The sequence below is a fragment of the Neofelis nebulosa genome, chromosome 15 (assembly GCF_028018385.1).
Source record: "Neofelis nebulosa isolate mNeoNeb1 chromosome 15, mNeoNeb1.pri, whole genome shotgun sequence".
Lineage (NCBI taxonomy): Eukaryota > Metazoa > Chordata > Mammalia > Carnivora > Felidae > Neofelis > Neofelis nebulosa.
This window is the reverse complement of record NC_080796.1, coordinates 70902738-70963685: the sequence shown is the minus strand read 5'-3', so window position 1 is coordinate 70963685 and position 60948 is coordinate 70902738. Positions and strand designations below refer to the sequence as shown.

Genomic DNA, 60948 nt, shown 5'->3' with positions numbered 1-60948 from the left:
TCTCTGTCCCAAAAATAAAAAAATAGAAAAACGTTAAAAAAAAAAATTAAAAAAAAAATATCTTTACTGACTTTCCGATTTTTTTGTCCTATCAATTATTGAGACATAAGTATTGACATTTCTGATTATAATCATGGATTTGTCAATTTCTCCTTACAGTTCTATCAGTTTTTGCTTCGTGTACTTTGACTCTCTGTTATTTAGGTACATAAGTGCTTCCAATTGTTATGTCTTCTTTAAAAAAAAAAAAAAAAGAAGAAGATTTTAAAGCAATCTCTACAACCAACTTGGGGCTTGAACTCACAACCCCGAGATCAAGAGTCACATTCTCTACCGACACAGCCAGCTGGGTACCTCTCAAATCGTCATGTCTTCTTGATGAATTGACTTGTTTATCATTATGAAATGACCCTCTTTATTCATGGTAATACCCTTTGCCCTGAAATCTACTCTATCTAGTTTTAATATAGCCATTCTAACTTCATCTTGATTGGTGTTAGCATGATAGATATTTTTCCATCCTTTCACCTTTACCTTATTCATGCTTTATAGTTAAAGGGGTTTCTTGTAGGCAGCATATAGTCAGATACTGCTTTTATAATCCAACTGGCAAACTCTGCCTTTTAATTGGTGTGTTTAGACCATTCACATTTAATGTAATTATTGATATGGTTGGGTTTAGATTTTCCATCTTGCTGTTTGTTTTCTCTTTGTACCATCTGTCCTTTATTCCTTTTTTCTTTTAATTGGTGTGTTTAGACCATTTTAATTGGTGTGTTTAGACCATTCACATTTAATGTAATTATTGATACGGTTGGGTTTAGATTTTCCATCTTGCTGTTTGTTTTCTCTTTGTACCATCTGTCCTTTATTCCTTTTTTCTTCCTTTCAGCCTTTTACTGAATGATGTAAATAACTGAAAGTCCAAATATAAAATATGGTAAGAGAGGTTCAGAGAAAGATTTGGGATCTTAGAGAAGGGAGAGATTAGATCAGACTGGTGGTGTCAGGAAAGGTTTAACAGAGAAAATATCATTTGAACTGGACCGTGAAATATTTTGGATAAAGGTGAGGGGGTTGGAAGGGCACCGTATTGAGGGAGTAGGGTGAGCAAAGAGGATGGAGGTAGGAAAGTATGTGTTTGGTTCAGGGAAAAATGGATTATCCAGATGGCCAGAGGAAGAGCGGCAAGAGAAGATGTGGAGGGTGCTTGTGTTATTGCCAGCTTCCTTTGGACATCCCCACCCTGATGGCCTCCAGGCATCTAGGACACCTGTCAAATCAAACACATTATTTACCTGCAAACCTACTCTCTCTCACTAGCCCATAATTTGATGCGTGGCATCACCATTTTCCTTGATATCTATACCAAAAGCCTCTGAGTCATCTTAAATGCCTCTTTGTCCCTCCACTGTACCCATCCCACCCACAGGTCACCTCTCAAATTTGAACTTTCCTTTCTAACTCCTTCCCACCCCCCCAGCCCCCCCCCCCGCCCCAGTCTTGGAGCCAGCACTTACTGGTTCTTGTTCTTGTATTCTCTCTTCCTCTCTCTCTTCCCAACTACCACATTAGCCTTCTCACTGGTCTCTCCATTTCTAGATTCTTCTTTCACACCATCTTTCGCACAGCCACGAACTCCCTCTCACCCCTGAAAGTGGATGTGAAATTCTATATGTGTGGGGTTTTTTTTTTTTTTTTTTTTTTGGTGGGGAACCTGTAGCTTTCATCAAAGTCTCAAAGACAGCAGCAGTCTACAGAAAGTAAGAGCGACTGTCCTGTTCTTTATTTCAAACAATTAATGCTCTGTGACTAGAGGGCCGTTGACAGACTACTGAACAAGACGTCAGGAGACCTAGGTTCCAGCTCTGGTGCCTCTACTAATTAGTTGTACCATTTGAGGGCAAGGTGTTTTCCTGCAGCTTTTCCTTGTCCGTAGAATAGAGAAAGATCCCTTCCAGTCTCAAAATGTTATCATTCTATTACTTACAAGTAGATTCCTTCAACATCAAATATTCCACTCAGGCTCTTCTCCTCTTTTCTGTTCCTCTAGACAAACATTTACTGTTGTGTACCATTCACTGAGCTAAGTTCTGCGTTTAGAAAATAAATAAAGCCCTGTTTCTTCCACTTCAGAAGCTCACAGACCAGCTGGGCAGACAGATATGTAAATAAGAAATTACCATACAGTGTCGTAAAATGCAGAGCTTTGGGAGCACAAAGGAGGCCCTCTGGGGGAGGGGCATCTAACTTTGCTCGGGGAAAGTTGGAGAGGCCTCAAAGAGGGACCACAGCTGAGTCTTGAAGGGTGAACAGAATTTTCTAAGCAGAGAAGGAGGAGGATGACATTTCAGGCAAAGGAAACACCATATGAAGGTACAAGGAAGCGGTCATGGGAGTCCCGAGTTGGCAGAGTAACCCATTCATGAGGAAAGTTTGAATGTATCTATGTTGACTGTTTGGGCTTTGAATGCACAGAGGGTAACAGGAGAGAAGGCTGGAGGGGGAGAGGGAGTCAGGTACTTGAGGCCCTTCCTCACACAGAGTGCCAAGAAGGTTTGACTTCATCTTGCAGACGGTGGGGAGCCGTTGGGTTGTTCTAGGCGAGGGAGTGACCGTCAGATTTCTCTTTCAGAAACATCACATTGGCAAGGCAGGGGAAGGTACATCGGTAAGGGAATGATACACGTTTGGAAGTGAGAAAGGTCTGAAAAGGCCAAGGGGGTGGGAGTGGAGGGAAGAAAACGTGTTCCCTTTAAACCTATTACACCCAAAGAAGAGACAAGTTAAAATGTCCATCAGGAATGGGTAAAGAAGTTGTGGTTTATATACACAATGGAATACTACTTGGCAAGGAGAAAGAATGAAATATGGCCCTTTGTAGCAACGTGGATGGGACTGGAGAGGGTTAGGCTGAGTGAAATAAGTCATACAGAGAAAGACCGATACCATATGTTTTCACTCTTTTGTGGATCGTGAGAAACTTAACAGGAGGGGAGGGGAAGGAGGAAAAAAAAAAGTTAGAGAGGGAGGGAGGCAAACCATAAGAGACTCTTAAAAACTGAGAATAAACTGAGGGTTGATGGGGGGTGGGAGGGCGGGGAAAGTGGGGGATGGGCACTGAGGAGGGCACCTTTCCGGATGATCACTGGGGGTTGTATGGAAACCAATCTGACAATAAATTTCATATTAAAAATAACTAACTAACTAAATAGATAAATACGTTAGGATATATCCGTAAAATGGGGGGAAAATGTCCATCAGGATGCTGGCAACACGAGGTCTGGACTTAGGAACACTGAGAAGTACGTACTGATGGAAGCCACGAGACAGAATGAGAGTCTTCTGGGGGAGCATGTGAGGTGAGAGTAAAGGGGCCAAAGCCTGAGTTCTGGGAAATATCAATATCTGAAGTCAGGAGGCGGGGAGATCGAGAAGATGACTGGGATCCAAGGGGCCAAGGAGCGAAGAGAGGAGGGAGGACGGTGGTGAGGAATCTACTCTTCCAAGAGGGTGGAATGAGAAGGAGGAGAGAAGGAGGGTTGCAGCAAAGGGAGCCTTACAGAGGGGAGGTGCCTATTTTTACTTAGTTCTGCCCGCTGGGCATGGATGGGCCAGGAGGCCTGAGTCAGACGCAGGAGAGACGGATGGACGTAGGAAAGGACAGCATCTAAGGGGAACCTGGAGGCAGTAGTCCTTGGCAAGGGAGGTGGGGCATTTATTCTGCCGAGGAAGAAGGAAGGGAATCAGAAAGGGTCTGACTGAGCGGTTCTCACGGGTTCTCACGTTAGAATCGCAGAGGTAACTTAAAAAACAAAAAATGCCGATGGCTGGGTGCGCCTCGGAAGTCTCTGGTTTAATTACTCTGGGATGGGTCCTGGGCATTCGTATGTTTTCAGAGCTTCCCAGGCGATTAAAATCTGCAGTCAAGGTTGAGAACCACGGGTTTAATTGTAGGTAACCTGGTAGATTGGTGACAGCGGGATGGGATTTGAGGAAGCTCACGCTCGATACAGGTTGGATGACAGGGGATGGCAAAGGGTTGGGACAGGTGAGGACTAGGGATAGAGAAGGGAATTAGAGGGAAAGGGAAGTAACACCGATGCAGTGACTTTTACGTGCCACTCACGGCAAAACGAATGAGGCTCGGTTTTGCTTCTCAAAGAGATCAGGGGCTCCGTGAAGACAGAGACACCTCACAACAACCCTGTGGCAGCACAGAATTCTTACCCAGCGGAGGAGTTTTGCTATTTTGTTCCCTTTCTCACTGAAAGTGAAAAAAAAAAAAAAAAAAAGTCACTCGTTTCACGGTAGAGACTGGGTCTGGAAATACTTCTGCAAGCATGGAGGGTAGCCTTTCCAGGAACGTGGGTGCTGCTGAAGGAGCTCCGATTATACTGGGAGATAGAACCGTTCCCAGTTGTATCAGCAGGGATGTACCGTGATAGTAGGTCTGGCTGGGATGTGGGCATTACTGGGGCCACCTGTGCCCGGGGGTTGGAGAAACTGTTCCTCACTCCCACGGAAGCGCTTTGATGGCCATCCCACTAGCTGCGAAGCTTCTGGGTTTAAGCAAGGCCCAGAGGAGACCCCTTTCTCAACAGTGGTGCCGCGAAAAGGCCCAACTTTTCGCCAGAGCGGAACACCTGATGTTGGTGGCCGGGCTCTGGGCCTGACTTCCGGGAACAGTTTCATCTGTACCAGAAGCAGGCCCTCTCTCTCAGCTGGGACATTTTCCCTTAGAGAGTGTCCATTGCTACTTTATGAACCCTTTGCATCCTCCGTGGAGGAGGACCAGGACCAGGGCTCCTGAGAGGCCTCTGGTCAGCCTGTTCCATTCCTGCTGCCTCAGGCCCTCGAGGCTGTGGGGAAATGAAAGAACTTTTACTGAGGGCCCTGGCTTTTGGGGCAGAGCCCCCTCCTTGAGCCGGATTCCAGAAAGCACTAGGAATCTTCTGAGGTACGTAACAAAGAGGGGGAGTTGGGCTGGGAATTGACTGGGGCATGATGGGTATGTGGAGGGGTGCCTGCTGTTACCCTTATTAGTCCCATTCTATAGACACAGGAATTGAGCCTCGAAGAAATGAAGAAACTTGCCCGTGTCCTCAAAGCTAGGAGCTGTGCAATCTGTTCCACTCCTTCAGGCTCCTGCCCTCCCTCTGTCACTGAGGGTTGGGCCCCTTGGGAAAATCCCAGCTGGATGTCACTTCAGTGTCTGTCGTCTTCTCTCCTAAAGAATTAGGCTAAGGCTAAGGGGTGGCTCGGTTCAATGAAGCATCTGACTTCAGCTCAGGTCATGATCTCAGGGTTCGTGGGTGTGAGCCCCACGTCGGGCTCTGCTTTGGATTCTGTGTGTGCCTCTCTCTCTCTCTCCCCACCCCCCCCCCACTCCGCTCATGCCCTGTCTCTCAAAAATAAATAAGCTTTAAAAAAATCAAAAATTAAAAAGGAATTGGGCTAGGTCCCTTGGGCCCTAGGATACGCGGGCCTCCTCTTTGGAGCGCCCATTTCTTCCCTCTGTGAGTTCAGGATGTATGAAATCCAGATGGGCGTCCATTCTAGGGGTGACCATGGAGGGCAGTCCAGAGAATGGCTGCACGGGACACTTTGCACCGGTTAGAGTGAATGTTGGACGTCTCCTCCGTAAGCCCGTGCTTTTGTTGCAGAGGCAGAACCGAAAGCCCCCAGTTTCACCTTTAGAGAAGAAAAAGGAGAGACTGAGTTTATTCCAGGTTGATGCCTGACATCTGTTAATCCTGAAGCCTTATCTGTTGACGTCTTTGGTTTTGGCTTTAGGCGGGGCCAGTCTACAGAATTATCTGTAATTCCGGGGTCAGAAGCCCTGTTTCTGATTCTTCGGGCCCTTCTGAAGCTTGTGAAACAGGCTAGCATCATGTGAACATACCTTGTGCTAACCTGCTGGATAGTCAGCTAGCAGGGCAGCTGCGGGAGCCCCATCACTGGGTCAAGTTATACACTGGCCGCCTAGCCCTGGGGGTGTGCTCTGGGCAGGCCTGGGGACGCCTAAGCCTTCTCTACCTCCCTTTCCCCTTCCTAGCTTTCCTGCCACTTGTCCCTCAAATACTGCCCATGACAGGCACCACGCTAAGGAGTACCTGGCCCCACTCAGGGACTTGGGTACCGGAAGTCATGATTCTGCGTATTTCATGTAGTCTCAGTACTGAGTCACTTGCTCACGCAGGATGTGGATGGGTGGGGGGATGAGGAGAGGCAAGGGTTTGGGCAGAGGAGAAGGGAACTGCTGCTTAAGGTTTTCCATCTTTCAATGGTCTCAAAGCGGATGAAGACAGCTCTTGTCCTCGTGGCTGGTTAGGTTAGAACGGACAATTGTAAGGGACGAGCTTAGGTCTCAGAGAAAACATTTCATCAGGGAGGAGCAAAACTCCCCAAATAAGTGAGGCACGGAGGCTGGGAATGTCCTTCCCTTTGGACTTCTGAATCACAGGGTTGGGCGAAGAAGGTATCGGGCCTGAACACTGGAAGATGTTGAGATGGTGAGAAGGCCAGGACCTGCCCGTGGAGGTGTGACCGTGCTTTTGAAGTATTGTGATCCTAGGTAAGTGTTGGTTTGCACAGCAATAGGATAATATAATAATACTTCAAGGTTTCGCTCGCTCCAAAGGGAAGGACTTCCCACGTTTATGATGGGGGAGACTCTTGGTGGGGTTCAGAGCAACTGCCCCACTTCATGAACCCTAACTGGTTCTGTGGAGTGCTCCGAAGCAGAAATGCCCCAATTATGTGGGGTATTTTGTGATACCCTAGAATCCCTGTAGAGTACCCCAACTCCGAGGTATCTGAAGCCAAGAGCCCGCCTGACTGGGGTTGGGGACCTGATAGGCCTTTGGAGTTTTCCTGGGAGAAGGGCCCCCTCTCCCCTTCCTCCAAGCTCCCAGGGCCTGCGCCTCCCCCGCCCTTGCTCCCCCAGGGCACGGTTCCCTTTGTAATTAATCCCAGCGCTCAAACCAGGAGGGGAGGGAAAAAGTGTTAATGAGGGAGCGTCCCATACTGACGGGGCGGTTGCCGCTCGCAGCTAGAACCCAGAGTAATTAAATTATTTTTGGTAGCGAGGGGGATGCGGTGGTGCGGGTGTCAGGGAAATCCCCGTATGCACGGGAAGCGGGGAGCGTCTCCTGCCACTAATTAACATCAGAAATGACTCTCCCCTCTCGCAGCCCTCGTGGAGGGGAGGGGAGTGCGGGGGGTGGGGGGGGGAGAGGAAATCGATCTTTCCATTTCCCAGACCGGACTCCGCGTAGCCGGGTCCGTGGCCCGCAAGAATGCACACCTCCATCCCCGGAGGTCTGGGGACTCGGTCTCCGACCCTCGGGTCGGGGAGAGGCGCCCCAGGAGGGAGGGGCTGCGGGCTGGGCCCCGGCCGCGGATCGAGGCCTCCCGGGTCAGCGCTCGCGGCCGGGGTCGCAGGGCCGCGCGGCCTCCTCCCGGGGTCGGGAGGGCCCCGCGCGTCCCGGGCGGCCGGCCGGCCGGGGAGCGGCGGCTCCGGGAAGAGCCGGGCCGCAGACAATGGGCGCGGCGGCGGGAGGGGCGCGACGGCGGGAACAGCCGGGAGGCGGCGCCCGGGAGCGCGCGCCCCCCGCCCCCGCCCCCCGCCCGCTCCCCTGCCCGTCCCCTCCCCGCTCCGCCGCCGGCTCCGGTGCGATCCCCGGCCCCCGGTTCCGTGCTCCTGGCCCCCGCCATGGGAGCCTGAGCGCCCCCATCCCCCGGCCCCTGCCCCCGGGGCCCCGAGGGGGACAGGCAGCGGTGTGGGACGCAGAGGGGGTGGCCGGCACCGGAGCCCCCTCCGCGCCGCCCTCGCCCGCGCTGCCCGTCCGCGAGCGCGGAGTTCGCCGCGACCCGGAGCGCTGCGGATACAAAGGCGCCGGGCCGAGCCCGCCGGCACTTCGCGGCGGCGGTGAGTGCCGGGCCGCGGGGGCGCGGGCAAAGTTTGCCAGAAAAAGAAAGGGGGACGAGAGACGGGAGAGGAGGACAATCGTGCGGGGGGCCAGAGGGTGCCCGGCCCCCGGGCGGGCGGGATGGCTTGTGGGGGAAGGGGGGGGCGCGGGGCACCCCCCTTCCGGTCCGTTTCCCCACTGCAAGGCGGAGTGCCCCCCCCCCCCCCAACTTTGCGGAGGGCCAGGGGCTCGTGGGGAGGGGGCGGAGCCCGGGCCTGGAGAGCCAGGGACTTTCCTGGGCCCGGGGCTCCGGCGGGGGCCTTAATGATCCCGGGGGGGGGGGGGGCGGTTGAAGCCGGAGACCGGGAGTGTGTGCTGGAGATGGGGGGGGGGGGGCGGAGAGGCAGTGCGAGACACAGGAGCCCGGAGGTATCGGAAGGCGGGGGTGTTTAGGGGTGCAGACACACCTCACGAGTGTGGGGAGGGACGGGGCAGGTATGCATTCCGGGTGTAATGTGGAGTCTGGGGACCGGCCGAGGAGAGTGGAGGGGGGTGTGTGTGCTGCTGAGGACGGGGCTGGCGGGCAGGGTACCCGGGCACCGTGGATGGGGGCCCAGGGACAGGCGCCGGCATCCCTCTCCCGACTCATACTTACCCGTTTGGGGGGCTGGGGGCCCTGCATTAGTGAGTTTTAAAGCATCGGTGGAGGATCAGTGTGCGTGATTCTTTGTGTGTGTGTGTGTGTGTGTGTGTGTGTGTGTGTGTGCGTGCGCGCGTGTGTGCGCGCGCGCGCGCCGTGATGTGCTACGTGTTCCTGCAGGTGGGCCCCTGGGTTTGGAGGTGTAGGGGTTTTTCAGCGGCTGTGTGTGCACCCAGGGAGCGGCTGACCACGTATCTGCCGTGTGTTTGGATATGCATTTATGTGTACACTCCGGGGAAGGGCTGTGTGTCTGTGTGTGTGAACTGCGGAGGGGTTTCTGGGAAAGAAGGGTGTAGGTACTGAGGAGGGTGGGTGTGTAAGAGCTGAATGGGGCATACCTGGCTGGGTAGGTGTGCGTGCACCTGTGTGCCAGAAAGGGGGTGAGGGAATCTGTTCTCTTGGGTGTAACCTGTGTTGATGGTTAAGTACCAGCGCGTGGACCCGCCTTAGGCGGTGTGTGTGCTCCTGAGTGTGTGTTGGGGGTACGACCTCTTGCCTCTGCAAGCACATTTTCCTGGCAGAAAGCCCAAAGGGATGGCTGTATGGACGATTCTGAAGCTTCTTGGTTGGCTCTCCCTGGATTCAAAGGTAGCGCCTTAAGTATCTGAGACCTACAAGCGGGAGTGAGTGGGCCACCTTACGAGGTGCCCGCTTGGGTGGGGGGGGGGTTTCTAGAGAAGGGTGTGTGTTGTGGGGAACAGAGAAGAGAGGTTCTGGCTGTAGTCCTACAGGAATCTTGAGGCCCTGGAGGAGTCGGGGAGGAAAATAAGAGGGACTTCCTCCCTCACCATCCTAGCTTGGGTTCCAGTGTGTGGAGAGGCCACATTCTTGGCTTTCCCCGCCCAGGCTCAGCCCCCTCAGGCCAAGGTTCTCCCGGGAAAGCTGCCTTGGGGTCTTTTGACTTCGGAGTGCACTAACTGCCCTGCCTCCAGGATTCTCCAGCTCCTGAGGAGTCGCGATTTCGGTCTGGGGCGGAGGCAAGAGGACGCAGCCTGCTGGAGGGATGAGACTGGTGTGGAACAGCCCAGGTCCCCGTCCCCGGGGTTGAGACGGTGGCATGGGAGCTCTGGGGAGGCTGGTGGGCAGGGGAGGGGGGTGCATTTTCAGGAGTTTCTGCAGGTGTGTGCGCGCGCCCGCCGGGTACGTATCCAGTAGATTCCCTCTTCCCTGGTGGGGAGCATGGTTAGGGTGGAGCTGTGGGCTGGGGCCGGGGCTGGGGCTGAGGGTGAGGAATCGGGGCTGAGCCAGTGCGAGCTTGAATGTCCGCGTGTGGGGGAAAGGGTGGGCGCCCCTGGCGGGCTGTCCTGGTGTCTGGCGGGAGGTCACCACTGTCGGGGAAGGGGCTGTGTCCCTCCGCACAGAAGCAGCAGCTACCTCCTTTGCCCGTCCTCTCCCTTGTCCTTTCTCTTTCGGGGTGAAGGGAAGGGGCTGGCCTTCTTCTCCTCTTGAGGACGCACGCTTCTTCCTCCCATGTCCCTCCCAGACACGTTCCTCTTGCCGCCAGGGCTTAGGGCGAGACACCCGCTTTTAGGGGCGGGGGTTTCGACTGCACACGTTTCTCAGGGTCGCCGAGGAGTCGGAATCGGAGTGCTTGAGTCCCTAGGGGGCATGTGCAACCGGGATGTTCCGTCTTTAGGCCCCAGGGCTCCCTCGCTTTCCTAGGACTCTGGGATGAGGGTGGTGGGAGTTAGGACACGTTGGGACTAGGGCTGGGGGCAGAGTGTGAAAGGCCTGATGCGTGAGGGCTTCAAGCCCGACACCTGTCTGACGGGCAGGGCTCCCAGGGTGAGTGAGGCGCGTGAATCTAGGATGGGGGGGGGGGGGCTCTGGCTCCGTGCACGCCTCCTGGCCCGCTCTTCCAAGGAGGAGGCACTGTGGTCAGAGAATGGACGATGCCATCTCGGGCCGTACTTCCAGTCTGGAACCAGTGGCCACATCGGCTCCTCCTGCCCCATTGTGTCGCTTCTGTCTGATTCGTCCAGGACAGGCCTCTCTCACGTGCCCCCTCTGCTCCTTCAGAGTCTAAGGAAGGGCCCCCTTTCCTGGACCTAGGGCAGGACAGATTTTTATCTGTTCATCTGGTCGCCAAGAGGCCCTTCTGGTTAGAGGGGGGGGGGCGTGTACTTGGCTAAGAGGAGCTTTGGGGGGGGAAGAGAGAGGAGCTCCGGGACTCCCCTCGTGTCCTCGGGGTTGTAGGGACCCCAGTCCTTGCCTAGTCTGCCCCCAACGGCTCCCCACACCCGACAGCACTGGTTGGGATTAGTATTTCACAGTGGCGTGACGTGGGGCAAGTTCTTGAACCGCATTCTTTAGCCTCTTGGGTGTCTTCAGACGGTGTCCTCCAACCCCAGATGGGACCTTCCTCGAGGAACCCCAGGTTCGCCCAGTGGCCTCCTTCCTCGGGTTGCGGCTTGCTCTTAACGTCCTAGTTACGCCACCTCCTAGTTCTGAGGCCTCAGACAGAAGAGAGAACTTTTTGAAGCCTCGCCCGTAAAGTGGAGTTAATAATACGCCCTGTCTCTTCGGTTTATGAGGACCGGGTGAAGTAATGCAGCGCGAGCCCTTCGCATGGTGCCCGGCCCAGAGGGAGCACTCAGTACCTGTTAGCCGAGTGGTTGGGGTTCTGACGGAGGGGGTCGTGGGAGGCAGTTGTGGGTTGGGGAGGAGAGCGAGGCTTTGGTTCTCCTCTGGCAGACCCTGCTGGCTGCCAGGCGCTGTCTGAGCACAGGGGAGAGGGGATGAGGCGGCCTTTCGCAGGGGAGACGTGCCGGAACACGTCGGTTCACTGTAGCCCGGTGCGTGCTGTGTGGAGGTGTGTTTAGGAGGCCAACGGGGGCCTGGAGCAGGAGTGCTCGGCCCTGGGGTGGGTGTCAGGAAAGGCACCGGAGGAGAGGTGCCCTGGGCTGGCCGGGGGTTTTGAAACTGAGGTGAAATTCACATCACGTAAAATTACCATTTTCAACGTGTTTTTTTTTTTTTTTTAAGTGTATTTATTTACTTCAAGAGAGAGAAAGTGTGTGCACCCAAGCGGGGGAGGGGCAGAGAGCGAGAGGGAGAGCGAGAATTCCAAGCGGGCTCCATGCCGGCCGTGCAGAGCCCGAATTGGGGCTCGATCCCACAAACCTTGACATCATGACGTGAGCCGAGATCAAGAGTGGGACACTTAGCCCACCGAGCCACCCAGGCGCCCCTAAAATTACCCTTGAAAAGAATTTTTTTTTTTTTTTTTTTACCGTTTATGTAGTTTTGAGACAGAGCATGAGCAGGGGAGGGGCAGAGAGAGAGGGAGATACAGAATCTGAAGCAGGTTCCAGCTCGGAAGCTGTCAGCACAGAGCCCGACGTGGAGTTCGAACCCACGAACCGTGAGATCATGACCTGAGCCGAGATCAAGAGTTGGACAGTTAGCCCACTGAGCCACCCAGGCGCCCCTAAAATTACCGTTTTAAAGTGAGCATTGGCGTTTAGTGCCTTCACAATGTTGTGCAACCGTGGCCTGTGAGAACCTTTTCCCTACCCCATCCCCCGCCCCTGGCAGCCACCAGTCTCTATTCTGTTTCTGTGGGTTTACCCATTCTGGATATTTCACATAAATGAAATTTTACACAACGTAGGACCTTTTTATGTCTGTCTTTCTGCACTCGGCACAAGCTTCTCAAGGTTCCTCCACATCGTAGCGGGTGCCAGAATTTCACCCTCTTTTTCATGGCTGAACCCTATTCCACTGTGTGGATGGATCTTTGCAGGATTCAGACTCTGAGCTAGGCAGACAGGGAGGGGACTGAGGAGCCTCTGCAGGTTCGGGCTGAGCGGGCCAGAAGGATCGGGGGTGTTGCTGAGCTGTATGCAGCGTGGGGCTGTTGGATCTTGAAGTATGGGTGGGGATTTGTCCTCAGTTTCCCTGCCTGTAAAAGGAGGTCCTGTGAGGTTGGTGGGGATGGAGGTGATAAGGAGGAGGGAGGCTGGGCTACTCTTGCCTCTTGGTCTGGGTGGAGGATGGGACTTCATTTAACTCGCTCTTTCCTCCTCTCTCCTGGGCAGTTCCCTCCCGTAGCTGCCCTCATCCCTGTGGGTACCCCTTTCAACTTTACTAGGGCATCAACTTCCCCTCTCTCCAAAGTGACCTGAAAATTCTTCTCTCCCCCTCTCCGGGTTGGTAACCTTGTTTGTGGGGAGGTTTTAGTAGCCAGGCGAGGGAGGGAGAAGCCCGGGAGAGACTCCCAACTCAGACCCCACCCCCAGCAGCAGCCTTCCGTTCTTTATTCTGCCTCCTGGCGATCTCCCCGGGCAGCCCTCTTGTGATCTGGAGAGAAACGAGGTGGGTCAGGGAAAATCTTTCCATCCCTGCCTCCACACTGCTTGGTACAGAGTAGGAGGCAGAGGCCTCGTCTGGTGGGGCCCTTTGGAAATGAGGTGTTGCTGTGCTGGTCTGATGCCCCTGGCGAGGCTGGTAATTACAGACATGACAGCTGGGAACGGGTTTGGGAGAAGCAGGCTTGGAATCGGCAGAGCCCAGGATCCCCTGGTAATCGGGGTGGGGCGGTGAGTGGGGAGAAGCTGGGGGCTGGGGTGGGGCGGCAGGCTTGGGGTCCCCCTGCCACTGCACACACAGCGCCCTGGCATTGGAGCCCAGGCCCTGCCTTAGTAGGTGTGGAAGGAGGGATGGGTAGGGAGGGATAGGGAGATCCGAGACCACACCCCACCCCACCCCACCCCAGCCCAGGAAAGGCAAGAGAATGGGGAGAGGGGTTCTGGCTGCCCCAGGTTGTGGTGGAAAGTAGGGCGGGGTCATCATCTGGGGTCTGGGGCCAGCGCTGTAGCCAGAGGGGCTGGGTGGGGTCTTCTCACAATGAGGTCATGGGAACAGGAAGTAGGACGACTGGATGTGCAGCCTCTAAAGGACAAAGAGGGAGGAGGTAACGTTTTATTGAGCATCTTTTACGTCCCCGACTCCATGATACTCTGTATATGTTATTTTGTTGAAAACTCTTAACCAGAAGTAGGCACCATTACTCCATTTTACAGGCACGAAGACTGAGGTTTAGAGAAGGGAAGCAGCTCACCTTGGATAGCATAGCTCCCCAGAGGCTGTGCCTGGCCCACCTGCCCGCATTGCTCCTCCATTTTCCAAAATGCTCCGTCCGCCTTCCCCTGCTTCCTTCCAGTTGAATCAGATTTGCTCATCACCTTTGGTCTTGAACTTGAATAATTCCCCTATCGCCTGAAGGGCGCACAAGGAGTCTCCAGGTCAGCCTGAGTAGAGAGGTCTACCTCGGAGGGTGGGGCTGGGTGGAGTCCCCTGGAGGAATGGGTCTCCTGGGAGGAGGACCTGATTGTCCCCAGCCTGGGGCAGGGCTAGGGCCTGGGCAGAACCTCTCCAGGGGCTGGCCTCTTCCTCCGGGGGAGGGGGGGGGAGCGGGTGTTGGGGGTCCGGCCACTCCAGCCCATGGGGTCTTGTTTGTGATTGGGAGGGGCCTGGCCCTCATTGTCTGCAGAGTTTTCCAGCAACCCCCCACAACATCCCTGGACCCCCACTCTCCCCAGAGAGAGTGCACTGTTTGTGTGCGAGGCTGGGGAGGGGCCTCTGGCTTCTTAGGGGAGGTGGGGGTTGGAGGAGAACAGGTGCTGAGCCCCAGGTGTGAACGCAGGAACTTAAAAAACAACCAAGTGTGAACAGGGACACTTGTTTTGTCCCTGGCTTTCCTCCAGGAGTGGGGGTGGGAGATGTAGGGGCTGGAGGCTGCTGGGACCCCTTAGAAGAGTGAAAACCTCAGGTGCTGAGAGTGGCACGATGGTGGGGGTCGGTAGGTACGTGGGCCTTTCAGCTGGCCCGGTCTCCGGTTCTCCTGCGGGAGAGCTGGGTCACTGCCAGTTCCGGCCCCGCCCCCCAAAGCACGAGAAGGTTTCCAGGCTGGGGAGACCCCAGCCTGCCTCAGGCACCCGTAGGCCCACCCTGTTGCCCGTGTCCCCACCTCCCAGCTCCCCTACCACACGTGAGCCCAAGATCGCTCCCTCCCCAAGCGGCTGCTTTCAACCTCCTCCTCCTTGGCAGGGGCCGGTGTACAGGCTCAGAAGGTCTCCCGGAGGCAGGGTCACTTGGGGCCTGCCTAGGACAGTAGGCCGTGAAGGGGGAGGCATTTTTGTTTTCCTGGAGGGCGGGGGGGGGGGGGCACGGGGTAGGCGGGAACTGACCCGCGGGTCCACGCAGCCTGCCTGCTCGCCCCCCAGGGTCCCCCTTCTCCTGTCCCTGAGGACAACTCGAGGTGCCTGCTTTCCTCCTTGGCTCTTCCGCAGCTCGCCTAGTGGGCAGGTAGGGGCCAGCCCTGTGCCCCAGCCGACGGAGGAAGGAGCTCAGAGTGGGTGGTAATTGTGGGGCCTGCCCACTGGTGCAAATTAAACATCGAGGCATCTCGAAGCCGTGGTGACCCTCTCACCAGCCTAGCATCCTGTCTCCCCTCCGGCCCCCATCTGGGACAGATGCCAAAGAGATTACTCACCCCTTCTGCCGTATACCCTTCCCCCTGCCCAGTGTTCCCTTCTCCACTGGCTGCGAATGGGTCTGGGGGTGGCCGGGGACTGAGGAGCTGTGGTGTGGGTGCATGTGTGTGCACTGGGGTACGGTGTGTTGGGGGAGACACTTTGCGAGCTGCGGGGGGTGGGGTGGGGGTGCCAGAGAGAAAGCGAGCAGGTCTCTACAGAACCTGCCTGGCTGGGGCGGGTGGAGCTGGGTGGGGCAGGCGGGAGCCGGTCCAGGTTTCAGAGGGGGATAGGAGTGTGGGTGTCTGTGTGTGAGTGTGTGTCTCAGGGTGTCTGTGGCTATCAGAGGGTACCCGCATCGCCCCCTCTTAGATGGAGGCAGTTGAGGAGGTGGAGGAGAAGGGCTTGGCCCTGGCTCCCCCAGCTCCCTTCTAGCTAGAACGCAAGCTCAGGTATCCTGGCTGGGAGCCCGGGCGTGGGGGCGCTCCTTGCTCTGGGGTCTGGGGGTGAGCAGCTGCTCTGGAAACATCCTCGCCTGGGCGGCCCAAGCACAGCCGTCCCTGCTTCCCAGCCTAGTGAGGGGAAGGACCCTGCCCCGGCCCCTGCCCCGGGGCTCTCGGGATGGTGAGTTCTGTCTGGGGCTGTCCTGGGAGAGTGCCCGGTAAGCAGGGCGGGGGCTCCTGGGCTCCCCAAACCGGCCCTTTCCTCTCCCTCGGGCCCCTTGAGATCCAGCTGGCTTTGGCCTCACCCAAGGACACTGGGGCCTTTTTCAGGGCACAGGAGTGAGGGTGGGGGCGAATCTCCATCCCATTTTTGGTCTAGGGCCTGGGGCTGGTTCTGGCCTGCTCTGTGTGCCCTAGTTCTCTTTGTGGTGGGGAAACGCAACGTGGCCTCTGGGATGGACGGCTTGTCCAGGGCCTAAGGCCGGATGGGACCGATGAGGAAAAGGAGGGAGTGAGCGAGGGAGCGTCAGAGCCTCAGTTGCTGGGGGAGGGGTGCGGCAGAAACCACCCCTTGGAGGGGAAGGGGCTCTGGTCTCCACTGTCTTGGCCCGGGCCTGTCTAGTCGTCCCCTGTCACTGGTGAGAAGAGAGGCTGGGGCAGGGATCTGTGCCACTTGTCCCCATCCTGGCTACCCCAAGGACTGGGACTTTCCTAGAGGAACCCCGTCTCTCTCTGAGAGGCAAACGCCTCAAAGCTAAAGCATTAGTAAGTTCTTTTCTCTTTTCTCTTTTTTTTCTTTTCTCATTTTTCTTTTCCTTCTCTTCTTTCTCTCTTTCTCTTTCTTTCTTTCTTTCTTTCTTTCTTTCTTTCTTTCTTTCTTTCTTTCTTTCTTTCTTTCTTTCTTCCAATTTATTTATTTTGGGAGAGAATGAGGGAGGGAGGGAGAGAGAATGAGTAGGGGAGGGGCAGAGAGAGAGAGAGAGAGAGAGAGAGAGAGAGAGAGAGAGAATCCCGAGCAGGCCCTGCGCTGTCAGCACAGAGCCCGACACAGGGCTCGGGGCTCGATCTCACGAAACTGTGAGATCAGTGTGTGCTTTCCTCCTGGAGGGGGAGGGGGAAAGGGAGCTCAGGGATCGTGTGGGCACAGTCAGAGGTTCTGGCACCTTCGGGTCCTCCGCGGGTACCAGGTGAGGTGTCTGCATTTGCTCTCATGGACGCCTCCTGCCCCCACTGGTGACCATCAGGGCCTGGATGGAGACTATCGTGGCAGAAAGAAAAGGCCTCCAGTCTGAACGATGGTTGTGACTTTGGGCGTCCGCCCTGCCTCCCAGCAGTCTGATGAGGTGGCAGCCTGCTCTGTCTTTCCGGCTAGTTATCTAGTTCTTTGGATACTGGGCTGGAGGGAGTGGGGGGGTGGGGGGGTGGGGGGGGGTGGGACACCTGGTGCCTCCCGGGAGGTGGCCAGTCGCACCTTGAGTGGAACGCACATTCATACCCTTGGACTGTGGTGGGGAAGCCGGGGACCCTGGGTCGGGGGCGCTCACATGGCCACACCTGTCTGGGTTGATTGGGGAGGTGGAAGGCAGGTGCAGTGAGATCCAGGCTCTCGAGTAGGAATCACAGACCATTAATGGGCCAGTGTCTGTAGACGTCTTGTCCTACAAGGGTCTGAAGATGAGATGGTGCCCGACCCCTAGCGTCCAGACAGGACCGGCCTTCCCTCGTCCTGGGCTGAGAAGAGGAAGGCTGTGTGTTCAACGAGTGGGCCGGTCACAGCTCTGTCGTGGCAGCCAGAGGCAAGCTCTTGGCATCTTGTCTTCCCATCCACTTCCCCCCGCCGCGGGATGATCCAGCCCAAGTGCCTTCTGCTGCACAGCTGGCCTGCAGCCCTGTCTTCCAGAGACCCGAGGAAGAACGGGTGGCCTTTCTAGGCACATGTTTGGGTCCTGTCCCCTCCCCACCTTTTCTTTTCTGGCTGAGTCACTGCAGCTCCCAGAGTGCCTTCCTCCGGCCCCACCCTCACCTCTGCCCTGCCTCTTTTCCCCATCCCAGGCCCGAAGGAGCTGGGACTGGGGGGCCGGGTGGCCCTGGTCCAGAGAGCCGGCAAAGGAGGCACTGATCTTAGCCACCTGCTGGCTGCCCGTCGGTCCTCAGCACCTGCCCACAGAGGCCCGTTCTCTGTCCGGTGCCTTGTCCACCTGGGCTGCTCCTCCGAGTGGGGCAAAGGGAAGGGTCCAGTCTCAGTGTGCATTTTGGTCAACACCAGCCTCCCCCCCTGTAACCGCCCCCCTGCACCCGCAAGGCCTTGTTCCCTTGCCTGTTGCCAGGTTCTGACTGTATTTTTTCCAGAGGCCTCCGATTGTTTCCTGAAGAAACCTGATCCCAGAACTCAGACAAAAGCTGGGGCTGCCAGAGGAGAAACCCCATTCTCTCCCCCTCTGCCCCTAGCCCCCCCACCCCCCCCTACCTTCACAACCTCCCTCGCTTTGGATGCTGGGTATGGGTTCCAGGACCCGGCTGCCATCACCTAGGCAACAGGGGGCTTTGGTTGCCATGGCGATCAATGTGGGAGAAGCTGGGCAGCCGGGACAAAAGCCCCCACATTCCCCCCCACCCCTCCCCCCAATCCCCTTGGGATGGTACTGAGACACATTCCATTAATTTTATTTCTGAAAGGCCTTTTGGGGGGAGAAGGGTCTTGTTTTTGTGACAGTCACTCTTCCCTCCCTCTCTCTCTCTCTGGCCTCCTTTTAACCCCAGATAATCCATGGTTGGTTTGAGCAGGGGACTGAGTGTGTGTGTGTGTGTGTGTGTGCGCGCGCGCGCACGCGCGCGCGTGCTCGCGCCCCTTGGGGGTGGGGGCAAGGTGAACGCATGGGGACACATCCCCTTCCACGGCCTCCCACGTGCAAACCAGGGCCCTCCCTGTCCACACCAGGTCCTGCCGCCCTCACGGTCCACCTCTGCCATTTCCACTTGTTGGTCTGATCCAGGGCTCCCCTCCCCCCACCCTCTTCCCTGGGAACGCCGCCCACCCTGGAGACCCTCTAGACCCCTGATTCCTGAGCTGATTAAACAAGGGGGAACTTCTGCCCTTGTCTTTGCTTGCCTCCCATCCCCCTCGCCCCCAGCCTCTCCAGATTCGGGTTAGCTTCCTGGCAACTTGAGGGGTCAGCAGGCAAGGGGCTCAGAAACTGGGTTCATTTTAGTCCCTCTGTTTGGTAGGGGAGGCACCTAACGTTTGGGGCACCTTGAGTTGGGTTGGAAGGGGTGGGTAAAGCAGGGTTTACGCTGGGTCTTGAATAAGCGGTGGGTGAAGCCGGGTTGACACTGGGAGGAAGGTGGGGGCTCCAGGCCGAGCAGCTCCGAACAAAGGGTTGGGAGGGGCTGGCACCCTTCTCTGGTTTGAAATTTATCTATAGGGGAAACACAATGGCATCAGCTTCCCTCCTGAGTGTGTTTGAAGTGGTTCTGGTCAGGACTGTGTGTGTGTGTGTGCGTGTGACTTCTTTATTTAGTAGTACAAACAGCAGGATTTATTTATACCACCTCTTCCCTAAATCGCAGAGGAAGTGTCTGGGGATTGGAGTATGGGCGACCCTGGAGCCACAGCATATTAATTCCTTAACTAATTACAAGCTGAGCAGTTTATAAAAGCGCTTCTTTCCCCCCGGGGTCCTCACCGCAGCCTCATCGAGTACCTGTCGTTACTTTCCTATTTTACCGACGAGCCTACCAGGCTGCAAAGCACAGAGAAGTGAAGTAACTTGCCTGTGGTCACAGAGCTGGTTGGTGGGAGAGTCAGGTTTTGAATGCAGAGGCTTGATGCAAATTCCGGGCTCTTTTTGTGCTTGGCTCTTCCTGGCGCCGCCGGGAGGCTGAGGAGGTGGAGAGTCCTGGTTCCGGTGCCTCTGTCTAGACCCCATCAAGGGCAGTTCTGACCCCCTTTACGTCTCCCCCCCCCCCCCCCCCCCCCCCGCCTCTCTGCAGCCCCCTTGCTCCCTCAGACCTCCTGATGGGGACTAGATTAGGGCGGCGCCCAGCCAGAGAGATGCGTGTGAGGTGTTGGGAGACTGTGTCGAGAACTAAACCAGTAGAAGGGTCCTCAGGAGCCGGGGTGGAGGGGGGCGACGTGTGATTTGCAGACAGGGTGCTGAATGGGGGCCCTGTTCACGGCAAAGGTATTTAGAGCAGGTTAGGGTTGGGTTCACGGCAAAGGTATTTAGAGCGGGTTAGGGTTGGGTTCACGTGTCATGGCTGTGTCCCCTCGGTGTATCTCCGTCCCACACTGGCCTTGACGTGGGGCTGTTGACAAACATCGCCAGGCCACAGCGGTGCCTCTCGAGAGCTGGTGGCGGCGGAAGGAATGGACGTACTATTGATGTCACCGCCCTGCAGTCACGACAGGACCCCGAGAGTCAGAGGGGCAGGTCCATCCACGGGGTGGGCGTCAGTTCTTGGCCGTGTGCGCACCGGACGGTGGTGGACAGAAATATGTCTCAGCCGTCTTTCCTACTCTCTAGTTGTTGATAGTTGAGTTTAGTTGGGGAAAAGTTAGCAACTACACAGAAGCAAACCCCTTTCAGTTCCCCTCATAATTGAGTTTTGGGTAGCAGGTGACCCAGTCGGTTTTATTTCTGCCTCCAAACACAAGAGCCAGCTCTTCCGGCCTCCCGCACCCCTGGCCTCCCTCCTCCTCTGGCCTCCCTCCTCCTCTGGCTGTCCTCCCCCTCTGGCCTTGCCTTGTCTGCCCCGTTGCCTGCTCTTCCCTACTGGGATCCCCAGGAACCCTCTTATTTATTCCTGTCCCTAGGTGACCCTATCCATTCCCGTGACCTCGCTCACCTCCAGCTCAGACTCTCCTGAGTCTGGCTCCTCTGAAACCCTGCTGCTCACCTGACCTGTCTCCTGGCCGTGACCTTAGCCCGCTGGAAATGGAGCTCACTGCCTCCCTCCCCAGACTTGCCTCCTCCCCTGCCTTCCTCTCTTGCTCAGGCCAGGGATCCCGGGCGCTCCCCTCCCCTCAGCCAGACCTCAGCGGGCCCTGTTGATCCTACCACCACCGTGTCTCGCACCGGCTGTTTGTCACCTCCTCCAGGGCCGCTCGCTGCCTCTGGCGGCCTTAGTAGCTTCCTTCCTTGTGTTCCCATGTCTGCTCGCCCCTCCCCCAGTCCCCGCCTGCACAGCTAAAATCCTTCGCGGGCTTCCTGTGGTGGTCGTCCTTGTGCTTGGGGGAAACACGAGCTCTGCACCTGGCCCCTGGCCGCCTCCAGCCATCATCTTCGTCGGCTCCTGCTGCCCTGGCCTTTTCTGGTTCCTGGAATCCACCAAGCTCCTTGCTGCCCTCCGTCTCCCCAGGGCGGTTTCCTGCCTTTGTCACCTCTCTGCCTGGCTAGGTGCTGTTCTCCCTCAGGCTCAGGTGTCGTTTTCTCAGAGAGACTTTCTAGAACCGCTCAGTGCAAAGTCGCAGCCCCCGGCGCTGCCTCTCCTGGTTTTCCGCCCTGTTCCTGCCATCACTCCTGCAGTTAGCCATTCATACTCCAGTTTACTTGTTCAGCGTGCCTGTGCCCCGCCAGCCTGGAGACCCGGGGTCGGGTCCCCCGCTGTCCCCCCCCCCCCCGCCACTCCCCCGGGCCTCGCAGGGTGCATGGTGCACAGAGGTGCCCGAGAGCGAGCTGATGGCCCGGCAAGGGAGGCTGGGAAACGCGTGCGTGCCTTGGTGGAGGTGGGCCCGAGGGCAAGATGCCAGGTTGGCTGTTAGTTGGTGGTGGGTGGGCTCTGAGAGCCCAGCAGGATGCGGCTGAGGGTCGGGAAGCGGGGAGGAAGAAGAGCTCATTCTCTGCAGAGGTAGAAGGTGAACGGACTGAATACACACGCTGCCCCTGGGGACACGCACAGCCAGGAAGGCTCCCCAGCGCATGGCCCATTTCAGCACTTCGGGCCTTCGGAGAACGATTTCCGCGGTCTTCTCCTCCCTGCTCCCCCCACCCACGTTATCATAGTTTCCATCCCTCACCCCGCTCCCCTGGTGTGCATGAACACACACACACACACACACACACACACACACACACACTCCATGGAGCAGCCAGCCTGACCCGGCCTGTAACTCCGGGTAGGTTTGACATAGGCTCTGGCTAGATTGGGACAAGAGAAACGGCTGTGAACAGCCCCACCCCCGTGGGCCCTTTCAGAAGTCACGAGTGGGGGGAAGATGAGGGGGAAAGAGAGGCCTGGACAGAGGCCAGCTGCTTTGTGCTCTGTGCGGTCTCCGTCGGTCCAGCCTGTCCGCCTGGCCAGAACCTGCCGTCTCTGAGCCACAGCTTTCCTGGCCGAGAACAAGGAGAGGGTTGCCCTGGTTCTCCGCTCCGGGGGGTCCCGGGCTGGGTCATTCCTTGCGGCCTCTGCTGCCCGTCCGCCCTGCGCCCTGAGCCGCTGGCACAGCCTCGGGGTGCGCTTTCTGGGAGGCAGGGCAGGAGGAACCGGGCCCACTGGACGGAGCGGGAACCGGGGCGGACTGGTCTGGGGCAGCGGCTGGGCCAGTACAGCTTCCTGCGGCAGCCGCTCTTCGGGGCTGGTCACCTCTCTGCCCTGACCCCACGGGAGCTGCCGCTTCTCCTGACCGACGGCTTCCTCTTCTCAGGCACGTCGCTTGATTTTCTCTGAGACAAGCCCACCCGTCCAGCAAAATAGAGTCCCTCAGGGTGACGGTTGATTTCCTGAAGGTGCCCCTTGGCCTGAAGAAGCCGGTGCTGAAGGAGGTGGCTGTGGGGCCCCCCAAAAGGCCCCAGCCTGTGGCCCTGGAGCGCTACAAGGCCCGGCGTTCGGACGCCATGGACACTGAGTCCCAGTACTCGGGCTATTCCTACAAGTCGGGCCACTCCCGCAGCTCCCGCAAGCACAGGTTGGCAGACGTGGGGGCGACATGGGTGGTGGAGGGTCACGGGGGTGGGGGGAGAGGTGGCCGTGCACAGGGGTGGTGGTGGGGTAGTGGTTGCTGAGAAGACGACCCAGGTCCCCCCTCTGACCTGTGCCCCCGGCCGCCTGCTGCAGGGACCGCCGGGACCGACACCGCTCTAAGAGCCGAGATGGGAGCCGCGGCGACAAGTCGGTGACGATCCAGGCCCCAGGGGAGCCGCTGCTGGACAACGAGTCCACGCGAGGGGATGAGCGGGTGAGCATCGGGGGGCGTGGGGGCCAGGCCAGGTGTTTTCAGGCCGATCCATGAACCTGGAGGTCCGTCAGAGGGGAAAGGGCCTGGAACCCTGGTCTCTTCGGGCAGTGGCCCTATCAGGGAGGGCATCTCGTGTCACACATCCTGTGCTTGGGGTCCCAAAGGAGGACCTGTTTCAGTAGAAGTGAGGGAATTTAGTAGAGATCCCTTTGGAAGCCGCAGCCCCTTTCTCCTTTTCTCAGAGAGCTAGGGTGACCTGGGCTGTCCAATGGGAATTGCCTCGTTCCTCTGAGCTGAGGCCCGCCGGTCAGATGGGCTGGGAACCTGGGGCAGGAGGGGGCGGTGGGTGCGGCCTGGGGGTGGGGGGGCGTGGGCAGCCCTGAGTTTTCCTGGAGCCTCAGGCAGGGGCTCTGCCGCGCCCTCTGGTGTCAGGCTGCAGAACTGCACCGTCTGGGTCTGGAGCTGGAAGCAGGTGTGGGAGGAGTCGGTGGAGAAAGGGGAGGTGAGAAGGGGGGCCGCCGGAAGGACGCTGGTCACTCGGGGCGGGGTGAGCAGGTTGCTCCTGCTGTAAGCTCTGTGGCCCTCTGTGCTCACCTAGTAAGAAGGCCAGCAGGCAGACCTCAGTGCTGGATTAGGGCAGGGGCAGGATTTAGGGTGACTCTGAAGGCACCTCCCGCTCTTCCTTACCCGGGACCATCTCTGGCTGGAGACTCCCAGCTCCTCTTCCCTCACAAGAAAGCTCTGTGACCGACACGGGGACTTCCTGGGTCTTGGGAGCAGATGAGTACCTGGGGGAAATAGCCCCCCTCCCTCTTTCCCAATCCCGTCTTCTCCCTGAGACCTGGCGCCCTGAGTTCTCGAAGGGACCCCGAGACACGGTCAGCTCAGCCGCGGTGGGGGAGAGGGCAGGCAGTGTGTCTGGAGGTCAGCCTACAGTGAGGAGTAGACCTTGAGTTGAAAGTGGTCGGTACACCCACTTTGTACCATCAGATCAGGCTCCTCTGTCCTTGGGAGAGGAGATTCGTCAACCCCCTGATCGCTGACCCTGCCGGGCATCTCCTACACTCCCCGTCCCGTGTCTAAGCCCTGTGACTCCGTATCCCCGGGCCGTCTAGGAGTGAAGGGTGTGGGCGCTGATGGCCACTGGTGGTCTTGGGGCCCTTCTGTGGAAGGGTGGCCAGCGTCTGCAGAGATAGCTCCAGTGGACCAGACTCAGGACACTTGGGGACCTTGGCCTGTCTACCCCCTTGCCTCCAGGAACAGGCGGCCACTGTGCTGTGGGCATTCAGATGGCAGGGCTAGCGGGGCAGACCCGAGACCCAGAGTGGCCCTGAGTCTGCCCATCTCCCATGCCATGCACCGATCACCTGCCTTCCTCCCCGCTCCCTGCGTCCTCCGCCCTTCACCGCACTGTTTGTTTCGGGTCACTCCCTGAATCAGAAACCTTGAGTGGCTCTCGATGTCGGGAGGATAGGCTCTCAGTGGTCAGCCTGGCCTGTCCAGACCCCATGGGCTGCCCCCGCTCTGCTCCTGCACGCGGACCCTGCTCACTCAGTCTGCTGGCTGCCTCAGTTCACAATAACATTTCATGTTCCAGTGATTCATGGGGGGCTTGTCAAAATGCAGATTCTGGTTTAGTCCATGCAGGGTGGGGCCTGAGACTCTGCACTTCTGAGAAGCTCCCGGGAGATGTCTACACTGCTGGTCCCCAGGCCCTGTTTTCAGTAAACAGGCCTTAAGGACTGTTGAGTTCAGTGATTCTCAATTTTGGATGAACGTTAAAATCATCTGTTTTTTAAAAGAGGGTTGACGTCCTCCTGGGTGGGATCTGGGCATTGGTGTTCTCTCCCAGGCTCCCTAATGTGTGCAAGGAGGGCCCAGCCTCAGATGGGCCAGCCCCGAGGAGGCCAAGCCTGGGCACACAGTGGAGCTCACTAAATACTTTGGTGGTTGCCTATGGGCTGACTGCCCTCTCTCCTCTCTCTTGCTCTGCTGTCCCCCTCTCCCCTCCCCCTTCCTTTCTCCCACCCCTCCCCCCTCCCCTCCCCCCTCCCCTCCCTTCCCCCTCCCCCTTCCCTCCCTTCTCCTTTCCTCCCCCTCCCCTTCCCTTCCCCCTCCCCTTCTCCCTTCCTCCTCCCCCTCCCCTTCTCCCTTCCTCCTCCCCTTCTCCCTTCCTCCTCCCCCTCCCTTCCCCCACCCCTCCCCCTCCCCTCTCCCTTCCTGCTTCTCCTCCCCCTCCTTCTTCTCCTTTCCTCCTCCCCCTCCCTTCCCCCACCCCTCCCTGTCCCCTCTCCCTTCCTGCTTCTCCTCCCCCTCCTTCTTTTCCCTTCCTCCTCCCCCTCCCCTCTTCCCCTCCCCTCCCCTCCCCCTTCTCCTTTCCCCCTCCTCTCTCCCTCCCCCCACCTCTCCCCTCCTCTCCCTTCCCCTCCCCTTCTCCCTTCCTCCCTCCCCCTCCCCTCCCCTCCCCCTTCTCCCTTCCTCCTCCCCCTCCTTTCCCCTCCCTTCTCCCTTGCTCCTCCCCCTCCCTTCCCTTCTCCTGCCCCTCCTCCTCCCCTCTCCCTTCCCTTCCTGCTTCCCCTCCCCTCCCCCTTCTCCCTTCCTCCTCCCCCTCCTTTCCCCCACCTCTCCCCTCCCGCTTCTCTTCCCCTCCCCTCCCCTCCCCCTTCCCCCCTCCCCCTTCCTTCCCCCACCCCCTCTCCCCTCCCCTTCCCCCTCCCCCCTCCCCCCTCGTCCTGCCTAGGATGACAACTGGGGGGAGACGACCACTGTAGTGACGGGCACCTCAGAGCACAGCATCTCCCACGATGACCTCACGCGCATCGCCAAGGACATGGAGGACAGCGTCCCGCTGGACTGCTCCCGGCACCTGGGCGTGGCGGCGGGGGCCACGCTGGCGCTGCTCTCTTTCCTCACGCCGCTGGCTTTCCTGCTGCTGCCCCCGCTGCTGTGGCGGGAGGAGCTGGAGCCGTGCGGGACGGCCTGCGAGGGCCTCTTCATCTCCGTGGCCTTCAAGCTGCTCATCCTGCTGCTGGGCAGCTGGGCGCTCTTCCTCCGCCGGCCCAAGGCCTCGCTGCCGCGCGTGTTCGTGCTGCGCGCGCTGCTCATGGTGCTGGTCTTCCTGCTCGTCGTCTCCTACTGGCTCTTCTACGGGGTGCGCATCCTGGACGCCCGCGAGCGCAGCTACCAGGGCGTGGTGCAGTTCGCCGTGTCGCTGGTGGACGCCCTGCTCTTCGTGCACTACCTGGCGGTGGTCCTGCTGGAGCTGCGCCAGCTGCAGCCCCAGTTCACGCTCAAGGTCGTGCGCTCCACCGACGGCGCCAGCCGCTTCTACAACGTGGGCCACCTCAGGTGCGGCGACGGGCCGGGGGTGGGGGGAGGCCGAGGGGGGAGCAGGTGGGGAGGTGGGGCCGGCCGGAGGGCCGAGGGCTCTGCCTGCGGTAGGGTTCCGACAGGGTCCTGGGGCGGGAGGGGCTGGGAGTCGGGAGCGGGGAGACAGCAGAGGCACGTTTGGTCATCAGGGACCTCGCGGAGGGCTGGACCGAGGGGCAGAAAGGCGTGGGGCACGGACGACGGGGCTTGGGGGATCGCTTTTGGAGCCCTCCCTGGAGGCGCCGCCTCTGTGAGCTCTTGAGTGGGTGGTCACGGGGATGAGCTGGCCAGAGGAGGGACCCCCGGAGGAAAGGTGCCGCGAGAGTTCCTCTGCCCGCCCCCACCCTGCCCCAGGCCTTACAGAATATCAGGGGCACTTCCTGGTCCCGTAGGGAATCTTGGGGGACTTGGAGGGGGTGAGGTGACCCTTTGCCGGAGACCCAGGCCCAATGCCCTCTCTCCCCTGGGCTTCAGCACCGCAGGGGACTAGCGGGCCCAGCCCTGGGGAAGGCTTGGGAGCCTGGTAAGTAGACCTCAGGCCCTGAGCCAGGCTTCCTGGAAGCAGCCTGTCCCTGTCCTGTGTCCTTTCCCACCCTGCCAACCTGCCCTGATGTCTCCCCCCCCCCCCCCCCCGGCACCCCTTGTCTGCCCCTTCTCCCTCCCCCCCCCCCCCCCCCCCCCGCCCTCTCCCCCACAGCATCCAGCGTGTGGCCGTGTGGATCCTGGAGAAGTATTACCATGACTTCCCCGTCTACAACCCTGCCCTCCTCAACCTGCCCAAGTCCGTCCTGGCCAAGAAAGTGTCTGGCTTCAAGGTGTATTCCCTCGGAGAGGGTGAGCGGCCCTGCTCCCCTGCCCTCCCGTCTGCTCCCTGTTTCCTTCTCAGACTCTTCCCCCCGCTTCCCCAGCCCCTTTGTTCTGTCATTTCCCTTGGCTCCAGGTGGCTGGTGTTAGCTGCTGATGCTACTTGCTGTCCCTTTATGCCGTGGTGTGTCCCCCCCAATCTGACTTCTCTGCGTCTGCTCACCAGCCCTGGCCCCGAGCCCTCAGCTCTCTGACCTCCAGGTCCTCCGGCACCAGGAGGCACGTGTGCAGGACCCGTGCCCTCCAGGGCCCTCTCTGTCGCTTTCCGGGGGGGCCTCTCCCAGTCGTGGCCAGGAGGGTCGGGAACGGGAGGCATCGCAGCGGGCGGGCACAGCCTCTGGACCGGTCAGGTGGCTGCGCCCTGACTTCCCGGGCTGGGGAGCGAGCGTGCTGTGACGCGACCATCCCTGTCTCTCCCGCTCCCGTGCAGAAAACAGCACCAACAACTCCACAGGGCAGTCGCGGGCTGTGATCGCGGCGGCCGCCCGGCGGCGGGACAACAGTCACAATGAATACTACTACGAGGAGGCAGAGCACGAGCGGAGGGTGCGCAAGCGGAGGGCCAGGTGGGTCCCTGGGCCAGGACAGGCTGCCCCGGGGCCTGCCGGGTGTGAACAGGCCGGGCAGAGCCAGGCCAGGGCGTTCTGCGGCTGCGGGGAACGCGTGAGCAATCTCGACGGGGTGCGCTGGGTTCCTAACAAGTTCCCGTAAGCTGAGCGCTGTCCCACAGCACACGCTTCTCAGCTCACGGTCGCGGGGGTCAGACACAGCCGTCAGGCACGGCTTAGCTGGGCCCCGCGCTCAGTGTCACAGGCTGAACTCCAGACGACTCCCGTCTGAGCCGGGGTCCTCTTCCAAGCTCCCCGGTCACGGTGGAATCAGTTCCTTGTCATCTGGCCTCAGCGGCAGCCGCGGTGCTGCGGTTTGCTTTTTCCGGCCACAACAGGTCTCCCCGAGTTCTGTACTGCCTGGAGAACACTGCGCTTTGAAGGGTCTCATGCAGTGAGAGCGGGCTGGCCAGGGTCATCTCCTTGTTTATAACGACCAGGACAGCCGACTCGACACTTTAATTACGTCTGCAGAATGTACGGAGACAGCAGAGAGAGTAGCCGGGACGATGGGAATCTGGTAGGGTGAACGAACGGGCCATCTGTGAATTCTCCCTGCCACAGGGGAGTAAGCAAGGCCCAGTAAACGAGGTGAGCCTTGCCTGCAGCAGCAGGGACGGAGGCTGGATCGGACCTCCTCCCCGTGGATCTCGTAGGCCTGCTCGGCTGTTGGTGCCTTTTTACCTGCAACAGATGAGGTTCTAGTACAGATCTTGGTACATCTTCTTTAACTTTGTTTATTTTGAGAGAGAGAGAGAGAGAGAGAGGGAGGGAGAGAGAGTGAGAGCAAGCAGGGGAGGGGCAGAGAGAGGGAGAGGGAGAATCCCAAGCAGGCTCCTCACTGCTAGCGCAGAGTCTGACTTGGGGCTCGAACCCGCGATCCGTGAGATCACGACCTGAGCCAAAACCAAGAGTCAGACGCTTAACTGACTGAGCCACGCAGGGTCCCGTATCTTGGTACGTTCTTAGGTACTGTCCTCTCTTTTTCCTGTTCACGCTGTAATGTAAACTTGTCATACCTGAAGGGTCTTCGCTGCTGCCAGGTCCCACCGTGGTCTGGTGGGATTTCCAGGGGGCCTCACATAGCAGAGGGCCCCAGGATTTGACCCTCGGCCCCTCCTCCCACACGGTCTCCAGGCTTCAAGGGAGGAAGTTATCCCTTACCTGTTCTGACATGAGACTGGTGTCCCTGCTGTCGATGGGAGATCAGCAACCCCATTTGTCTGCCGTTCGGCGTGTCTCCAGCTGTCTCAGAAATGGTCCTGGTGGGAAGGAACCCAGAGGTGGCACCCCCCCCTTCACCTTTTGCCCCAACCAGGCTTTTGGATCTCCCGTGTTGCCAATGCGGTTCTTGGCCCGTGGCCGATGTCTCCCTCCCCTGTTACCTTGGTTGTAACCAGTAAAAGACTTCTCCCTTGGTTTTCAAAAGGAGCTTTACTGAGAGACCCTCGGAGCAAGCGCGTGAATAACCAGAGAGGCTGAAGCGGGACATGTTCCACGTGTTTACTTAGTCCCGAGTACCCCCACTTCCCGCTCCTTGAAGTTCCTGGGGTCCTGGCTTTCCGGACGTTGTGTGCTTTTAACGAAAACTGACTTCTTTTTCGTGCTTCCCCCTTAACGCCCTCCTCGAGACTCACCCACGTTGTCTCTGTGTCCCTCGTGTCGCTGCCTAGTGGTTCACAGATGACTCCCCGCCCCTAACTGGCATCTGGGTTATAGGCCTGCCTTTTTTTTATCCTGTTTTGACGGCTGAGTAGTACTGTCTGAACATGTGAGTTGTCTGACGCCCAGCAGGTGTTCCGGTCTCTGGGGCCCTGTGTGTTCACCTCTGGCATTTTGCTGTCATGTTGCTTGTGTGCCCGCCCCCCAGACAGATGTTGACGTTGCCCGTGCTTGAGTAGAAGGCTGTTCTGTGGATGTAGTTGCGTTCTGCTGGTTTGGCACCCGGGGAAGGGTGACTTGGGGGTCTCGTGGAGGAAGGCATCAGGAAGGCACGTGCCACCCTGTCCCAGAGTACGGTTCTTGGCTGTGTCTGGGCTGGATGCTGGGGTCCCCACGCCGGGCTCACTGAGCTCTACAGCTGTTTCCTGCCCCGCCCCCGCCCCGCATCTGTGCACATGCGCCCCCCCCCCCCCCCCAAGCACACACGCACACACGCACACAGCCCCTCTGAGCCCAGCCCTTGGCTCCAGGTGGGTTTTTGGTGCTTCTGGTGGTGGGGAGGGGCACAGCCTCGCCCAGGCGGCTGGAGCAGGGGGTGGGGGCTGAGGGAGGGGGAGGGGCGGTTGGTCCAGGCTCCCCCTGTCCCCCAGGCTTGTGGTGGCGGTGGAGGAGGCCTTCACTCACATTAAGCGGCTGCAGGAGGAGGAGCAGAAGAACCCCAGGGAGGTGATGGACCCCCGGGAGGCCGCCCAGGCCATCTTCGCCTCCATGGCCCGTGCCATGCAGAAGTATCTACGGACCACCAAGCAGCAGCCGTACCACAGCATGGAGAGCATCCTCCAGCACCTGGAGTTCTGCATCACGCACGACATGACACCCAAGGTAGGCCCCCCACCGTCCCCCTGCCCGCTCCCCCCGCCCCCGGGTCCTCCCCCCCCACCGACAGCAGCCTGCCTCGCTCCTGTGCTCTCACCACATCCCTGCCACCCTCCCAGCCCCCACCCCCCCAGGTCTCTTCTCTTACCCCTGGCCCTGTCCCTCCCGCCTCGTTCCCAGCTGGTGAGGAGAAGGGACAGTTTCTCCTGGGGAATAGGCTGTGGCCTGATTCCCGTCTCCGAGGTGGCAGCACCCGACATCCCCCCTTCACCCCGTGACCTCCAGCTGTGCTCTTTTCGAGCCATGACCCTCCCTCGGCTTTATCGTCAGCCTCCTAGAGTGGCGTCCCCAGCCACCCTTGGTGAACAGGGTGACCGCGTCCACGAGAGCTGGATGCAGGGGCAGGAAGAATGAGGAGGCCTCACGGTCCTAGCCCCGTGCAGGGAAAGCGCGGGGACGCCGGTCCTGACCCTGCGGTGTCCCCGTCACCTCTGTGGGCTCCCGCTGCCCTGTGCTTAGAACCAGGGTCCAGAGCAGATGAGCTCGGCGCCTTTCCGCTCGAACGTTCTAGAGCGCGTGGAAGCAGAGCGAGCCGGGGAACGTCGAGGGTGGCGGGGGGGGGAGGGGGGAGGGGGGGGAGGAGAGGTGACCACGCAGCCCCCCGCCCCTCCTCAGGCCTTCCTGGAGCGGTACCTGGCGGCCGGACCCACCATCCAGTACCACAAGGAGCGCTGGCTGGCCAAACAGTGGACACTGGTGAGCGAGGAGCCTGTGACCAGCGGGCTCAAGGACGGCATCGTTTTCCTCTTGAAGCGCCATGACTTCAGCCTGGTGGTGAGCACCAAGAAGGTCCCGTTCTTCAAACTCTCCGAGGAGTTTGTGGATCCCAAGTCGCACAAGTTTGTCATGAGGCTGCAATCTGAGACGTCGGTGTGACTGAGCAGCGGCAGGGGTGACGCCAGGGCTCCCGCGGGTCGGGGAGAGCTTGGCTCTCGCCTCCTGCCGCCCTGCCTCCTCCCGCTCCCTTTTGCTTTTACTTGAATTGACTCCCCCCACTCTCCCGCCGCCCGACTGCTCCCCCCTCCTCCTTAGTCGCCCCCCCCCCCCCCCCCCCCAGTGAGCCTGGAGAGGCCACCTGCGTCAGCAGTGCCTGGGATCCCCTCTCTCTCTCCCCTCCCCCGCCAGCCCTTACTTGGTGTCATCGTGCAGGAATCCGTGCCTGTCCCCCCTCTCCCTCCGGATGGCATTCTCTTCTGAGGGGGCATGGGGTCCCCCGGAGCCCCACCCCCAAACCAGGCTCTTGTGCAGTTTTCTCCTGTGGCCCCGACAGGGTGTCGCCAGGGGACAGACAGGACAACACAGAGCCACCGTGCCAAACTCCTCCAGACGGTGGGTCATCCGCTGCTCCTGCCCGCCCAGCTGGCCCGTCACAGACGCCGAGTTTGTGGGGCAGGGTGCTCTCGCACCCCGCCCCGCCCAAGCTAGCCCGAGTCAGGGGTCTCCCTGCCAGGGTCACTGGCTCCAGCTGTCAGAACCTCCCTCTCACATCCACACGTATTCAGAGCGAGGGACGGTCCCTAAAGTCTTTACCCTAAAGTCTCCACCTTCTGCCTCCCGTGGGCACAGCCAGACTGAGGCCAAAACCCTCTGTGACCACTTTCAGTGGGCCATGGGGGACTGTACCCATCCTTTGGGTCTTTCCTAGGCAGCCTCCGAGGGAAGGACAGGAGGGACCCCGGGGAACATGGCTGACCCCTGGCCTCTGAACCTGCCTGCACCTTCGCTCCCGCCTGGCTGGGGCAGGTCCCCCTTCCCGGTGAAGGATGACGAGTCGACTGCTGCACAGATTGAGTGGCTTGCAGACCATGACCCGACCCCCGCGGTCTTAGACCGATGTTTTTCTTTCCTTCCCCCGCCCCAGCGTGTCTCTTCTTGGCGCCAGGGGCCTGTTGTCTTGTCTCTCTTTGGGGGGGATCTCTCTTTGGGGGGGGGAGCCAGTAACTCCTCCTCATCCCCTGCCTTAAGCCCACTTCTTTGCCTCAGGGGTCTCCTTTCCTTGGCTGGCCAGGGTCCCCTCCTCTCCCTGCCTGGTTCTCTGGGCTCTTGTCTCCCTCAGTACTGGGGTGAGGGCCCAGGATTGCTGCCTTCGTGGGCATCGGCCCCCCCTCACCCCAGTGAGCTTCCGTAGTCTTTCCACCCGATCTGATTTCTCGCGAGTTCAGGTCTCGTTTTGAGCCAAATCCGCTGGCTTTCTGAGACCTATTTTCAGTGTGAATCTGAGCCTTTAACTCAGACACCTTTAAATTACGTAGTTTTAGCCAAGAGGACCGGAAGCGGGAACACCGGTATACCTCCAGCCTGGGTCCACGCGGAGGACCATTCTGGCGACTGGGCTGGAGCCGCCCTGGGCCAGGCCTCGGAATAACTTTCAGGCCCGTCTTCTCCTGGCCAGCCTGCCACGCGGAACACCCCCCCTCGGGCTAAGATCCCCACCGGTCTCTGACCAGGGAGGCTTCCAGTGTGGGCAGGGCGGCCCCGACGTGATGCAGCCTAGTGATCACGTGTCTCCCCTGTCCTCTCTGAAAAAGCACATCTGTCCGTCCGCCGCTTACTAGAGAAGGGCTCTTCAGTTCACGCTTAACCCGGTGCCCACAGATGTGGGTTGTGGGGCTGACTCAGGCACTGCCTGAGGGAAATACATCCTGTCCTGGGGGTCGTGGGAAGGTATCTTCTCTCCAAGGACCTGGGCTTAAGAGGGGTCCCTCTGGGTCACATTTCTAAATACCTCACTATCCTGGAAAACGGGGCCCGGATGGTGATTGGGGTCGTTGCCTTTGTGGGCAGGCGTGGGGTGTGTCGGGACGTAAGGACCGAGTTGGGGCGGGCCCAGGGAAAGGGTTTGGGATCTTTGTGGCTGCCCTAGGTTAGGGGCGGGGGAGTGTTTATTTTAAGAACCTGCCATGTGTTTAATCACTGTGATTTTTTTCATTCCTTTTTCCTAAAACAAGAAAAATTCCCTCCCTCCCCCCCCCCCCCCCCCCACCTCTCTAAGCACTAAGGGCTGTGGCTAACAATGGTAGTGTTTGGGTCCTTTGCGGCAGAACTGTGGTATTTTGTCTTCTTCGATGATTGTTATAATAATTATTATTTTTTAAAACGTCAGGATGAATTGTCCAGTGTGTGGCTGTGTTTGTCTTTTGCTTCTCCTACGTGGGGAGCTGTCTTCATGCTGTGAACTGATGTGGGGTGCCTCTGAGCCCTGTCCCCCGCTTTGCCTGTCCCATCACGTGCTGGGTTTTCTTACTTTCCTCCTGGGGGGGGGTGAACTTACCTGTGCCCCCCGCCACTGCTCCTCCAGAACACCGGAACTCCAGGGCATCCTAAGCTCATCCCACTGCCCCCACCAGGCCTGCCTCTTCATCACTTTGGAACCTTCTCGTTCCTCCCTCCACACCAGGACGCTGTGCCTCCCCGGCCTTCACCTACCTCGCCACTCTGCCTCAGTCCCCCACTGCTCCCTGTCTCTCCAGCGACCCTTCACGCTCTGGTTATTTTTATTTCCTTTTACTTTCTCGCGTTTTCTTCCCATCCCTCTCCACCTGAGCCTTTCATTCTTCACTGTTCCTGCTGCTCACCCCGCTACGGTACCTGCGAAGAGGCATCGGGACCCTCCCCCCTCCCCCCCCCCCAGAACCTTCTCATTGGAAACATCCGTTCCCAGAGTCTGTGCCCCTCTCCTTCTCTGTTGGGCCCCTCCGTGCTGTCTGTCAGTCTGTCTGTCTGCTCTTTCCCCTGCCCTTCCCCCCAGGGCAGCATCTGCTGATGGATTTGGTCCTGGTGTGTGATTGTTGTGATCCGTTCTTCTGTGCGCGAACGGAAAGGGGCTTTTTTGGGTCCCTTCCGAGTGAGATTGTAAATGTAGAATTTGCCACTGTTGAATCTAGGTTTTTTTTTTTTCCCCTCCTCTTTCTTTTTCTTTTTCCTTTTTTTTTTTTTTTTGGGGTTACAGAGACCTTGTGCATGCATGTAGAAAATTGTAAAATGTAAATTTTTTTTTAATATATAAAAAGCTTGTTTTTACAGTTTGCAGTGGATCTAAACATTATGGCAATTTTAGGGATTTTTTTTCTTAAACATAGGAACTAAAACTGTACAAATTTTTTTTATATAAAATAAAGACATTTGACTTTTGTGGGGGCATTGTGTTGTTTTTCTTTTTTTACTGGGGTGGGAAGCAAAGCAGGCAAGGATCTGCTCCTTGTTAGGGGGAGAGTGGCCAGCAGGGGGCGGTGTGAGCCCATCGTTACTCTGCGGCCCCTCGGATGTGTGTGTGAGACTGGAAACTTCCTATTCTGAACCCAGATTCTGAGAAGAGAGAAACCTAGGAAGTGAAGACCCGGCTGTTCCCTGGGGTGGTTGTCAGGATAAGGAGGAAGGAAAGCTTACTTTCTGGGTGGATCCATAGGAATTTCAGGCAGTAGTTGATGGTTTCAGTCAACAGTGATAACTCGTCACTTTTCATTGAGGAAAATTCTGAAGTCTGTCTTTTTTTTTTTTTTTTAAATGTTTATTTTTGACAGAGAGAGAGAGAGACAGAGCACGAGCCGGGGAGGGGCAGGGAGAGAGGGAGACACAGAATCCGAAGCAGGTTCCAGGCTCTGAGCTGGCAGCACTGAGCCGGATGTGGGGCTCGAACTCACAGACCGCGAGATCGTGACCTGAGCCGAAGTCGGACGCTCGTCCGACTGAACCACCCAGGCGCCCCAAGTCTCTCTCTTCTTTTTCAGTATCTTCTTATTTCTACCATGCTCTCTCTAGTCTTTCAGGCACTGCGCAAAAAAAGAGCATTCTAGCAATAGTCCTTTATTTACAGTGAAAACGTTCCGTCGGCAGTGGGCTTGTAGTTAAGCCCAAAGTCATCGTGGGGTGATCTGGACCCTTCTCCCCGCTCTGCCCAGACCCACGCTCCTCTGGGACTCTGGGCACCAGGCTTAGCACACGAACGGCCTCTGAGGTCAAAAACAAACAAGCAAGGGAATGTCAACTTCTCCGTGTGGAGTTGGCTCATTTCCTGGATTTAGTCTTCCTCTCCCCGGCCCATATTTTGCCGTGCTGAGGACACAAGGACAAGAAACCGTGTCCTGGAGGAAGAGCCAAGTCTCCAGCAGGCGCCAGACCAAATAACCCGATGCAAGGCTGTGTGCTGTGTCCCCAGAAGAGCACACACAGGCCCTGCTGGCCTCCAGGAAGCTCGGGAGCCTCCCGCCAGGAAACGTAAGGAATTTAAGAATCAGGAGCCTGTCACACAATCTCCTTGAGCGGAGGGGCTTTATCGGTTTCGTTCACCGAAGTATTCCTGACCTCTGCACCATTCCTCGCATACAGTTGGCGCTCAATAAAAAGAAAATTACTGAATGAGTAATGAGCTTAAGAAACTAACAGTGCCATGGGGGCATATAAAGGGCGTCGTTCCCTTTTTCTCCCTTTAAAATTGTACGCAAGTCTTTTTCATGAGAAAAATGAATAAACACGTTTCCCTTGAAGTGGCATATCCCCTGCTCTCATGACTGTCCTTCTGGTAACAGGACTTAAGAGTTTCACTTACTGGTTTCAATTCATCTTGAGGCCAACTCTGATTTCTTGTGACCAAACCTCTACCCTCGCGTGCTTCGGAAATTATCCTTTCTTTTCGCGGCCAAATACAATAAATGCTTTTCGGTTTAGCGAGTCTTTATTCGGTGGCGGTGATGCCCCCAGCCTGGCACTAAAGCACGTTGGTTGGTAGAGATTGTGGATGTGTACCTGCCTTCGCTGACCCAACCTTTGTGAGCCCTCGAGGCGTCTGCGTTTAACCTCACGGGCCTCCTCCACCAACACCGGGCCCAGGAACCGGTAGATTTAAGACCCGGTCTCAATACTTGATCTATGGGATCATTTTTTCTCTTGAGGGTTGGAGAAAGCAGAAGCGATAACCCCGGCCATTTGTCACGGAACAAAGGACATTTGGAGCTGTTGGCCGAGAGGATGTATTTTCCATGGAAGTATTGCACATATCACTGAGGACAGGGACTTGGCTCGTGTGCTGTCGGGATAACGCCCCACTTCTCCCGGCCGTTCCTGCCCAGACGTGATTTTTCCAGCTTTTGCCTCTGAAATGAGACTAAAGGGGAAACCCGGGGCTGGGGCACTGGGAGCGGAGACGGGCACCGTTAGATCCAGTCCCTTAGCAAATCTTTACTCCTTTTTTTGTTCGGGCCAGCTTGATGGCTTCTCCATGAGAAAGAGAAGGTTAAAACAGTCGCTGGCTTTTTATGTGCTAGTTTAAGCACGGGATGGAAAATACTCTTCCAAGTGTCGGAAAGGACGGGGCGGGAGGAGGTCGGCCTTCAGAAAACCATTACGGCATTAGTGGACAAGCGGTCGCGGAAGGTTCTAGGGAGGTATTAGAAGACCGTGTCCATCATAGAAAGATCTTGGGGAACAGTTGTCACTGCACCAGCTTTCCAGTTTCTCTGTAGGCTGCGAATGGCGTGTATCCCTCATTACCAAGGGCAAGGTAGACATTAAATCCTAAGAACTCCTAACAATAATTGCCAAACTGAAGGATGTGCAGAAAAGTCGGAGAGATAAATAAAACATTGTCCCTTCCTCCAATGCCAAGGATTTTGGCCAGTAAAACTGCAGACATTTTAGTACTTTGCCGTTGGCAACCCAGGGAAGCAAGCTCTACCTACAGGCGGTAAGTACCCCTGGGCAAGGGACACGCCGAAGCCAACACTTGGGGACAGCGGTGAGCGTGATCGGTGAGCTGTTTGATGTGTGTTTTTCAGTGGTGACTGGAAAAGAGCCGTCTGCACCCTCTGGTAATCCTGTCACGAGGACAACTTTGGTTGAACAAAGGAGAATTAGATCTTCAGTTGTGTCCTGTCCTCTCTGCTTGCCTTGTGGGCACAGTTAGCCCAATCTGCTGGCTTCGCCCAGGACAGATAATGTGATTCAAAGGGAAAGTGCAGACTTTCAGGCATTACAGGCAGTGAAATCGCTCTGGGTGACGCGATGGCTGTGGGTGCATGTCATTCTGCACGTGACCAGACCCATAGCATGTACAACATCAAGAGTAAAACCTGATGTCAACTGTGGACTTTGGGTAATGACGATGTGCCCGTGTGGGTTCATCACTTGTAACGAATGTAGCACTCTGGTGGGGGGTGTGGATGTGCGGGGAGGCTCTACACGTGTTAGGGGTGGCGTGCATTTGGGAACTCTCTGTGCCTTCTGCTCAACGTTGTTGTTAACTTTAAAAATAAAACAGCCAAGGGGCGCCTGGGTGGCTCAGTCGGTTAAGCGTGTGGCTCTTGATTTCGGCTCAGGTTTTGCTCTCACAGTTTGTGAGTTCGAGCCCCGCACCGGGCTCTGCGCTGACCTTGCAGAGCCTGCTTCCGATTCCCTATCTCCCTCTTTCTCTGCCCCTCCCCCAATCGCTCTCTCTCAAAAACAAATAAACGTGAAAAAAAACCTGCCAGGTATTTTATCAGCAAAAGATGAGACTATTTGAAAATAACAGAGAATTGCAGTCCAGGACAAGCAAGCTACGCCAAAAACCACAGGCAAGTCCCGAGAAGCAAAGAATAGGAACATTATTTTATGGAGAAGGAGGAGGAAGTTGGGAGGGGTTGTTTTGAACAAAAGTCCCCTCTGGAGAAGCAAGGGTTTAGGATAATGACAGTTTCTCATCGGCTGAGTTGCAAGGGTTGTGGATTTCTTGTAGGAGATGAAAGGCCAGTTGGGGCCTGTAATTGATGATTCTTTCCTGTAAGATTCTTCTGTTAGGGTCTGTGATTGATCATTCTTCCTGTAATTGACATCGAATGGTAGGACCCAGCCTACCAGAACTTCCTTCTGGCCCCTGGAGTCTGCTGTAAGTGAGATTTTGCTTCATTAAATTTCACACTGTGAACCTTTCAGCTGCTCTAAAAAAATAAAGTCTGGTCAAAAGGTAAAACTTCCAGTTACAAGTTACATAAGTCCTGAGGATATAAATTACAACATGGTGACCATAATTAACGCTGCCGTATGATGTATTTGAAAGCTGTTAAGGGAGGAGATTCTAAAAGTTTTCACCACAAGGGGAAAAAAAAAACCCATTTTTCTTTTTTTCTTCCTCTTTTCTTCTTTTTCTTGTATCTGTATGAGATGATGATGGATGTCAACCAAATTCACTGTGGTCATCATTTCACAGTATATCGTAGGTCTAGTAATTCTGCTATGCACGTTAAACTTTTCCATAGGCCATTTGTCAACTAGAGCTCAGTAAAACTGAAACAAAAAGAATAAAGCCTGCTAAGAAAACAAACCCAAACCGAGCATAACCTTACTTGGTTGTAGACAGAGATCCAGTAATGAAAGTTAACAGTATAGGCACTTGTGAAAGTGTATGCTGTTTCCCCCGGACCCCCGAAAGGGAGTCATGGAACTTGGGACTGATAAAACCCCCCGAAAAGGAGAGTCTGGTGGTCCATCGGTGCCGTTACATCTGGAAATTTGCATGGACGGGCTTGAACGTGTCAAGAGAGAGGTGGTTTAACTTAGGTGCTGTTTTCACTTCTTTCAAGTTCCTGTTGGTGTTTGTTCTGTTTGACATAGGGATGTGTGATTTTAGGGTGACGTTGGCTGAGATAGTTTTTACTGCAGTAAGAAAGGATTGCTGGAGATACAAGCTTTCTGTTGCAAGATGAGTGAGCCGCGGGGGTCTGCCGGGGAGCGTGGGGACCATAGTGAATGACGCTGTGTTGTGTACCATTGAATTTGCCAAGAGAGTAGACCTTCTGTGTTCTCACCACACACACACACACACACACACACACATGCGCGCATCACACACAAGGTGACTATGTGAGGTGACAGATGTGTTAATTACCCTGACCGTGGTAACATAGTCTCACAAAGCGTACGTGTGCCAAACGCGGTACACTTAAACTGTGTAAAATGTTGTTTGACAGTTACACTTCGAGAAAGTGGAAAACAGCCCAGCGGTCGAAGGTCTTGTCTTCTGCCTGTGGACCCGCATCCTACCGTGCAGCCTCAGACCCCAAAGATGAAGCCCCGTTGCCCAGGAAGCTGACCCCGACGATTTCATTTTGAAGGACAGGTCGGCAGTTCCGCGCTTTGGGGAGCCTCTTGAAGAGTTTGACACCGGGGAACCGGTCTCCCGGGATTGGAAGGATCAGGTGGTTTTTATTCTGTCTTGAAGCAGATTCTGATTCTGATGCAACAGGCTTGGGACACGGCCTGAGAGTCAGCATTCCTCACAAGCTCCCCGGTGTCTGAGACGCTCAGGTTACCGTCAAAATAAAAAAGACCGGGGGCGCCTGGGTTGCTCAGTCGGTTAAGCGGCCGACTTCGGCTCAGGTCATGATCTCGCGGTCCGTGGGTTCGAGCCCCGTGTCGGGCTCTGTGCTGACAACTCAGAGCCTGGAGCCTGTTTCAGATTCTGTGTCTCCCTCTCTCTGACCCTCCCCTGTTCATGCTCTGTCTCTCCCTGTCTCAAAAATAAATAAAACGTTAAAAAAAATAAAAAATAAAAAAGACCATAGACCGGGTGGCTTACACAACTGAAATGTATCTTCTGGGAGTTCTCAAGGCTGGAAGCCCCAGATGGAGGTTCTGGTAAGGACTCTCTTCCTGGCTGGCAGACAGCTGCCCCCTCACTATAGCCTCACTTGGCAGCGAGAGAGAGCTCTGGTCTCCTCGTCTTCTTAGGAGGACACTAATCTCATGGCCTCATCTAAACCCGATCACCTCCCGAGGGTCCCGCCTCCAAAACCATCACAGAGGCTTCAACGTAGGTGTTTGGGGCAGGACACAATTCAGTCCACAGCACAGTTGTCGCCGTCACTGTTCTGTAGAACTTACTTGGAGCGGCAAGACCCTAAAAGAAGCTTTTGTATTCCTGTGACATTTCGAGGGGCCCAAACTTGCCTTACTTACCACTAAGATATGTCATTTGTCGGATTCTTCAAGGTTGGCCTGATGTGTAGAATTTATGCAAAAGCTTACTGATTCAATGAGACATTCGTAATGACCTAAAAAAGAGCCAAGCAGGGGTGCCTGGGTGGCTCAGTCGGTTAAGCGTCTGACCCTTGGTTTTGGCTCAGGTCATGATCGCACAGCTTGTGAGTTCGAGCTCCGCATCAGGCTCTGTGCTGACAGTGTGGGGCCTGCGTGGGATTCTCTCGTTCCCTCTCTCTCTGCCCCTCCCCTGCTCACTGTGTCTCTCTCTCAAAAATAAATAAGTAAACTTAAAAAATTAAAAAAAAAAAAAGAGCCAAGCTGGTGAGATTTTATTATTAAAGGCCTTAGAAATTAAAGGACCAGCTTCCAATATAAATTATCGCTGACCACAAATTTCTTGCTAACATGATCAATAGAACAGAAGAAATTCAGTTTTACCAAGTGTGGAATTTCAGATAAGATGCCTTAATGTGTTTCAGTATTTATCTTAATTGCAACAGGTACAGAATGAAATATATATCCATAATTTAGAAATACCTTTTTAAAATTATTACTCTTATGGTTATTTATTTTTTATTTTACTTTATTTTTTTTAATTAAAAAAATATTTAATGTATTTATTTTTGACAGAGAGAGAGAGAGAGAGAGAGAGAGCATGAGCAGGGGAAGGGCAGAGAGAGAGGGAGACACAGAATCCAAAGCAGGCTCCAGGCTCTGACCTGTCAGCACAGAGCCCGATGCGGGGCTCAAACTCACAGACCACGAGATTGTGACCTGAGCCGAAGTCGGATGCTTAACCGACTGAGCCACCCAGGCGCCCCAATTAAAAAAAATTTTTTAATGTTTATTCATTTTTGAGAGTCAGTGAGACACATAGCATGAGCAGGGGAGGGGCAGAGAGAGAAGGAGACACAGAATCTAAAGCAGGCTCCAAGCTCTGAGCTGTCAGCACAAAGCCCGACGCGGGGCTTAAACCCACAAACCATGAGATCGTGACCTGAGCTGAAGTCGGATGCTTAACTGACTGAGCCACCCAGGCACCCCTATGGTTATTTATTTTTAAAGTTAATTTGTTTATTTTGAGAGAGAAAGAGAGAGAGAGAGAGAGAGCAGGGGAGGGGCAGAGAGAGAAAGAGAAACCCAGGCAGATTCTGAGGTATTAGCTTGGAGCCTGATGTGGGGCTCAAACTCACGAACCTCAGACTCACGAACCGTGAGACCATGACTTGAGTGGAAATCAAGAGTCAGACACTTAACCCACTGAGCCACCCAGGTGCCCTAAAGGTACCTTCTCAAGTTTCTTTGTCAAAATCGTTGTGATCGCTACACAGTCTTCAAGATCATTATGATCTATGGCTGATGTTGCTGGGAGCTGCCTCATCTGTGTCCCGTGCTTTCCTCGTTTAGTCATTCAACAAACACTTGTTGAGCCCTTCTCTGTGCCCGGAGCTGTGCTAGGTATGAGCTGTGCTAGGTATATGGCAGGGAAGAATACAGATGTGGTCTTTTTCACAAACAGATATGGCAACCGAAATAAAAGTTACAAATGAATCCTTCGTTCTAAGAGTAAACTAAAGGGGCGCCTGGGGGGCTCGGTGGGTTAAGCGTCCGACTGCGGCTCAGGTTACCATCTCGTGGTTCATGAGTTCGAGCCCCGCGTCGGGCTCTGTGCTGACAGCTTGGAGCCTGGAGCCTGCTTCGGATTCTGTGTCTCCCTCTGTCTCTGCCCCTCCCCCCCTCAAAAATAAATAAACATTAACAACATTTTTTTGTTTAAAGAATAAAATAAAAGGAGAGAGAGAGGAAGAGTTGGAGCATCTAACATGCCCTGCTGATACACACACCCATTATTCAGTACTAAAGAAAGGAGGAACTTTGTGGAAATCCCTGATGGTTAGACCACACAGCCCATGCCTGGTACTTGCTCAAGGACCATGGTTCTTCCCGGAGTCTCTGAGTTGCCAAAGCTTGTGCATAGTTGCTGAAACAGTATATATCGTTTGAGGAAAATTCTGAGTTAAGCATTTTCAGTTCAGAATTTTATTTCCCTTTGAATTCTTCAGTAAGCCACATAGAAACTCTGCTTTCCAGAATTCCTGGCATGGCACATATTGTAGGTAAAGAGAGGCCCAGGAAAGCCTGCTGGGTGCTTCTGGTAGGCTCCCACAGAGTGTTGGCATCCCGGAAGGTCGTGGCGGGTCCAGACGTTACATTTTTATCAATTAATTAAAGGGAAATAATGTTTTGGGGATAGAATCAAACCAGCCTTATATACGAGAGAGTAATTACAGGTAAGAATGATACTCTGTTCATTTATAACAGCCAGTGGATCTGGTTTGGGAAGTGGGGTTCGTCATCTGTATGGGCACATTTTTTTTTTTTTTTAATTTTTTTTTTCAACGTTTTTAATTTATTTTTGGGACAGAGAGAGACAGAGCATGAATGGGGGAGGGGCAGAGAGAGAGGGAGACACAGAATCGGAAACAGGCTCCAGGCTCCGAGCTGTCAGCACAGAGCCCGACGCGGGGCTCGAACTCACGGACCGCGAGATCGTGACCTGGCTGAAGTCGGACGCTTAACCGACTGCGCCACCCAGGCGCCCCATGTATGGGCACATTTTTGAGGAGACCGATCAAATGGAAAAATCAGCGTCTTGTCTGATAAGTACAAAAGCAAACAGGGAATTGGGAGCTCCGAAGAGACATTACTGGATGTGGCTGTTCTCTGTGTCCTTTTCTTGTTATCTACACGCCGTCCCTGGGGAACCTCATCTGGTCCCCTGGCCTTATTTATATTTTTTGGAAATTTATTTACTTATTTACTTATTTCGATTTTAGAGAGAGAGCAAGCAGGGGGAAGAGCAGAGGGAGAGAGAGAGATTCTTAAGCAGGCTCCACACTGAGCACAGAGCCCAAACTGGGACTCGATCCCCATGACCCCGGGATCGTGACCTGAACCGAAATTAAGAGTCGGATGCTCAACTGACAGAACCACCCAGGTGCCTCTGGTCCCGTGGCTTTAAATGCCATTGTGCCCCAGGTAGCACAGCCAAACGGTAATGAGCTTGGGCTCTGGTGTCAGCCTGCCTGGGATTTTCTTCTGGCTTTACCACTCCTGGTTGAACAACCATGGGGAAAAATTCTGCTCCCTCATCATTAAAATGAAGATAATAGTACAGGGCCAACCCCACAGGGATTGTGAGAGTATAACTAAGGAAATCTTCATAAATTGCTCAGCGAGTGCTTGGGACGTTGGAAGCACCTGATGAATGTTAATCGCATGCCAAGTACTCCCAAGTCTCTCTTCCTTGTCCTGATTTCTACCCAGAACCTGGATCCAAGAAGAAATCCAATTGCTTCCTTCACAAAGACATCTAGGAGTCACGTCAAACTCAATATGGCCCAACAGAACCGATTCCCTGTTTACATTGGCTTCTTCCCTGGTGATCATGTTTCATTAAACGCATCACGGTCCACCTCCTGGCTCAAACTAAAACCATGGGAATTATCCTTAATTCCTGCCCTGCCTTCTTTCCCCACATTCAGTGCTTCTCTCTGTTCCGGAACATGCCATGCTCATTGTCAGCCAAGGACCTTTGCATCAGGCGTTCTCCGCCTGGAATGCTTACCATTTGACCTTCACTTACCAGGCTCTTGTCATTCAGATGTCAGCTTAATGTCACCTCACAGAGAGGCTTTCTATAAACAACTGTCATAGCCTTGGAGGACAAAGATCGTGCTTCTCTCTGGGGGAGATGGCAGTGACTTAACCAGATCCTTGAGTGTGGCTCTGTGTCAGGAAGCAAGGCTTTGCACTCACTTTTCAGCGTCAAGTGACCGCTGGTGGCCCAGGCTCAAGTAGACAGACTTCTGGTTTTGTCTAGCCCCAGCTCTATTTCTCAACCCCCGATGCCGCGGAAAATGTTGGGGTTCGGAGCCGATGGCCGAGAAAGAATTATTGAGACACCTTCGGTACGAAAAGGTGGTTTATTAAAGCACGGGGACAGGATCTGGGGGCAGAAAGAGCTGTACTGGGGTTGTGAGGAGTGACCTTCAAGCTGGGACGGGGTTAGTGGTAGCAGAAGTCTCTAAGGTATTTTGGAAACAAGGTTTCCAGGACCTTGAGGGGGCTAGCTGTTGCTGGGAACGGGTCATTTACTACTGTCCAGTAAAAATTGTCGTGAGACCCTTCAGATGTGTATCAGGAGGGCGTAAGCTTGGACTGTGATTGTCAGCATGTGTCTGGGGCGGCGGTGGGAGGGGCGGAGGGTTTCCAAAGGAATTCCAAAAATTCCAAAGGAATTTTTCTATGTTCAAGCTGACTTACAGGAACCTGGGGGTGGGGGGGCTGGGCTGAGATTGCCTTTTGCCCTTAGCGAAGTGTCAACAGCGAGGCAGCTGACAGCTCTCAGACGAAGGTCCCTCAGCCTGTCTCAAGGACTTGTCGACGGGCTGTAGGCAGTAGGGACATTTCGCTTTTCGTTTGCCTGTGGTTCCCACATCGCCGACACCACGTGTGTTAGCTCTGGGGGTATCTTGACTAATTGGCCGCTGCTGTGGGGTTCACTGGTACACCTGTCGGCCTGACACCCCCTCCTCCTCCCACTCTGGAAGATGAAGAGAAGCCGAACACCACCGGACAGCTCGCTTCAATCTTAACTCTCACCCCTCGGCCTCACTGACAGGTGGCACAGTGGGGAGCCTTGCTCCCCACCTCTTGCCCGTTACTTGGATGAGAGCATTTGCTACCAGATCCCAGGCAGCCTCTCCTGTCTCCCAACCCAGCCCACAAAGGGCCCTAGTACTTCCTCTTCCAGAAAGTCGTGTTTCTGTCAGCATCTCATTCTCATTGTCCACACTGTTAACAACTGTCAAGGATCTGAGATTTGTGTCCCACTTGCAGGCTAACAAGCTTGCCTGCCACCGTTTCCTGGACGCTGACAGAAGACACGAAAGCCCTGGGTCAGAGACAAAGGACTTTATCGCTCGTGGCCCAGCAGGCGGCCAGAATTCATGTTTGCCTTGGCTCGCCTTGCCTCCAGATCCCACTGGCTGATGCTGAGAAGCCCGGTGAGTGTTCTGCATGTAGCAGTTTTGTGTCACAGCTGAGGAACCCCGGTACTTTAAAGAACACTTACATGGGGCACAAATACCTTCACACTCTGGCCGTTTCACATAGTTCCTCCCTAGACTTTCCTTTTACCGGTCTTCATGTTTTGTTTTTTCTTTTAAGTCTCTGGTCAGTCGGCCAGCCTGTTAGATGTGGCTCACGAGCCGCGCAGATATGTACCTCAGGCAATCTCCTTCCGACCAAAGTGGACGATTCGGTGTGTTCCTTGGGGTGCTTCCTACTGGAGAGATTTTCGCTCATCCCTGACTTGGAAGCCACCACTGAGTGGGCTGTAGGGGAGAGGCCATTCTCTTCCCTTTAGAGCTGGGCCGGAGCACAGACCCAAGACCGTACATTTTCTTCCTCCGTTAATGGTTCAGAGGGAACCCACCAGGAGGCTGTAGGCGTGGGGGTGAGGGGAAGAGATGGGAAAGTGTGGAGCCGTCTCTAAGCCACCCCACCCGCTTCTGCAGGTGTATCATTGGTGGTTCAGACAACACCCCGTTCATGCTGGGCCATTTGTGCGACATTCAGGTGTCCCATGGTAACTAACATTCAGGGTCCACCAGCTCCCAGAAGCAAACCAGGAACTGCTCTTCAAATGGAGAAAGGATAGCAGCACGAGGGGCATGAGGTTACAGCGAATCTCTAGGGATCTCAGACTCCTAAGGGGGAAAACATCAATCTAAACTTGATTACGGATTCATCGAGAGACTTCGGGCCCAAATGTTTATTTTGCAAAACAGATAAAAATGACAAAAAGGCTTATTTGTCCTTTAAGAGGTTCGGAGAAGTTCTTTTCTACCAAGCTCTACCAAATTTTGATATTACTTGGTAAAATAAACACAAGAGAGTTGAACTTAAATTCAGTTTTACTTACACTGCTAATTAAAACGACCCTTGCGACAAATAAAATTATTTTGTGACTGTGGGGTTAAATGATGGCTACTTTTTTTCTCGTGTGTTCGCCACAGCATGAAACTCACGTACAAATGCAGCAGTTAGCCAGCTCAAATCTTTTGTTTCTATTTTAACAAAAAATTAGATTGTATGCAACTATCTAAATTTCTCATACTTGTCTTATAGGTCAAATCCTTATTCTATTGTTTAAAAGTATGTAAATATAAGCATAGTTATATGCCACCACATTGAATTATAATTTAAATATGTAGTATCCATCTATATTGGTTCCTTTAAAAAAACTTTTTTTAAGGGAGCCTGGACAGCTCAGTCGGTTGAGTCTCCGACTCTCGGTTTCAGCTCATGTCATGATCTAATGCCTACATGGGTTTTGAGCCCCGCATTTGGCTCTGGGCTGGCAGTGCAGGGCCTGCTTGGGAATTTCTCTCTCCCTCTCTCTCTCTGCCCCTCCCCCACTAGCGCTCTCTCTGTCTCTCTCAAAATAATAAACAAGAATTTAAAAATGTTTTATTTTTGACAGGAAGAGAGAGAGACAGAGAGAGACAGAGTATGAGCAGGGGAGTGGCAGAGAGAGAGGGAGACACAGAATCGGAAGCAGGCTCCAGGCTCTGAGCTGTCAGCACGGAGCCTGACGCAGGGTTCAAACTCACGAACTGTGAGATCATGACCTGAACTGAAGTCGGACACTTAGCCAACTGAGCCACCCGGGCGCCCTTTGGTCGGTCCTTTTTTTTTTAACTTTGGGCAATGTTGTACATTGCGCGGCCCTATAGAGTTAACCCAGGTTTATCGTCTGTGTAAAGCTTTAAGAAATTACTGTATTTCTGGTAATTTCTTAATATTAAGTTATTGTATCGCATCCGAATATTAATTATCTTTTCTCAGGTTCTTAATTGACTTCGCGCTATAGTACTGAATTTGTTAGTTAATATATCTTTGTTGGTTATAGAGGGAGAGAGCCCGCAAGCATGCTCGTGAGTCGGGGAGGGGAAGAGAGAGAGGGAGAGAGAGAATCCCAAGCCGGCTCTGCACTGTCAGGGTGCACAAGATCTGAGGCTTGAATTCACGCTGCAAGGTCGTGATCTGAGCTGAAGTCGGACGCTGAACCGACTGAGCCACCCAGGCAACCGTTAAAGAAATTAAAATTGAGAGAGACTAAAAAACGAGTGCCTAGGCCAGCACACCGTGCTCCTGTGTGTTTTTAACCTCTGCATTCTTGTCTACATAGAAGCACTTTCTTCTGCAGGACCTCCGCGTTAAGATAATAAAATCAGTCAGTGTAGTTTCTTATAAAATACTTGATGAGATTGTGTTTCGGAAGGGACAGTTTGAAAGGCTTAAATAACTACGGTCATTAAAAATATTGTTTTGACTGTCAAATGATGTGAATGTCATACCAAGGCTGTGAAATAATAGAAAAAAAAAATGTGTATGTATTCATTGGTCTCGGCCCTTCCCATCCCTGTTCTTGGCACAGAGTTCCTGAAATTCCTCGTAATTTCTTTTTTTTTTAATTTTTTTTTCAACGTTTTTTATTTATTTTTGGGACAGAGAGAGACAGAGCATGAACGGGGGAGGGGCAGAGAGAGAGGGAGACACAGAATCGGAAACAGGCTCCAGGCTCCGAGCCATCGGCCCAGAGCCCGACGCGGGGCTCGAACTCACGGACCGCGAGATCGTGACCTGAGCTGAAGTCGGACGCTTAACCGACTGTGCCACCCAGGCGCCCCATAATTTCTTTAGTAAGAACACCAGGGGCCTGCCGCCTTCTGATATTTGCTCTTTGACTCTGGTTCCTGGCACAGGGCTCCCAAGTCCCCTGGAGTGTCCTGGGTGACAGCAGTGCCTTTTGTTCTAATGAGGTGACTCTGGGTGGGCTCCTGGATGGGGGCCGGTCACCCGAAAGACAGAGCCCTGATTAGAAGCTTGGAATTTCAGCACCATCCCCCTTCTCTAGAAAGGGAGGAGGGCCTGGAAATGGAGTTAATGACTGATCATGCCTCCGCGATGAAGCCTCTATAAAAATCTCCAAAGTACAGGGTTCACGGAGCTTCCGGGTTCGTGAACCCATTCATGGTGCGCCCCAGCTCTGTGCGGACAAGAGCTCTTGTGCTCAGGACCCTCCCAGACCTCGCCCCCATATATCTCTTCATCGGGCTGCTCATCTGTATCCTTTACGGTATCCTATATTCCATAATAAACTGGTAAACGTAATCAAGTGTTGCTCTGAGTCCTGTGTGTCTTTCTATAGAGCAAATCACTAAACCCAAAGAAGGAGTCATGGGAACCCTGATTTCTAGGTGATTGGCCGGAAGCACAGGTGCAAACGTGGGCTTGTGATTGGTGCCTGATGTGAGGGCAATCTTGGGGACTCAGCCCCTAACATGCAGAATCCACTGCTAACCCCAGGTTTGTGTCGGTCCTGAACTGGTGGGTTGTTTTGAACAGCTGATGTCTCAGAGGATTGCTCGACGGGTGGAAAACCCACACAACTGGTGTCAGAAGGGAAGTCTCGTGGAGTGTGGTGGTCATGTGAGTAACACAGATGGTAGGAGTGGGTTTTTCCTTTACAAAGTACATTGAATTTTTTTTAAGTTTATTTATTTTGAGAGAGAGAGAGAGAGAGAGAAAGAGAGCAAGGGAGGGGCAGAGAGAGAGGGAGAAAAAGAGGGAGAGAGAGAGAGAGTCCCAAGTGGGCTCAGCGCTGTCAGCACAGAGCCCCGCATGGGGCTTGAACCCATGAACCGTGAGATCACGACCCAAGTGGAAATCAAGAGCTAGAGGCTTAACCAACAGCCACCCAGGCACCCCGACCCCCACTTGTTTAATCTTAGTGTTAATTAAAAAATGTTTTCACTTATTTATTTATTTATTTTTTTAATTTTTTTTTTCAACGTTTTTAATTTATTTTTGGGACAGAGAGAGACAGAGCATGAACGGGGGAGGGGCAGAGAGAGAGAGAGACACAGAATCGGAAACAGGCTCCAGGCTCCGAGCCGTCAGCCCAGAGCCTGACGCGGGGCTCGAACTCACGGACCGCGAGATCGTGACCTGGCTGAAGTCGGACGCTTAACCGACTGCGCCACCCAGGCGCCCCATGTTTTCACTTATTTTTGAGAGAGAGAGAATGAGAATGAGTCGGGGAGGGGCAGAGAGCGGATCCAAAGCAGGCCCTGAGCCGTCAGCACAGAGCCCGACGCGGGGCTCGAACTCACAGACCATGAGATCGTGACCTGAGCTGAAGTCAGACGCTTAACTCACTGAGCCACCCAGGCCCCCACCCTTTTTTTAATGTGTAGAATTGATCGGAGAGAACTAGAGGACGAGGAAGTGAAAATTCACCTCTGGCTGGCAGTCTATGCTCACCGTGCGGCGGTTAAGAGTCTTTGTGTTGGTTTGTTTCTGCGTATTCTGCCCGGGGAGCAAAAACACCGCCTCATCAGAGCCGGGGCTCTTGAGACTGACTCCAGCCATGGTTTGGGGTACCTCCTGAATTCTAAAAACAAGAGTTTCTCACTTCTGAACCAATGAGCATTTCCCAGGTTCTTTTCTTACTTTCTGTTTTGGTTGTTATAAAAACGGTTAGCTTGGTCCATGACACCTCCGGGGCTGTGGCCATTTCTGTAAACAGTTCTCTTCACTCTTACATTAACATCTCACTCTATTCCCCTGGCCATTCTATCACTTACTGCTCTTCTCCAAAATCAAATCCCGCGTTCAGAGTTCTTGGAGGCTAACGTGCTGTTTTGTTTTCTTTGAGGCACCTTGGTGGCTGCTGGGTGACACCAAGCTTGGGTAGCTTATCTGCATCCGTGAACAAACAGAGGGTTCCACGAATTATTAGGGCTGGCTGGTTTGCTCCGTGTGTCCAGAGTTGTTTGATGCGATGGTATGCACTTCTCTGCTATCAGGAGAGGGTTAAGAAGGCACAGCCTTTCCCCGTGGGGGCTTTGCTAAATACTTGGGTTGATTTTATACAAGCAAAGTGTTGTTTACCTGCTTGCGCTTTAGTGACCGTGTAAACGCTTACATCTTTCTGGCGAGTTCATAAGTAACTGCTTATGACCGGTGACGGTCGGCAAATGACTTCTGAAAGACATTATCTCTTTGTTTGCAATATCTTTGTCTATGAGCAGTAATCAAGGCACATATTTTATGAGAGAGGTTATAAAATTTGCAAACCTCGCTATGCCTTCACTGCCTCGGGATTCAATGCTTTCCCTGTCCATTTCTTTTTTACGTTTAATCTTTTTTTTTTTTTAACGTTTATTTATTTTTGGGACAGAGAGAGACAGAGCATGAACGGGGGAGGGGCAGAGAGAGAGGGAGACACAGAATCGGAAGCAGGCTCCAGGCTCTGAGCCATCAGCCCAGAGCCCGACGCGAGGCTCGAACTCACGGACCGTGAGATCGTGACCTGAGCCGAAGTCGGACGCCCAACTGACTGAGCCACCCAGGCGCCCCTTTCCCTGTCCATTTCTTAAAGGGAGGCGATAAAACACCCACATAGACTTTGAAGAAACCAAGTTGGCCGAGGGTTATGCCAGTCTATTTATCCAAACTACAGTGGCCAGATGTGCTGTCCTTCATTGTAATGAACACGAGCGTTAGAGCAAACAGAACGCAAGGACTCTTCCCACATGAAATATGAATCGGTAGGCTCTTGAGAGGTCTGGTCACTAATGCCCAGGTACTGGTGAAGCATCCACGGGGTGGATAACGTTTGTGGTAACTTATTATAAGTGTTAAAGACAATTCATCCACAGGTTCAGGAAACCGTGATTCAGTGCGTTCACATCAAGGTGGGTTCCCAGACGACATTGCTTGAGCCTTGCGGAGAGGGGTCTAACCAAGTCAAGCTGTTCACCAGGCCTCTGGGTCGGATCCGTGCGTGTCATGGTAAGGCAATATCATCCCTACCCGTCTGAGCGACCACTTGTTATTAATCTCCGTTTTTCCTTAGACATTGAGACTTAACAACCAGCCCACCCCTTCCCTGGGGTTCAGGCTCATGGGCAACTTACACAAAGCTGGAATGGTCTCCTGAGGCCTAAGGACGGCTGGGAGACCCTCTACGGTAATCCTGACTATAGAATCCAAACACTTCCCAGACCCGCTGCAGGGAAGTTCCGTGCTGGGACCCCTGGCGAAGGCAATTTCCGGCGGGACGGTACTCACCCCGCCTGTTTGTTTACAAGAAAGTCTTGCTTCTGTCTTCGTCTCCTTGGACCTAAGTTGTAATCCGGAGTTCAAGAATCAGTTTTGTGGGGCGCCTGGGTGGCTCAGTCGGTTAAGTGTCTGACTTCGGCTCAGGTCACGATCTCGCGGTCCGCGAGTTCGAGCCCCGCGTCGGGCTCTGGGCTGACGGCTCAGAGCCTGGAGCCTGCTTCGGATTCTGTGTCTCCCTCTCTCTCTGCCCCTCCCCCGTTCATGCTCTGTCTCTCTCTGTCTCAAAAATAAATAAACGTTTAAAAAAAAATTAAAAAAAAAAAAGAATCAGTTTTGTGCTAGGAGGTTGGGGTTAGGAGGAGCACGGTTGAATTCCTTGTGGAGAAACACAAGTGTTGTGATCACGTCGGACGTGTGTGAAAGGCAGTGCTGATTCTCTCCTAACTCCCGGTGGCTGCTTTGCCTGATTCTCTCCTAACTCCCGGTGGTCGCGGTGATGGTGCTACCTTTGTGATAAATGAGAACAGACTCCTGGAGGATCAAAAATAGCCGCGGGGCTTTGCACAGAATCGTGTGCATTTCCAGAACGTGCTCGCGTAAGTTTTTCTTTTGCACCTTTCTGAAACTCGTGAAGGAATGTGAGGGAAGAGAATGAGACCAAATGATGGGACTACCATTGATCAGTTATTTACAAGGCATTGTACTGGGGCGCCTGGGTGGCTCAGTCAGTGAAGTGTCCGTCGTGAGTTTGAGCCCCCACCTTGGGCTCTGTGCCGACAGCTCGGAGCCTGGAGCCTGCTTCGGATTCTGTGTCTTCCTCTCTCTCTCTGCCCTCCCTTGCTCACACTCTGTCTCTCTCTCTCAATAACAAAAAACAAAACACAAGGCATTGTTCTAAGCTAGCTACACACGGTTACAGCTGCTTCATTTAAATTTACACATGCACTTGACAATAACTCTATAGGTACAACTACTACAGCGGCTTTACAGATGAGGTCGATGGCTCGGTAAATTAATTAATCGAGTCACTGAGATGCAGCTTCTAAGTGGCAAGGCTAGGATTCAAACCCAGAGCTGCCTGTCCCCAGGGCCCTCGCACATAATCACTGCCCTACACTGCTTCTCTGTAGAAACAGAGGTAAAGAGGGGCGCCTGGGTGGCTCAGTCGGTTAAGCGTCCGACTTCGGCTCAGGTCACGATCTCACGGTTCGTGAGTTCGAGCCCCGCGTCGGGCTCTGTGCCGACAGCTCAGAGCCTGGAGCCTGTTTCAGATTCTGTGTCTCCCTCTCTCTCTCTGACCCTCCCCCATTCATGCTCTGTCTCAAAAGTAAATAAACGTTAAAAAAAAAAATTAAAAAAAAAAAAAAGAAACAGAGGTAAAGAGCTCTGTGTGGTCTTAGAACGCAGTTTGGAACCCAGTTAGTCACCTTAGAAACCTAGGTTTCCTGATTCCTATTCAATACTTCCTTCTTTCCTTCTTCTTTTCATTTTTTTAAAATTGGGAAGTGTAGCATGCACAGATCATATTGTGTCAACACACACATATATTTTATATCAAACCATTTGAAGTTGTCAGTATTTGCTCAGATTTGACACATAGAAACGACGGTTTCCTGATTTCCCATGCTACGTGCTGTTCAACGAACTGGTGAAGTTAAGGCAAACGCTAGCGTGAACACCCGCCAGGTCAAAGAACAGAGTATGGCCTCTGCACGCCCCTCCCCGTGACATGTCCTTCCTGCCCCTCTGGGTAACACCACCCTGAGTTCTGTGGTACTCATTCCTTTTCCTTATGTTGGCATCCCTAAAGGATAGACCTTATTTTTGCTCGTTTGTGTCTTTATATACATGGATCACCCCGCACCTGTTCTTTGGTGACTTGCTTTTCTTATTCATTACTATGTTGGTGCGATTGAGCTAGATCGACCTCCCAGTTACAGTTTTGGGGGGGGGTGTTGTATAATAGTACACGATTTGAAGAAATCACTGTTTATTTATCCATTCTACTATTGAAGAGCATTCGGGCTGTTCCTGGGTTTGAGCTAAGAAGCGCGGGGTTTCTGTGAACGTTCTTGCCTGTCTCCTGGCGCGCTTGACTGGAACCCCTTCAAGTGTAGGGTATGCGCCTATGGGTGGAATTGCTGAGTGCAAGAAAAGACCAACTCGCCAAACGACTCTGCACTCAGCAAGCATAACTTATATTGAATTTCCTTTGCTCCACATTCTCTCTTGCATTTTTGTTATCTCTTATTTTTGTTATCTGAGGGCGTGCAATGGTACGTCCTTGTGGTTTTAATGTGCATTTCTCTGGTTATTAAAGAGGTTGAGCAATTTCACATGTCTTTATTGACTATGTGGATTTCCCCTTTGCCCTTTGGGAAATGCCTCTTCATGTCTTTGCCACTATTTTATTTTATTTTATTTTATTTTTTTCCATCTCTCTTTTGTGCATATGTGTTCACAGGAATTCATGAAATGTTTCTGGATATTATTCTTTTGTCAGTTATGCATCCCATATATATGGGTGTTAGTTCGTGGCTTGGCCTTTCACTTTCTTTATAATGTCTTTAGGTGAACAGACTTAAAAATGTTTAACATATGAGTACTGTTCATGCTTTTCGTGTCCTTTCCTACACCGAGATCACGAAGGTTTTCTACTACATTGTCTTATAAGATCTTTATATTTTTGCCTCTTGCATCCGGGTCTTTAATAATCAAGGAACTGAGTTTTGTTTACAGGGTCAGGTAGTGGGGGTGTGGTTGCTCCATTGTGATTTATTTTATTTTATTATTGGTTGTTTTTATTATTTATTTTTTATGTTTATTTTTACTTTTGAGAGAGAGAGAGAGAGAGAGAGAGAAAACAAGTGGAGGAGGGGCAGAGAGAGATGGAGACAGAGAATCGGCACAAAACCCAACATGGGGCTCCAACTCACCAGCTGTGAGATCATGACCTGAGCCGAAGTCGGATGCTCAACTGACTGAGCCACCCGGGTGCCCCTGAGAACAATGGAATTGTTGACTCCGGACAGCCATTCTTTCCTCTTCCCACTGATGGTTTCCATGTGGTTATTTTACCTTGTGGTATTACGAAAATACTAAAGTACAATCAGTATCGAGGATTCCTTGAGTCAGTCCTAAGCAGACTGCCACATTCGTGCCTTGTAAGTTCCCTGGGATGCCGTGGCCCCAGCTGCTGCCTTGCTCAAGTCACACAGTTCAGGGCCACCTGTGGGTGACCGCCCCCAATACTTGCCTCTCAAGGTTTTGATACTTTGAGGGAACAGAAGGATAATTCAAGTCGTGGAGAATGAACCATAGGAGCTCCACCCAGAAGCGAGAAGGCCCAAGTCTTTTCTGTAACTGCGTCCTGGGGGACCCCAGGCGGACTTGTGTTCTGATTTGTGGGACTATGGGCATCCTCTGCTAGAATTCAGTGGGACTCCACCGCCCTCTTTCTATGTGACCATACGTATCACACATACGTGGGTTTTAGTCTCTTTTCCTCTGGGTCCAGGGTTTCTTTCAGTGCCCATTTGGACGGACGCAGTGCTTAATAGACAACTGATTTCTTACCCTGGAGGAGGAACTGGAAAGAAGGTCTCCCATGTGGGGAGAGTTGGTGAAAAGGTGATGAGGAGGGGTGAAGGCCCATCCAGTCTGCGCACGCCCCTCCCCGTCCCCGTCACTCTACAGCTCTGTAAGGATACCTGTGCCCCTTCGAAATGGTTTCCTTCACTTGCGAACGAGGATACAATACCTACCTCATTTACTTTCTAGACGTGTTGGGAAGGTCAAATGAAATAGAAATAATAAAGTATTTTATTTTATTTATTTTTTTTTTTAATTTTTTTTTCAACGTTTTTTATTTATTTTTGGGACAGAGAGAGACAGAGCATGAACGGGGGAGGGGCAGAGAGAGAGGGAGACACAGAATCGGAAACAGGCTCCAGGCTCCGAGCCATCAGCCCAGAGCCCGACGCGGGGCTCGAACTCACGGACCGCGAGATCGTGACCTGGCTGAAGTCGGACGCTTAACCGACTGCGCCACCCAGGCGCCCCTAATAAAGTATTTTAAAGGCGGAAGCAGTTAGATGTGCATTCACTGGGTACCTACTCTGAGCCTGCGAACAAGGAACACGTAATCAGCGCCCGTCCTCACAGAGCTCACGGTCCAGAACTTCCAGAGACAACGGCGCGAAGCCCGCTTCCCGGTAAGTCCACTTGTGTGACTTTGGACAAGTCCTGTAACTCCTCTGAGCCCGAGCTTTTTATTTGTGGAAGGAGGTGCGGAAAGATAAATGACACAGCAGATAAGATCTCTTCTAAAAGTCCCCAGTTCTGTGCCCTTGGACAGACTACAACTAACTAATGACCTCATCTTTTTTGCCTCCTTGAAAGACTCATTGTCACGGTCAAGCCAGATGTGCAGGAGGCCTTGGAAATCCTAAGGGGCCGCGTGACTGTGACGTGTGCCTATTATGTCTCCTCTGACCCCACTCCTGGGGTGAGTGGGTTTCAGGACAAGCTGTGTAGTTCATGTGGCCCGTCGCAAGATGAAACCTGGGCCCCCTGTTAAAAAATTAAGAATCGCGAGGGGCGCCTGGGTGGCGCAGTCGGTTAAGCGTCTGACTTCAGCCAGGTCACGATCTCGCGGTCCGTGAGTTCGAGCCCCGCGTCAGGCTCTGGGCTGATGGCTCGGAGCCTGGAGCCTGTTTCCGATTCTGTGTCTCCCTCTCTCTCTGCCCCTCCCCCGTTCATGCTCTGTCTCTCTCTGTCCCAAAAATAAATAAAAAATGTTGAAGAAAAAAAAAAAATTAAGAATCGCGAGAGGGGAGGCGCCTGGGTGGCTCAGTCGGTTGAGTGTCCAACTTTGGCTCAAGTCATGATCTCGCAGTCTGTGAGTTCGAGCCCCACGTCGGCTCTGTGCTGACAGCTCAGAGCCTGGAGCCTGCTTCGGATCCTCTGTCCCCCTCTCTCTGCCCCTCCACCACTCATCCTCTCTCTCTCTCTCCCCAAAATAAGTAAACATTAAAAAAAAAATTTGAAGAGGGCAACATCAGAGCATGGAACCAAGTGCAGGGACCATCTGGGTGCGTGGCCTTGTGTGATGGCACAGATTCCCAGCCCACGGAGCCAAGCCCTGGTGGTTTTGTGATTTCCCAGGCTGCCAGCACACCTGCTCTCCTGGCATTCCATGGAGGTCTGTAGGATTGTGACCTCCTCATTGTTCTTTTTACTCGTCCAGCGCAATCCTCGGGGACCCGTCACGCAGGCTTTACCCACTCAGGAAGCAGGGAGCTCGTGGAATGGGGCAACATACCAAAATATAAATGATCTTTGTTTTAGTTTCATTTTTAATTGGATAGTCATGTTTTTGGTCTACTTTCCTGATGGGTCCTCTCGACTTGACCAACTTCAAATTTCTGCCTCAGTCCCTGAATTTCTGAATTTCTGAACAGTCCCTGGGGCCCTCCATGGTGTGTGAGCTGACTTCTCGCTCTGCGGGCCGCATCCTGTGTGCCCATCCCTTCTCCCTGCCCACCACAGTTTGGACCTTGAGCGCTTAAGAACCATTCCTTTAGACTCTTCCTGGTACCTTCCTTGGATACTAATTTATTTCTCAGTCCCTAAGATTCCCAGCTTGTCCCTAGAACAGAGAAACTTTCCTAAGACCCTAAGACGGCTGGAATTGGGGTTTCCCAACATTCAGCCGCAGGTTAGGGCACACGGCAGGCGGTGGCAGGGGGAGGCGTGTGAGGCTTCAAGGCTTTGAAGGAAGGACTGACTGCAATAAATAGGCCTGGCTGAAGGATGAAATGGGCCAAGGATAAAATGGGTTGTAAAGTTAGTCACTGCATGCTGTCTAACCGGGCTCACTAACCACCCATCAGACGTGTTAGAGAGGCATTTGAACGTGGGTGCGGGTTTGAGCTAGTCAGTCTTAAGAGCTTTACGACTCTGAGATCTGGTGATTCTGTGTTTGCAAATTATGATCAGATTGGTTCCTCCTTTACCACTGTTTGAAAATCTCTTAAACTGTGAATGGGTGCAAAGGGACGTTTGGGGGTGATGGAATGTTCTAGAATTGGATATTGGTGATGGTTGCACGGTTTTGCAAGTTTACCCCAAATCATTGAACTGTACGCCTAAAATAGATGAATTGATGGTGTACATATTATACCTCAATAAATCTGTTTCTTCAAAGTCTCTTATTCAAAGTGTCATATTTTATTCTTTTTTTTTTTTTTCAACGTTTTTTTTATTTTTTTATTTTTTTTATTTTTGGGACAGAGAGAGACAGAGCATGAACGGGGGAGGGGCAGAGAGAGAGGGAGGCACAGAAGCGGAAACAGGCTCCAGGCTCTGAGCCATCAGCCCAGAGCCTGACGCGGGGCTCGAACTCACGGACCGCGAGATCGTGACCTGGCTGAAGTCGGACGCTTAACCGACTGCGCCACCCAGGCGCCCCAAAAGTGTCATATTTTAAAAATAATGTATTTATTTTACATTATACGTTAAATGGTTTAAAGTATATGCTAAGAATTGGGATGTTTTGAAGAGACTTTAAGAGATTTTAGGATTCAAATATGAAGTTAAATGTAATTGCTTAGAAAATTATTTAGTATCTATTAAAACGATGTAAACTTTTTTAAAATTTATTTTTAATTTATTTATTTTTTAACGTTTATTCATTTTTGAGACAGAGAGAGACAGAGCATGAATTAGGGAAGGTCAGAGAGAGAGGGAGACACAGAATCTGAAACAAACTCCAGGCTCTGAGCTGTCAGCAGAGAGCCCGACGCGGGGCTCGAACCCACGGACCGCGAGATCATGACCTGACCTGAAGTCGGACGCTTAACCGACTGAGCCACCCAGGCGCCCCTAAAATGATGTAAACTTTAAACAACATGAATCAACTTGGGACTAATAGCTTATTCTTTTAGAAATCACTTAATTTAAAGTTTATTTATTTATTTTGAGAGAGAGAGCACGAGAGGAGTGGAGCGAGAGGGAGAGAAAGAGAATCCCAAGCACACCCCGCACTGTCAGCACGGAGCCTGATGCGGGGCTCAAACCCACGAACCATAAGATCATGACCTGCGCCTAAATCAAGAGTCGGATGCCCAACTGACTGAACCACCCAGGCCCCAGAAATTACTTAGTTTTAAATGAACAAACAGCAAAATTCATTTTGAGGGTGTATCATTCTGTAGGTTTTCACACATGAATACAATCATGGAAACACCACTGTGATCAAGATAGGAAACATTTCCGTCGCTCCTGCAGCTCCCCCCGTGCTGCTCAAGTACAGTCAACTCCTCTTGCCACCTGCGGACCTTGGCAATCATTGACTTGGTCTCCGTGCCTTTGCAAGGACATTATATGATATATAAATTTTGGAAAGATTTTCCAACGTAACCATTATCCACTTTACTTTGTAAAGTTGAGATATGATTGACAGATCACATCATATTAGTTTCAGGTGTACAACATAATGGTCTGATATTTGCATGTATTGTGAAATGATCACCTCAGTATGTTGATAATATCCATCACTTCACAGTCATACCTATATCTATCTAATAGATGATAGATAGATAGATAGATAGATAGATAGATACAAATTTTTTTCCCCTCAGGATGAACACTTTTAAGATCCACTCTCTTAGCAACTTTCAAAAATACAATTAACCGTTGTCACCATGCTGCACAGCACACCCCCGTAACTTATTTATTTGATAGCAGCGTTTTGACCTTTGAGCCCCTTCACCCGTTTTGCCCACCCTCGTCTCTGGCAACCGCCGATCTGCTCTCTCTATCCATCGGCTTGTCTGTTTTGTTTCGTTTTGTTTAGATTTTACATTTAAGTGAAATCAGACGGTTATTTGTCTTTCTCTGTCCCACTTATTTTACTGAGCATATTCCCTCAAGGTCCATCCGCGTTGTGGGGTTTACATTTTTGAATTATAAAAATAATGCCCACTTCGGGGTGGCAGGAATTTCCCTGCTGATAACGAGTCAGATTGAGAAGAGCCAGGCAGTCACAGACAGGATGAGACTTGTCTGAGTTCAGCCACACGTATCGGCTCCCAGGCAGTTAGAACCGGAAGGAACTTCTGGGGCATTTAACCAAAATCTTAATTGTAGATAGGAAGAAACTGAGGTCGCGAAGGGAAGAGTGGGTCTCGAGTCTGTGTAACTAACCACCTGCTCTATGGACCTAGCACTCAGTTTCTTAGGAGTCAGGCTCAGGGTGTTTGCAGTTCCTCTGTACTGTGCCTGCTTTTGTTGGCTTTGTCTGACTGTCAGTTCTAGCACAGACCCTGCCTCTTTGCCACACCCCTGATGGCTGATGATCAAAATAATACCGGTATATACCACTAATATCAGAAGAAAGGATGTTTTTGGATAATCACCTCATTAAGTTCATTTCTGACTCTTTGCATCACAAAACTATGACACACTCACTAACATTTATCTGATGGCTGTTCCTTCTGCTATTAGGGGAAGTACCCAGGAGGACACACAATCCAGAATCAAGTCATTTTAAAAGGTGAGAACTGGAAGGGCTCTTAGAAATCATTGGAGGTGGGTCTGAGTCATCTCCAGAGTCCCCAGCTGGGGCATCTCAGTAGAGCGATAAGGGGTAAAGTCTATCATTATCATTCTACTCGAAGGGCTTTCTTTAACGTTTCTTACAGTGATGGTCTGCTCAGCTTTTGCATGTCTGATAAATTCTTCATGTCAGCTTTGTTTCTGAAGGCTATTTTCACTAGGTATAGAATCCCAGGTTGACGGTTTTTGTTCCTCACTCTCAAGATGTCGTGGCATTGTCTGCTGGCTGGCACGGTCTCCACTGAGAAGCCTGTTATCATTTTATTTTTATTCCTCTGTATATAATGTGTCTTTTCTCTCTGGCTACTTAAAAAAATGTTTATTTATTTTGAGAGAGAGAAAGAGAGAGTGAGAGGGAGCACAAGTGGGGGAGGGGCACAGAAAGGGGGAGAGAGAGAGAATCCCAAGCAGGCTCCTACTTGGGGCTCGAACCCACAAACCGTGAGATCACGGCCTGAGCCGAAATCAAGAGTCAGCTGCTTAACTGACTGAGGCACCCGGGCACCCTCTCTGACTGCCTTTAAGCTCTTCTCTTTATCACTGGTTTTAAGCAACTTGGTTATGATGGATCTCGGCATCATTTTCTCAAATTTCTTGTGGCTGGGATTTATGGAGCTTCTTGGATCTGTCCTTTATCATTTCATTAAACTTGGAAAATTTGACCATTAGTGTTTCAAACCTTTTGCCCCTCTCCTCCCTTTTTCTGGACTCCAGTTACATGTATATTGGTCCATGTGAACTTGCCCTGAAAGTAAGTGATTCCTAGTTATTTTTTCCCCAGTTTTTCTTTATGTGTCATTTTAGACGGTTTTTAGTGCTATGTCTTCCAGTTCATGTCTTTTTTTTTAAACTTTTTTTTTAAAACACTACAGTGTTTAATCAGTTTTTAATTCTACCAAGTGTATTTTTTGATGCCAGACATTATATTTTTTATCTCTAGAAGTTCAGTTTGGGCTGTTTTATATTTTCCATGCTTCTCCTTAATATACTTGTGTTTTCTTCTAGCTTCTTGAACATACAGAATGTGTTTATAA

General features: G+C 53.5%; 1 protein-coding gene across 3 annotated transcripts; it reads left to right on the top strand.

Annotated features, from left to right (window-relative positions):
- The first annotated feature begins 6486 nt into the window (after window positions 1-6486).
- Window positions 6487-34285, top strand: VANGL2 (VANGL planar cell polarity protein 2). 3 transcript variants are annotated; one of them, XM_058700976.1, is made up of 8 exons: window positions 6487-6577; window positions 22176-22436; window positions 22586-22706; window positions 25447-26054; window positions 26773-26909; window positions 27370-27505; window positions 29860-30091; window positions 30761-34285. In XM_058700976.1, exons 2-8 carry the CDS (start codon window positions 22366-22368, stop codon window positions 31019-31021), a joined length of 1566 nt encoding a protein of 521 aa, XP_058556959.1. In that variant the 5' UTR covers window positions 6487-6577; window positions 22176-22365; the 3' UTR covers window positions 31022-34285. The 3 variants fall into 3 exon arrangements, with proteins under 3 accessions (XP_058556959.1, XP_058556960.1, XP_058556958.1); XM_058700977.1 differs by lacking the exons at window positions 6487-6577; window positions 30761-34285 and adding exons at window positions 7646-7933; window positions 30266-30695; XM_058700975.1 differs by lacking the exon at window positions 6487-6577 and adding an exon at window positions 7649-7933.
- The last annotated feature ends 26663 nt before the right edge of the window (window positions 34286-60948 follow it).

Bases quoted from the DNA above. Each gene is read 5' to 3' on its own strand.
- VANGL2 (XM_058700976.1), top strand. From the start codon at position 22,366: ATGGACACTGAGTCCCAGTACTCGGGCTATTCCTACAAGTCGGGCCAC. The intron at 26,055-26,772 runs GTGCGGCGACGG...TCTCCCCCACAG, and splicing joins TACAACGTGGGCCACCTCAG to CATCCAGCGTGTGGCCGTGT. The intron at 30,092-30,760 runs GTAGGCCCCCCA...GCCCCTCCTCAG, and splicing joins CGCACGACATGACACCCAAG to GCCTTCCTGGAGCGGTACCT.